Source organism: Oenanthe melanoleuca, chromosome 13, assembly GCF_029582105.1.
Source record: "Oenanthe melanoleuca isolate GR-GAL-2019-014 chromosome 13, OMel1.0, whole genome shotgun sequence".
NCBI classification, from domain to species: Eukaryota; Metazoa; Chordata; class Aves; order Passeriformes; family Muscicapidae; genus Oenanthe; species Oenanthe melanoleuca.
In genome coordinates, this window is record NC_079347.1 from 11,597,380 (window position 1) to 11,649,563 (window position 52,184).

Consider the following 52,184-nt stretch of genomic DNA (forward strand, 5'->3'; position numbering starts at 1 on the left):
TTCACTCCTGTGTATTTCTGGAATGCCAGGAGAGATTGCTGCCATGGCTGGAGGCACAGACCTGCATGGGACAGAGCAGGATCAGAGCAGCTCCAGCACAAATGGTGCTGAAGCAAACAACAAAGGGTCCAGAGACGTGGGTTCAGAATATCACAGAGCAATATTCCCTGGTGACTGCAGTGCTGACAGCCAGTGGCTCGTGCCTGGTTTGGGCTGGGAGTTCAGAGGAGTCAGTTACTGCTGGGAAAAGGCAATAACCACAGGCCTGTCTATACATTGGTGAGAAATACATCCCATCCCATCCCATCCCATCCCATCCCATCCCATCCCATCCCATCCCATCCCATCCCATCCCATCCCATCCCATCCCATCCCATCCCATCCCATCCCATCCCATCCCTCTCACTTTGTTCCCTTTGTTTTCACTATCCATACTAACATCAGGGGAATATATTTCTCTTTTATGTCTTTCCAGTTCTTTTGGAACAACTTCTTCACCCCAAATGCTCCCACAAAAGGGGTTCCACTGGCAACCTGTGCCAGGGCCTCATTACCCCCACATGGAAGAATTTCTTCCAAATATCCCATCCAACACTGCCCTCTGTCAGTTCAAAACCACTCCCCTCTGTCCTGCCACTACATGCCCATGTTACAAGCACTCTTTGTTTGGTCTCTCTTCTCTGATTAAAGGTGAAGATATCATAGGTCTTGTTAGATCTGGCCCAATTAATCTGCCCTGAGCAGTGCTAAAGTGCCTCCCCCCAGCATTTAAGCAGGGTTGTTGCCCTGACTTAGAGGGACAGGCATCCCTTGTCCTGTCCTCAGGGGCCTCAGGAGCTCTGGCCAAAAAGGCAATTACACACAATATTCTGCTTCCTTTTAATATATCATTGTGAGGGAAGAAATATGTGCTTTATCTTCTCTTGTATAAATAAAACAATTCTCTTACTTCATCCTATAAGCTTGCAAGTATCTTCCCACATTAGATACTTTGAGAAAAGTATTTTTAAGAACACCTCTCTGTTGCTGTTACTGTCTCATTTGTTGGCAGGCACACACACAAAGCAAACCTACTGAATCTCAGGAGCAGAGCTGTGGGCCAAGCTGGTATCTCATCATCTGTTTTCTATTTTCCCCTCCTTCCCATTGCCAAATATTGTAGATATATGATACAGTACATTTACAGAGCAGGGACTCACAAGAAGTAGCAATTCAACTTTCAGGGAATAATTCAGTGTCACTTATTCATATCATCCATGTATATGAAAAATAAAAAAAAAAAAGAGAGATAGAAAACTGTTCCCACAAGGCATTTCTAGTCTTGCATGTTCTCATTTTATTCCTTATCCTGCAATTGATCTTCTTATTTTCAGCAAGCCAGCAATGAAATAGAAAACCCCTAAGAAATCTTATTCTGACATATCTTTCTGGGGAATACTCATTTCCATGCATAGCTGCATAAGCCATGGAGAAGTCTGTGGCATCACTGGAGAGCAAACCACTTGATGAGCAGTCTGCAGACCTTAAAATGGATAAAAGCAAGTTTTTTCTGGCCTGCTCTATCTGATTTAAAGGTCTGATAAACACCCAGCATCAGCACAATAATCTGCTGAGGTTGGCCCCAGGCCATGTTGTAATGCAGGAAGAGAAGTAAACGTTGGAGCATCCTGAGCCAAATTACAACTGACTGTTATTTTGGGATGCTAAGCTTTGAAATCTGAATTCATTTAGTTTATTATGATATATTGGAACTTCCTTAAAAAAAAAAAAAAAAAAAAAAAAAAAAAGGAGGAAAGGGAAAAACTGAACAAAACCCAAGACACTCATTAATTCTGGTTAAATAGAGCAGGCAGAAGGAGGCATTGCCTGCCAAAAAGATACACAAACCCCATTATGTCAATAGACCATCCCATAACTGGAGGTGCATAGCCAGAAGAGTCTGTTGTCCTACAGAATCTGGATAAAGTTCAGCTCCCTGAAAACATGACAAAACTCTGACTTCAAGGCCAGCCTCAAAAAGTGCCTTTGTGACTCAGAACAATAATTTCAAATTTTCACATTTTACTATTCTACACCCAACATGGCAAGGTGGGCATTGCTCACAGATCAGGAGGCCTCTGCACAAGAATCTCTCCATGCATTGCATGTGTGATGGAAGAAAAGCAGAAGAGCCATTAAAGCACAAAAGTGCCAGCATGTTCCCTAGTGTACATTTTCCCATTTATTATCCATATTTCTGAAGTAATCCCAAAGGTTTATCCAAGCCCAATGGGTTCTTGCAGTTAGGAGAATATTAAAATTATTTAAAAACATTAAGTTCTGGGAAGGTAAGAAACTGGAGAACAACAGAATATTTCTCAGGGCTACCTTGCGTTGTTTGAGTCACACCTTAAGAAGGGATGCTGCATCTAAGAGAAGAAATAGGGCTTGAAATAATAAGGAAAATTAAAAAATGATTGGTATCTCTTACATGTAGTATTTGCATATCCCAGTTCTGCAGAGTTATACAAGTGCTCAATAAATGTGTTGATGTGGCCCTGTGGCACTTGGGGGCATGGTTTAGTGGTGGGCTTGGCAGTGCTGGGTTAATATTTGGAAGTGATGATCTTAAAGGTCATTTCCAAGCTTAGTGGTTCTGTTTGATACAGACCTGACACTGGAGAGGCCCTGCACAGCTGAGAGGGAGCAAACTGACAGATCTCCCCTCTTGGTTTCTGTAACAGCTTGGAAAGATGTCACTGGCCACCTCCACATTGATCCCACAGGGCTGGGCTGTGCAGGTGCAAGAGCAAAACCACCTCATGTGCTCTCCTGCTTGGCATCACACCACTGGCAGCAAAACACCTCCTCAGGCTGTCCTTCAGCTTTGCCATCACACTCTGCAGGAGATCCTGTACCTCACCAGCTCCTTCATGTCTGGATTTCACCTTTTCCTCCTGCTTCCTCAGACAGAGAAATGCCATTCACCACTGTCTGCTTTGGGGCTGCATGCCCAAAAAGCAGAGCTTCCCCCAGTCCATGATGCACATGAACCTAGAAACCCCAAAACCATACAGACACACTTCTCAATTAGATATTGCAAGTCCATTGTCACCATGAGGAGTTTTGGGGGGCTCATGCCTTAATTGAGTTGCAGTGGTTTTCTCATTGCAGCTGAGTAGATAACATGACAGGGCTAGTGATTGTTTCTAGGAGAGAATGATTTAATTATATAATCTGCAGTGCTTGCAGAGGCTCCTTGACAAAGGGCCAGGCAGAGCTGGAGTGGTTTGGATCCATTTCCTCAGCACTGCTGAGAACCAATGTTGCAATATGTGTCAGGAGGGATGAATGGAAAATAATTGCCTTCATAATGCAAGTTCAATGTACAGACATATGTTCCTGGATAAAACACTTTTACAGCCAGCCAGGGCCATGTCACTTATTTTCCATAAAATACAAGGAGCAGTCTTTTCTACATGTTTCAGTCAAGTATTTGAAGCAGACATGGGCTGATTTGTCCTGCAAAGCACACACACAATTCTGAGCTCACATGCACATAGGTTTATGGCTTTTTACAAGAGGTGCAGGTGTGGGAATAGGTCTTGCAGAGGATGTCTGAACAGGCACCAGGACTTTGGCACAGCCAAAGCAGTGAGAAACTGGAGACATGGATTTTATAGGATACATAGCACATTGTAAAGCAAGACATCTTGGGCTAAAATCCAGTTCCTCTTCTTTAGGCAAACTGATCTCTTGATTTTGGTGGGACTTCTCACTCAGAAATGGTCAACAAACTCAGCTTTGGGAATTGATGGGAAGAATCAGAGAAGTGATTTCTTTGGTGTGATGCAATAGGAGTTTGTATTCCCATTAGCCCCAAGTGCCTGGAAATCTGGAATTCAAATGCAGCAAAGCCTCACTACAAATAAAGATTTTCTTAAAACCAAAGTAGCTTCCACCACTAATTTTAAAAAATAGAGTTGCCAGCTACTGGGAAATTGAGTAAGTGATGCTCTGGCCTGGGAGGATTTCAGTAGGATTAGTCTGGCAGTTGTAACAAAATCAAGACTGACTAATTTCTTCATTATTAGTTTTTGATTCTTCTAAGTCTGCTTTTCACAATGCTTTGGCACTGTCCACACTCCCCACTCTCCAACTCTGAAGCTGGCAAGTGGACACATTCACTTCTTTTATTACAGCACAGGGATGGGCTGATTAACACCAGGAGCCCAGCGTGCCAGCAGAGCCAGGAAAAGAGGGAAGGCAGCATTCCCTCCTCTAGCTGCTGCAGGAGAGATGCTTCATCCATGAGCAGGAACAAATATTTATCAGATGGGCTTTCCAGTCATATGGTCCTAATCCTGGCAGTAATGTGAAACTCCCTGGATGAGGTCATGCTTGTTGAATCCCAGACTCCACTTTTTTTCTAGAGGCCAGGTCAGGTAGGTGGAAGATGGAGCACACTTATCCCTGCCTGGGGCTGGCCAGGAAAGAAACACATGGGTTTAGGGACATGATGTGCAAATACAGACCCATTAACACACACAGACTTGCTCCAGAGCACATCAGGGCTGCCAACATTGAATTTCCAGCACCAACTCTGGGCACCCGTTGCTCTAACTTTCCAGAACTTAGCAAAATCCAACTGTCAAACTCCCTGAAAGCTCTTTTAAACAAAAATCCTTCTCAAATATGAAGAGTATGATTAAACATTTTTGTAAAGGTCATTTAAAGGCTCTGTGAGCTGATTACTGCTGGGCATGCTTGTTTAGCTGGCTAAGGTATCTTTGACTTGCTCTTTAGCTTTCACTGGCCTTTGGTGATTTACAATTTAAAGTGAAGAACCAGGGAATTCCCTGACCATTTTCCTCCAGTGACTGAATCTGGAATTGCCCAAATTAGGAATTGTATGTGAATCCTACTGAGGTCTAAGCTCGTGGGTCCTGGACAGACCCTTATTATTTTAGCCCAGATGGTACTAAAAAAAGACCATGAGACATCCAATGGTATATTTTAGGAATGCCATGCTTAAGATAATAATCCAAATAATGTGTCATACTTGCAGAAAGAGCTTAAAATATGTTGCTCATCAGTACACAATGTATATCAGCATGAGGTTACCTTGAGCAGGACTGAACCAAGGGAAAGAAAACAACCATCTTATTGTGGGTGGCATTTGCAGCTGGAAGGTTTCCCAAACCTCAGTCAAGATGAAATTAGTCACCCAGAAGAACCTGACAACCAAGTAGTCAATGAGATTGTGGGCCTGAGTGTGTTTTCCTTTCCACACACTCACACATTGTAGTTAACTCTGATAAATAACTGGAGAAGGAAAAGCAAGAGAAAGTGGTTGATGCTGCAGAATGGTGTTGTTTATGCTCTTTCCTGAGCAGGTCCTTTATTTATTTCACATGTGGGAGGAATCAGCCCTTGGATCTACAGTTTTCTCCTTCTACCTCATTCCCCTCAAATCCATCAGCCAGGGAGATTAGCAGTGTCACAGGAACCAGACCTTTCTGCTAAATCTCTTCCAGATGTCCAGAGCCACAAACATGTCAGTCACTGACAAGAGCCTAATGACAAGTGGCTCCCTGTTCATTAGTGATGGCTACTGTTTCCTGGCAGAAAAGCTTTTTCTGCCTTGCCTCCAAAAGCAGGTTTTTCAGGGAGGGTTTTTCCTTCCTTCCCCAGAAACAGGAGGAGATCCCCATCCCAGCCCTAGAGCTGCTGCTGGAACACTCCCAGGGCACCACATTGCACAGGATTTCAGGATCTGTGGAGAGAAACAAGCAGCAGATATGTCTCCAGCCAGTGGAGTCCCAGGCTGTGATGTTCTCCAAAAGTTTGGTGCCATTAGACTTGTGTGTTGGCATTGCCAGCCCCAGGGAGCCAGGCAGAAACTCAAGCAGGCACCAAGGTCAGGATGGCTTTGGAGAAAAGGAGCAGCTGGGAAGGCTGGCTGGGAGCAGTTCAGGACAGAAGAGAGGGAAATTTCTGACTGTTCCTTCCACACAAGCAAGAAGAGCCCTGTGGTGGTGGTCTTGTCTTGCTCATGGAGAAAGCTGTGACTCTGTGGCAAGGGGCTCTTTCAGGCACAGAATGCAACAGGATTTTGTTTCCAAGCCTGGCTACCAGGTCCTTTTCTTGGCTACCAGATCCTTTTCTTGGCTACCAGGCCCAAAGACATGTCATGGCTTTCTTGACCTGTTGCAATGCATGAAATTTCATCATTTACTTCAGTTGCATTTTGATCAGTTTGTGATTGCTGTGTTGGATTTGTCTTACACCTCCATCTCCACACAAGCTCAAGAGGTACTTTGTCAAGCTAAATTATCCTCAAAAAAATCAATACTATCCATTGTGGAGGTTTCTGGAGGTTGTATTTTTCCCTGCTTTCATTGCAGTTAATGGGTGGGATTTTAAAAGTACAGCTGGGCAGGAAAGGCTGTTTCTTCCATGGAAAGTGCCAGTCTCCTTGCTGGGATGGGCAGGCAGGATGGACTGATGCAACATCCTTTGCCATGCTCCCAGCCACACCACCACAAGGAAATGTGATTCAGCAGCTCATCCCACCTTGGCACAGAGACTGCAGTGAGATGCCAAGCCAGAACTTGTGCTGAAGTATCTGAGAACTGTTCCTTTAGTGCAGCTGCTTATTAACATGACCCTACTTGGGGAGATTTCTTCCTTTATCCTTGAATTACAAAAACCATTCCAAAACTTGATCCCCATGAAGGCTGGGCATTGTGTCAGCTCTAAGAAGCTGAAAATAGTGATGGGTTCTTTGCAGTGAACAGAAAAACCCACTTGGAGTCTGTCATTTGGATTTATGAATGTGAAGTCTGCTCTTTTGACATAATCTTCTTGATTTAAGCTTGTGGTTTCTGCACACAGTTTCCATTAAAATGAATGTTAGTCATCTGAGCAAATCTCTCCCAGGTTGACAGGATGAAATATTCAACTCCTGGAGATTTATTCCCTGTTTATGGGCTTCAGTGCTGACCTGTGCAGGACCCAGCCCACAGCCTATGTTGGAGCTCAACAGGACCCTCAGTGATGGGGTACAAGGTGCCAAATTTGGGCACCCAAAGCACCAGGAAACACCTCTGAGTGTGTGAAACTGCTCCTGAGTGCAGCCTCAGGACAAGCACCGAACCAAAAAGTCAGCCCTTGCTCACCTTCTTGTGCTGCAGAGATGTCATGGGCTGAGATGTTCTGCCTAGAGTTTAACCAGCTTCACCCTCAGCATCACTTCCACAGCAATGCACCATAACTGGGTGAAGCAGAAAACTGAGCAACTCAGCAAAAATCCCAAACAACGAGGTTTGGTTGCAAAACAGCACAACCCTGTGCTGTAAAAGAACACAAATATCTCCTCAGAGACACTAGTGCCTCATTTTAACTCAAATCTACTAATTTTGCAGAGGACAGCTCACATCACATCCATTTGAAAAGCAGCTGGCGGCTGAAGCCTTCCTAGATTCACATCAGCCAGGGGAGCCCAGCACAGCCAACAGTGCTTGGAACCAGTCCTCCAAATTTCCTGAGATAAAACCACCAGAAAATGTGTCTGTGTGAGCCCACAAGTGCTGACTCAGCTCACTGCCTCTCACACAGCTCCCAGTGATGATTTATTTTTTTCCTCCACTGCTATCAGATCCTTGGCCCTAGGAGAAGACCACTGGCTCTTTCCAAAACAAGATCTCAGAAGCTGGGTGCTTCAGGTTTTCCCTGAGGAAATTTGGGGAGACCTGTCTCCCAGAGCCTCTCCCTCCCCTCCCCTCCTGGAAAGTGGGTTTGCTTTCCATCCTCCCACCCTTTTCCATGCTCTCTGTTCCCTTCCCCAATGCCCTGGGGAGCTGCCCCACAGAAATTGTTCCTTAAAGTAAATGGAAATAAAGGAAATCTCCCCAAAATCCCAGAAACCTGCAAAATTTGGGTTCCCTGTGCTAGTATAACAGCATGTCCCTTTTCCCTTGAGCCCTGTGCATCCCCAAACCTGCATCCACCAGATCTGCCACCCAATGCCTCCTAGTACCTCTCTCCTGTCCACTTCAGGCTGCTTCCCCCTCCTCCCACAGCTCCTCTTGGTGATGGAGACTTTGGAGCCTGACCACAACTGTCCTGAGGTGCAGACAAGTGTGGTGGAAAGCACAAGTGTCACCTTATTCCTCCCCTGTGAAGGACAAAACCATGCAATTATTTTCCAGAGTGATATGGTTGGTCCAGAACACCCAGGAACCCCCAAGCACTGGCTCCAGCCTGGGAAGCAAGGTGGGATTCAAACACAGAGACCTTGAGGGAAAAAGGGGATGGGGGGAAGTGGGGAGCAAAGCAAATGTTTACTTTTGACACCTGAACAGTGGTTATTCATTTTCTAGTATGTCTATACTGCTCTCAGCCAAAATAGTCATTGCAAAAAAATGGCATTATGAGCCCTGGGGGATTTCCATGAAGTGTTTATGTCAGAGCACTTGTGTGGGGAGTCCTGCAGTGGCTGGAATTGCTCCATGGCCTGGGGACAGCCTGCAGATGGGGACCACTGTCACCAGGAGTGGCAGCCCTGGGGGGACCCTGACCACAGCCCCCCTTACTTGCACCACGTCCCAGCACTGAACACAGGGCTGGAAACCTCCCCCAGGCAAAGGTTTTGGATTGCTTGGTTGTGATAAGAAGAGCCTGATGTTCCAATACATCCTGATCAGTGGATTAACGAACAACTGCATTAAATAATTTTGGTTTTTAAACAATGATTAATTTAATAATTTTTCTCCCTAAATTTGGAAGCAACCTAAAGGAAGAAATGAGGATATGGGGCAATACTGATTTTAATAGGAGGATAGGTCCAGTGAAGTCCTAAGTACTGTGGGAGGATGAACTCATCAGCAAGAGCAGTGAGAGCATCCAGGGCAAAACAGCACAGCTGCTTATTGCTGTGCAACATCTGGAATGAACCTCTCACATCAAATTGTCACCTGCAAACGCTGGCCAGGGCAGAGCTCTCCGTGTTCCCTGTAAATCCTGCTGTAATCCCAGCACTAATGAGCTGGGGATGCCTCAGTGCTGCTCACAGACCCACAGGCACTAATGACAGCTGATACCTGCCCCATGCACTGCCTCAGGCCCCTGGGCATCTTCACCCAGGGTTTTCATATTTTCCAAGCTAGAATTTGACTCTTCTGTTTTGTCTGCCCACTGGGAAATGTCTGGCACTGTTAGTCCCCAGTTCTATTACCTCATGTTTTTACCTCAGTCTGTAAAAAGCAGAAAAGAAGGAAGAAAGGGTCCTTCCCATTTAAAGGGAAAAAAAGAAAAGAAAGGCAGTGGAAAGAAGAAAACTCAGGAGAATTGAAATAGTGAAATCTAGTCTGTAAAAAAGTCATCAAGAAAATTTCCTGCCAAGTTATAGCTCCAATTTCTGTTTATATAGAAAAAAGCCCCGTTTCTCTTCCTTCCAAAGGCTACTACATTTTTTTCAGAATAAAAAGAAAATATAGAGCCTAATGTGAAGAATTTGAGCTAATGTTATAACCCCTGTAAGCAGTTAAATAATTAGAGACCTTCACTGGTATTACATGAAGACAAATGTTTCCATACAGTCCAAAGCTGAACTCTACTCCTGCTAAGTACCTTAGTCCTAACTGCAGGAATATAGGAATATCATATAAATCTCTCAATCATCTTCTCATGTGGAAAAGTTAAGTGCAGTTAGTTTTGAAGTTGCTATTTTCATCTTATTTTATGATGAAAGCATGTGGGAATTTTGGCAGCAAGTGAACTGAGAAGACTAAAAAATACATTTGTTGGCATGAGAGCAGTAAGCAGGATTTTTGATCAGTGATAAAGTATTATTTGTTCATATATACACACATGCATCTGCACATGTATTTTCAACGTGTTGCCATGAATGATGTGAAAACACAGAGCAGATGTCCTGTGCTAGTGGGGCTGTCGTGTCCTGGTAGTGCTTTCCTGGGAGCCAACCCACAGCAGAACATGCCTGGTGGATAAAGTCATGGTGCTACTGGAAAAGAACATTTATACATGGGGCTAACCTGCTTTTTTAAACACGAGAGGTGACTTGTCTGCCTCATCAGCTCTTAGATGAGTCAGACTGTAAGCAGATGGTTTCATTAAAAGAGTATTTTCCAGTAATTGGTCATTTGTAATGGTCTGTACATCCTCAGGCATTTCCTGGCCCTTGCAGGGGGATGCAGCAAAACCATGGTTGTGTTTGAAGCACTGCTGGACCCAAAAGATGAGAACCAGAAGAGAATGAGTTAAAAATGACTGGTCAGAAAAACTGTTTACAGATTGTAAAGTCTTGAGGTTTCCATCTTTCTTTCTCATGGGGAACTGCACATTGGGTAGAAACTGTTCACATTTATCCCTGCTGTGCCCAAGCCAAAGGATTTTGTATCTGCAACCCAAATAGGCAGCCTGAGGCAAAATTGAAATAACTGGTTTTCTGAATAAATAGTTTAAATTCTGCTTGGCTCACTGCCCATATTTCTAAGGGCAACACAATGACTGCTGCAGAGATATATTGCTTTGCCATCCCTGTTTTCCTACACCAGAGGTTATAGGGGCTAAAATAATAATTCTCTCTATAGATACATAGCAATTTTTTTAGAAACTGAGGATTAATGCAGCAAAATCCTTAGCAGCAGCAAACAAAATATAGAAACAAATTCACCTTTAAGTAGCATCAGAAAGATGTAGCACAAAGCAATTCCAGAAATATCAACACCTTTTAAATACACATTTCTTAGATTTTTCCAATCTAACCTGCCATCACAACTTCCGTGTTTGAACAAACATAACTGGGCATTTGTGAGGAATTGGCACAACAGGAGACCAACAGGGAAGTCCAACACAAGGATTTATGTATAGAAGGAGAGCTGATGGGCAGATGAACAGGTCACACAGGGCCAGCCCCTCTGCTTGCCAGTTTGGCTCTTGGCAACATTTCCAGCATCATTTCCCACATACTGGGGACCTTCCCTCAGGACATGTGAATCTGGGGATGCCAAGGGCACATTCCTGGGGCAGGGGACACCCACCACAGCAGCACTCACAGCACAGGAGAGGCCAGTCCAACAGGGTGAGGAGGGACAACCAGAGAAATGTGGCAGAATTTGCAATGCCCCTGCAAGTATTTTCCACTTCTCAGAGCAGAAAGTCAGCAGTGAATGAAAAATTAGAAATGTCACATGTGTACATGCTTGCTTTTAAAAAACTAAAACAAACCCACCAGTTTCTTGGCTGTGCTTGCCAAGGGGCAGCTCTAATTCATCCCCTTGGCCATCTCTGTTGAGTTTTGCTCTCTACAATTTGCTAAACAGCAGGATTTCCATGGTTACCACAGCTTGCTATGGGACTCGAGCACACTGTGCATTTTTGCTGGTGGGATGCAGACCCAGAGCAGGGGGTGCAGCTGAGACCCTCAGAGAGCCCTGCTGGGGCACCAGGGGGATCCAGGCACCACCCAGGCAGGGGTGATGGGAGAATGTGCTCTGCCCTTGCTTCTCCTTGCTCTGGGGTAGAGACATGGTGTGGCCACCTCCTGTGGCCTTAAACATTTGGCAAGGCCACAGGGTTGAGCCCCAGGTCCCTGCTCTGGGATCACCCCTGCAACAGGCACCTCCAGCTAAGGCATTAGTGTGGCTCAGGGTGGCCAACTGCCAGCATCCAAATATTTTCCCCATCTTTTTTTTTTTTTTCTTGGCATATGCATACATAAACAAACACAGACATATTGCATCAGTGGAGGGTTCATAAGAGGGAATTGCTGTGCTAAATTCAAACATTTTTAGAAAAACCAAACCAATGCAATAATTATTTTCCACCAAAAGATCATATATTTTCCTACTTTTGATGTCTAATAAGCTAATTTTGATCAAGAGGTGGTATAATTTCCTGCTTTTGAAGTCTAATGAGTAAATTGCATGGAAACCTCCATAAAGCAGAGAACTCATTAATAAATGTATAGTCTCTTTGTCCAAGAGTTCCAACTTTAAATCAAATGCACAACAACCAGATGTTTTTCACATTACTGCATTTCAAGATTTTACTGGAAGTGATCTCATCATACATACTTAATGTAGGTATCCAACTGTGCATGTTATTCGTATCACGAATCAGACCTTGCAGCTTTAGGACACTGTGTGGCAAACACAGCTATTGTTTAAAGTGGATAAAATTTATGCTAAGCTTGCCACAGGGAGATGAAGGAGCCCAGACTGGATGCAATATGCTGATTTTGATGAGTGTCAGAAGTGAGGAAATTATATCATTCAAATGTTTGCACTTATTTTTAGGAAACACTGAGCCACTGTTTCTGGAAAAGATATTGAATTTAGCCAATCTAGGAAATCAAAGACTTTTCTGTTTTCCTTTGAAGTAGGAAATTAATGCAAAAAAAATTGAGACCAGGACAAAGCTCAAACAAGGTGTACTTTTTTTTCAAGGAGAATGAAAATGAAGGCTCACTTGAAGGGGGAAGGGAGGTGGAATAACTTTTCAGTAGGAAAATATTGCTTCATCAGTTCTGAAGAACATATACACAGCTTGGTTAGGATTTTAACTTTTTGCTAGGAAGCAAGTCAGGCTGAGGGAACAAAGTTTCCTTCCCTGAAGGGATGCAGAGCACAGGATGCAGCTCAGCTTGCACACCATGGCTTCAGCTTCCTTTGGTTATTAGGGAAATACCCTAATGGAGCAGTGGGCTCAATGCCCTGTTGGAAACACCCACTATGGAATCATATTAATTGGTCACCTCTTAATTGCCAGCAGGAGCTGGCTGAAAGTTTTCCAGGACTGTTTATCACCAGAGCAGGGCAGTGGGCAGCTGTGTGCTCAGGGCAAGATCACAAGTTCTGCTCATTACAGAAGAGTCTGAGTTACTCCCCTTCTGCCCATGTCCAAGACTTTGACTTTTCTCAGGAGTTTAAGAAATGCCATGGGAAGATATATCATACTTCATACTCTTCTTTGTTCCTTTTTTTCCATTGGAAATTTGCTGAAACAGAGTTTCTTAGTCCCCTACCCACCATGTCTCCACCCTGAACCAGGGGACCACTGGAGACAAGCAAGAAGGAAAACAGAGAGGACGAGCTTTAAACTGCCAGAGGGGAGGGTTAGATCAGATATTGGGAAGCAATTCTTCCCTGTGAGGTTGGTGAGGCCCTGGCACAGTTTGCCAGAGGAGCTGTGGCTGCCCCATCCCTGGAAGTGTTCAAGGCCAGGCTGGATGGGTTGGAGCAACCTGGGATAGTGGAAGGTGGTCCTGCCCATGGCAGTGATGTTGGAACAACATGAGCTCTTAGGTCTCTTCTAACCCAAACCATTCCATTATTTAATTTGAGAAATATGTGGAAGGATCTCATCTTGCCCTCCATATCAATTCACCCCACCGTACCCTGACACCACCCTCCTGCAGAGATCTGTTCTGCTCTGCTACTGCATTCCAGGCCATCCTCAACAGCAAATGGGGGGCTCTCAGCCCTTCCACAGAGAAATTACCTCCAGAGATGGAAATGCTGCCCCTTTGACCCACAACACAGGTAATGGGGAAACTGGAATACTGACCAGCATCTGGCTGGTTTCCTCTTTTCGTGGGAAGTTTACCCAATTTCTCAGACCATTCATTGGGAAGGGGAATTACTCATTTTATACCAGCAGAACAGTGACAAGGAGCTGCTGAATTTGTGCCTCTTGCTTGCAGCCAAATGTCTGACCCCACATTTGAGCAGGCTCAGTGGAAACTTTCCAAGCCTGGTGTAAAAACAAGGATCATTTTGGCACATACAAACACAAAGAAATGTCACATTGAAATGAGGGAATTTAGAGAAATAATAGTCTTTCCAAACAAATTAGCAAGCCCTTTAGTGATGTCTAGAGACAGCTCAGAATAGAGATGGATCAAACAGCCATGAGCAGGAGAGCACATGGCCCCAGGCTGCACCCAGACCTGAGCTGGTGTCCTTGGCACAGCCCTGGGGTGCCAGGGAGCAGCAGGCCTGAGTGTGGAAGCTGGATTGCTCAGTGTGGATCCAGCAGGGATTAGATCACTCTTTGGCCCTCATTAGATCAATGGGCTGCTGCAGCACTGTCCAGGTCTTGGCTCCCTCTTCCTTTGCAGGAAGAACAAATCCAGTGCATTGCTCACAACACACACTGATGTCCTATCAATAATCTTTGTAAGATCTGTAGCTCATTATGAAGAGAATATAGGCTTAAATTAGGAGGCTGGATCCAATTAGGCTGCATTGAGTTGCCATGTTCCAGGCCTTAGAGAGACCACAAAAGCCCCACCCCACTGGAGATGTACAGTTTACATGCTGGGTGCTCAAAGAGCAGATTTTGCAAACCACTGATCATTTCTGCAGCAGTCCTCATTATCCCCATGCCAATTCCTGTCAATCATAACTGGCACTGTGAAATAAATAAGCCCCCAGACTGCTGCAAAGGGGTTGGGAACATTCTGGGGACTTGGCACTCGTGTCACACTGCTCACCAGTGGAGGGACTTGGCACAGAAGCTCCTTGCTATGAGAATATCAGGGCCTTGATCAGCACAGCCTGCAGCATCAAACCCTGGGCTGTAATCTAGGGAAATTATCCTCTGCTCTCTCCCCAGGCTCTGGCACACAGAGGCTGCAGCCTGCCTGGGCAAGTGTGTGGGGAGCTGCCCTGCTCTCATGGCTGCTCCTGCCTGACCAGGGCCAAAAGGCCTTCAGGCTCTTTGTAGGACCTCTGTCTGGGGCTTTTTGTCCTTTTGTTCTTCTTCTTTCTTTTTTTTTTTTTTTTTTTTTTTTTTTTTTTTTTTTTTTTTTTTTTTTTTCCTTTTCTTTTATTTCTTTTTTTTTTTTTTTTCAATTTAAGAAAGCATGAAACCAAACTTTGCTGTCCAAAACTTAGCCCCCAGCAATTCTCTAGCACAGTTTGACTGACCCTTATGGCAGAGGAATTATTCACAACTGGCTGATATAAGGATCATAACCAAGCTGATGCCTTGGAGTGCCTACCTAGAACAGAGGCTAGGCAAGGTAAAGAGAATAAGTGTGGGTATTTATTAAAGACCTTCCATAGGTCACCTTGGGCAGCCAAAAGCCTCACAGAGGCTACACCCAAGATGGACAATGGCCATGAGTTTTTCAGACAGAAATAAGTTTGGTCCATTTATATATCAGGGGTTAATCCTCCAATTACAGCTTCAGGTAATAAAGTCATATTCTCTCAGTTTGCTTCCCTCAATTCATTTTTGTTTATACTTTTCAGGGCCTGAGGCTGTAGGGTGTCTTTGAGTTTCAGGCCTAGAGGAATTGTTTTGTCTGACCAAAATGTGAAGACAGTAGCTAATACTTTATATGGAGTTGAGAGTTATGCACTAATGCAGCACAGGATTTGAAAAATGTAAAGGCTAAAATCTTAAGGCATCAAAGTGACTTCTGAACCCAGTGCAAGGGAGGGCTTCACCACTGTGGTGTGGGGCTCCTTCCACCCAACTGTGCATGTCACACTTGTTAAATTCTTACTCCAAGGGAAAAAGCTCACACCAGTCTATAGAGACACTGGAAGGAGCAGCCTTTGAGCACTGGAGAGGTTTCATGCTTGCTGTAAGGGAGAGCTAATTTTGCACAGTATTTGCATTTTGGTAGCAAAAGTCTAAAGGTTCAGATGATCCACTGGATAATGCTCTCCTGTGGCATCTGTGATACTGAGAACTGGTAACACGAGCAAAAAAATATCCTGCCCTCACTACTGGGACCAGCACACCCTAAAAAATATTACAAAATTGTAATAGCTGCAACACAATTTGATAGATAATGGCTTCATAAAAAATGTAAGATTAAATATAAAAGGACTCTTATAAACCTCCCATCTGTTGCCTGTTGAGAAAGGTTTTGGACAGCTGGATCTCACAGTGTTTGCTGAATGGGCTATAATACTGCTATATTTCTCTCTAAGATTAAGTAGAGATTGTTTTTGTTATGGGCATTAAACAACTTCAGTTTTCAGGAAGCAAAAGGCCCTTGCAACTAAACAGAAAAGGGTAAGGAGGGTGGGGGAAGACAGCCTTTGCTAAGAGCTGGCTCTGCAGACAGGAGAAGCCACTGCACCCTCTGCTGGAGCCTGGTGAGGGACTCCTCAGGCTGGCTTTGGGCAAGCTGCACACACCATGTGCTGTCCTGTACAAGGGAAATTGATTTTTCCTGACTGTGTCTTTGCAGCTGAACAGCCCAGATGAAAGCATGGCTCACAGCAGCTCTCATCCCAGCTAGGGATGAACAGTGGTGCAAATGGTGCTCTAGATGGGAGGAATTATAAATTCAGTGTCAGCCACATCTACAAGTTAATGGGGCAGCAGACAAGTTTGCTTCCAGCAATAATTAAAATTAAACATTTTTTTTCTGCCTAAGGATCCAAAGTAGTTCAGGGACAGACTTGCAGCAGCATCCATGAGCAAATGGGGAATGGTTTGGGAACATCTGGGTCAGAAATGCTGGAGAAGAGCCAGGCACCCCTTGCTGCTGGGGTAAAAAGCACCCACAAATTTGTGAGTGAAGAGCACCCATAAATCAGATGAAACAGCCCAGGGCCTCCTCCAGACCTGAGCAGGTTTTGGGGATCTTCAGCCCCATGTGAGCCCCTGGTCACATCCCACTGCTCTTGGAGGGACATGGCCACTTCTGAGGGGAAATGGAAAAAACTGGGGCATCATCAGCTCCAGAGCTGGACAGCCATGGCCTGAGATACAGCACTCCTAGTTTCCATAACAGCCCATCAGGTTTTCTAGAGCCACAGGTTTCCCCATTCCACAAGATGTGTACCCAAGAAGGACCTTGCAAACAAGCAGGAATTTCTTATGAGAGATGCAGGAGCATGCAGACTACCTGCAGACAATTGATTATTTCTTGAAAGGGAAAAAAACCCCTGCCCTATTCTCTCATTGCATCAAAGCACCAGACCCTAGGGATGTTTTGATTAATCCTCACCTGCCAGTGAAAGAAAATTCTTAGCAGGAAAGACTCTTTTCAGAGAGCACTCACACTGGAAAGTTATCAGCACAAAGGTAATAAAACCACAGGGAATGATCAGTGAATTTAATGGCACAAGAAGGAATAATTTACAAATGCTCTCTTAATGGTGAAATGTAGTTATCAAACCTGGAGTAGATGTTCAGCAGCAGAGTGCTGATACCACTGGAAGGGCATTTAAGGTTTCACAAAGCAACAGAGACCCCCCCCAGATGTATCAAGGGAGACCCTGCTCATGTCCTCTAGCCTGAGGGATGTTGCCCACAAGAAAAACTTGCTGCTGGATATTCATTGGCAGATTAAAACTAAATGGGATGTATTTTGTAGAATTTATTTTTAATTAAATTAGAATCTGGATGATTTCAATAATGCACTCTGGCTGTGGAAATATGTAAGGGAAATGACTTCCAGAGAGATATCTACATTTCAGCAGTATCAGACTTTTCTACTTTGAATGCCAGTGCAAGCTGCTCTTTTCCCTTCATGCCAGCAATCCAGGCCCAGTCCTCTCCCATGGGAGGGCTTGGGCAGAGGCACAGAGAGAAGCTTCACTATAACAACATTTCAACAAATGGTTAATCTCCCCTGAATCAGGACCACAGACCTTGGGAGAGATTACTTGACCCAAAGTCAGCAAGTTTCTCTACCAGCACTAAAAATACCCCTGACTGAGCCATGGAAATGTGATAGCTTAAACATTTAGCAGTACTTTAGGCTAGACAGTGGGTTTTAATTATATGGTTTCCATTCAGAGACCTGCCAAGAGGCTATTCCCATACAGTCTGTATTTTAGTGAAGACAAGGCTCTGCCAGCCCAAAGGTGAGGGAGAGGTGGTATTGCCTTTGCCTATCAGCAAAACCAGCCTCACTGCAGCACCACTTTCCTGTCTGCTCCTCTAAATCCATCAACAGCTCCTCTTAAGGGGTACAAGAAATCTCCTGAACACAAAAGAGCAGAGGCACTACAAGAGCTATATGATTTATTTTTATAGTCTTCTTTACGTGTTTTTGTAATTAGATATCCAGTATATTGCAGTTCTCCACCCTGTTAATGCCAAAGCACTGAGAAGCTGTTTGTGGACTGATCCCAGAAGCTGAGGCACCCAGACAGGGGAGATTTGGGATCCTGGGCAACACAAGACCTGTTTGAGGATTTTGGTTTTAACTACTCAAGGTGAGATAAATATCTCTTCCTTCTTCCAGATGAAAGGAAAAGTGCTAGAGCTCAACTTTGGAGAGATAGATAGACAGGTGGATGGATGGATGGATGGATGGATGGATGGATGGATGGATAGATAGATAGATAGATAGATAGATAGATAGATAGATAGATAGATAGAGATGGATGTATATGCACACAACAGAGACATTTTATCTCTACCTTTACACAGACATGAGGACCCAGGAGGTTCAGGCTGCTCAGTGGAGCTCCTTCATCCTCCTCCCAACACTTCCACTGTCCCCTGCACAGCCCAGCTCATCTCACCTGCCTGCTCTGGAGCACAAGTGCTGCCCATGCCTGGCTCTGCAGTGCCCAAATCCAAGACCTGGCTGGGACCAGGTTTCCACAGGCTTGTCCTGCATGAGCCTTGATGTGCCAAGATGAGCTCTTGCTCAACAAGTGCGTTGGGAGAAAAAAGCATCCAAACATGTTCCCCAGCCCAGCAAACCCAGCAGCAGGACTAGAGCAGAGACAAGAGCACTGATGGGGACCACAGGAGTGACCAATAACCTGCTGGGACATGAGGGACATCTTGGGGCTGTGCAGCTCAGCCCTGCCACGCTGATGGGGACCCAGGAGCCCAAAGAAATTTTTTTGTGCAAGAACCAACAGCCAGCTGTGCACAGAGAGCTGCAGGATTTTGAACTGATAATGGACTAAATTACCAAAGTGGTGCAGAAAGTCACTAATGGCCCCTTGCCTGGGCATCTCATGGGACAGCCAGAGGCAGCTCTGAGGCACAACTGCAGTGTCAGGATTGCACAGCCATTCCGTTGCTCACATTAACTAATAAAAAACCACTGTGTGTTTCTGCAGATTGAAGCAAGGCTTTTTGAAGAACCACAAACCCCTTCTTCTCCACAGGCAGAGTGTTTCTAAACTATTTCCTGTGAAAGTCTGCAATAAAGTTTCTTTCTAAATTATACTCATTAGTTAAATTGGGTTTCATTACCATCCTTTCCCTCAGAGGCCAATACACAAGCTGGATGCTGCATTTCAGGAATCCATTACATGCTAACAACAATATTTCCTTTGAAAAATCATTTTAAAAAGACTTTTGATGTTAAACTAGGTCCAAGATGTTTTCAGAGAAGGGAAGGCAAAAGCTGCCTTTGGACATCACAGTACCCTCTAGAATGCCCCTCTATTTCATCCAAATTATTATTTTTATAAGCATAATTAACAGAAGCAGTAAGTTATTATCCCCATAGATAGCTATTTTTTTTACACTAATTCAGGCCCTCATTTATGTACTCTGTAGCCTCTAGGAAATAGAAGCAACCCAACTCAGAGGCATATGGGATTACAGCTTGTCATCTCATATGGTTCATGTGGCATTTGTTCACCAGCAAGAAAAAAAAAGAGGAAAAAAAATTGCTAATAGGCATCTACAATCTGCAGTGCTGTGCCCCAGGGCTTTATTGCCTGTATGAAATTAAACTAGAGCCTTGCAAAACCTGGATATTTCTAGAACCTGACATTCAGGAAAGCAAATCACCCTCTCTCCCTCACTGCAATCTACCCATACCCATGGATGTCACAGTCTGGGTCTCTGTTCAAGAACAATGATGTCTATCAGGTTGTGCTGGCTGGGGAATAGAAGAGAACAAGAAGGATCTGCTCTGCTGGGTCCAAGGCCAGAACAGGCTGTGAGTTTTCAGACACCTGTCTTACCAAAAGAGCATTTTTAGCATAAGTTGGGGAGTCAAGCCCTTAGAGCATTGCCAACCACTTTAGTCATGCCTTGGTACTTGGTAAAACAGAAAGAAAACTATTCTAGCTGTTTGCATCCCTTCCATTAGAGGGGAAAACAACTCTCTATTTCTCAGTGACAGAGTCAAGCACTTCCTCTTTAGTGAAAACTATTAGATCTCAGCATGGTTACAATTTGGGAAATTGCTTTTAGAGAGTTTTATGAGTTTTAGAGGTAGAATTTAATGCCATTGTCTTTTAAATTTAATCTTACTTGAATTACATTTAATTTGATGGCTCTTTGGTGCTTATTTGCACATGAGCAGTTCACCATTTTGCTACTTATTCACCCCCTTGCAAGCAAGGCACCCACCCTCCCTGCTGCAAGCCCCAGATACAGAGCAGTATTCCTGCCCCACAGGGTGAGCTGCAAAGCCTGCAGAGATGCAGTGTTTGGGGTTTTTTTGTGATATTTTTTCTCCTTCAGACATACAGACTATGCAGGCTCTGCAGCCACAGAGAATTGCCTGTGCCTCACACACACCTTCCCATGTTCTCAGTGTCTCCCAGCACTATGTGAGATGAGGAAAAACCCATCCTGCCTCACTTACTGCCCACACAATTCCCCCTTCTCCCTCCCAGTGAGAGACCCTTCAGCACCTGCATCACACAGACCTTGCTTTGCTCTCCTTGTCCTGCTTTGTCTCTCCACATTCCTGCCATCAATGCAAAATTAAATATTTGCCAGTCACTGCCACCTGTCTGCCAGCAGTTTTCCTGAAAATTAAAAAACCCACCTTTGGATACAGTTAGGAATAAGTGAAACGTGAAGGACTTGGCTGGTTATCTGCATTGCTCCAGGCCTTGGGATGTTGTTCAGATACACAGTAAGGCTGTAACCCCCACGAAACACAGCATGGTGAGGACAGAGGAGGTGACAGAGCATCCACTGCTCCTGCACAGCTCACACAAAGCCTTCACTGATCACTCCTTACCTCCCTGATCTTCATCTCAGGGTGTAATGCCAAATGTCAGCAACTAATTTGGTCTTTTCCATGTTTAATTCACTCAAAGTGAAAACCTCTCATCTCAGTTGGCAAAATCAAAGCAAAGCTAACAATTGTCCTGGAGGGGTGCCAGGAGCCATGCCTTGCAGACTCCACTCTCTCCCCCTCCCCCACACTAGTGGAAGCCAGGCAGAAGTTTATTAAAAACCCCAGAGAAACCCATCTGCAGCCTGGAAATCCAGATTTCCAAAGAGCTCTTAACCTAAAATTCCCAGTGTGGCACGAGAGAGAGTAAGGTCTCTAAAGCACCTGCTTTAAGGCTGCCACTGTGTCCTGTCCATCACTGTTTTTTGGGTGGGGGCTGATGCAGTGGGGACAGAGAATGGTGGGAGGAGATGGATCCTCAACACTCAGCAGCCTGGGCCCTGCTGCAGCTCACTCCTCTTGGATTTCACTGCTTGCTTTCAGCCAAAAATGAACATTTCTTTAATAAGCCAGAAATTTCACTTGTGCTTAAACATGGAAAATTACATTATTAAAGGGCTGCTTCACTACAAATTGCTTTGAATTTCTTTGGTGCTGTCATAGAATTTGGGCAAGGTTCTGCTTTTTTAAGGCAGCTGGGGATAAAAAAACCTGTATAAAGCTGAAACCCAAATCTTCCCTGGGGCCCATCACCAAAGCCATAAAACAACATTGATGAGGTAACTCATTCCTTTTCCCCAGACTCCTCAGGATTGCCTTGGCACACTCAGGTTTCTTTTTGTCCAAGTGAGGCATTTCTTTCCATTAGTAAATCAGCTGAAGAGTTTCCCAGGACAACAAGCTCTTGTGAACAGGGCAGGGCTCCTCAGGCCAAGATGCTACTGGGAGTGTCAGGGGCTGAAGAGCTCCAGGCTCATGGATTTCCTGGTGCAATCCTGCCCTGGAGGAGCAGGGAAGCTGCTTCTGTGGGGGCTGTGCATGTCCTGGCAGCATGTTTGTTCATTCTAAACACAGAAGGGTTTTTGCTGCACCTGTGAGAGGTGCTTAACCTGCTGAGTCTTATTCACCCTCCCCAGGAACCACTTTAATTTTGCTACGAATGAAAAATCAGCGTGTCCACACAAATATTCAGCCCCATCTGCAGAGGCAGATAGTGACCATGCATTAAGGGAAGTCAGTAGAACTAAAATTTGTTGCTGAAAAAAACCCCAACACTTTCCCTTCCTCTCCTTTTCTTTATAGTTCAGCAAAAGTCTGCAGTGTTTTTAAATTGTTATAATGTAGTTGGTTGCCCTCATGAAAGAAAGACTCCCACCTATTCACTTGTTTAAAATTCCATGTTCTAGCACAGTTATCACCTTGTATTTGGAAAGAGAAGAGCCCACTCAAACCCCCACCTCTCCATGCAAACCCTAATGAGAACTGAGATGACTTTTGTGACTCAGCAGGGCTCTGAGCCTCCATCACCATCCCAGCTTTGCTCCTCCAAGAGGAACACTTCCACCTGTATATTAATGACCACAGCTCAGCACTTTTCCAGTGTGTCCCACAGATTGGTTTCCCAAGCATTTTCAGGGATCCATTATTTCATCAGAGTTTTTTCCAGCAGCACAGGGATGCTCCTACATAAAACCTTCCAGTTTTAGCAGGGGATGTCACCCAGTAGCAGAGGAGAACAAGTAATTATCACTTTCTGTTTCAGGTTACAGACCAGTTGGGGCAAACAGTACAAGTAAATCCAGTTTTATCCTCTCAGTCTATTAAAAATTGGCTGGGTGTAGAGGAAGGGAAAACACAATGTGTAGCTGAGTCTGGAAGGGAAATGAAGATCTGGTAAAATACACAGTTCTGCAAATATTTAAGGTGAGCGGAGGATGTGATGAGGAAGAAACAGGGACAGTCAGGCTTTTGAGTGGAGAGCTAGCAAACTCAGCCATGCAGGTTTGCTTTGTTTCTGCACCAGTTCTGCAGAGATTCATTTCCTTCTATCCCTGTTTTTTTATAAGTTTGTATCACAAGGTCCCAGAATAACTGCCATAAATTGCAAGCCAAATCTGTGCTCTTCTATGTCCTCAAGCCTTAAAGGACTTTTGGAGGATTCAGCCAAAGCTTTGTCCTCCCCAGGAGACAGAACACAGGTAGCAAAAAGAATTTTGTGTTCTTTAGTCCACCCTACTGAAACCAGCCAGCCTCAGGCTGTATGTTTGTTAATAAGGGCAAATAAACTTGAGATGGAGCCTTCAATCAGAACTGTGCACTATCACAATTCAGCTTCATTTTCAGCTCCTACTTAGCAAGAAGGGGCAGGATTTCCCATCTCCCACAGCCTGGTATCTGCTCAATACAGCCTGCTGATATCCCACCAGAACTCCAGTCAGCCATGTGCACAGGGCTTAGTCAATCTCTGTGGCAAAATTCTTCTCATTTCAATTATCAGAAGCTGGAATTATTAGCCAGTGATATTTGTTTTACATTGTGCCCACTGGGTTTTCACCACAAAAGCCTGCTCTGCAAGTGGCACAAGTTATTCTACAATCATTCTTGAAATAGATTTCTCTTTATAATGATTAGCCCATAGAATATGATTCATTTTTCAGAGAAACAGCTTTTAGGATTTTTAATAACCTATTGTCCACAGCCCAGCTGGGAGTTAACCCACCTGGCTCCCCTCCATCTTCTTGCTGCTTGCCACCACAGGGAAGGAAATGGTGCAATGCAGCTCCCAGGACTGTGCAATGCCAGGGATTGTTCCACATCCTTCTGTTACTGGGTCCTAAGTGGCCAATTCATGTCTTTCACAACTGCACCTACCAACTGTTAAATTAACATCTTGGGTGCCCAGCACAAGGATCCCTTCAGCTTCAGTTCTGAGTTTCCTCCTGCCCAAGGTGAGAGGTTTCACCCAGAAAAGATGAAGAAGGCACTGAGACATCCCAAATGTATCATCCTATACTTGAAAGCTGTTTTATTAAGAGTACTTCACCACAAGTGCATTAGATATATTGCAGAAGCAATGGCATTTTGATGTGTTTTTAAACACCACAGCAAGATACAAAGCAAGGTACAATGCTGTTAGGATCTCTTATAGGGAAGAAATAAAAATAAATGTACACAGTTATGAGCAATTTGCAGTCAGCCCTGCACACAGGAGAGATGGGAAAACAATTGCAAAGAGCAGGCAGCTCAGAGCCTGCTTTTACAAAGCACCAGACTGCAAAACAGGACTCAAGGAAAATCTTCTTCAGGGTCTGTGCACCCATAACACCTCCCCTTCTCATACCTACCAGCTTGGCTTTACACTAAGCCTTTCCTTCACAAGACTTTGTAGAGTGGAGTGAAGTGCTGCAATCCTTGCTTTGGTAGAATTTGGAGCATGTGATTTCACAGGAGTCTATAAAAATCAGTAGCTTTTCAAGGCAGGTCTGCCCCAGGCTGAAGTTATCTAATGAGATATTTAGAACTCACCCACTGCAAACTGAAATAAATCAGAAATAAAATCTGGTTGAGAGAGATCGTTATTGCAGAAATCCCACTGGACACCCCTCAACTGGGAATGGCCAGACATTCCCTGAAAAAAGTTTTTATTTTTAAATGGTTTTGATTGCAGTAGGAAAAAAAACATCCAGCAGCCAGTAGTTGGCTAGAGCTAGCCAAGCTCAGAAACACTTTACAACCTCTCTGCTATGAAATCTTCATTGAAAACACCACCCTTACCCCCTCCCCTGCTAGCTCCTGCTAAGGAGAGCTGAGAGGGTTTGCAGAGAGCTTGTGTCAAATGAAGGAGAAAAAGCAATGAAGGTTGTTTCTGGCAAGGGTCACACAAAGCCACACACCCCAACTTTCAGCTCAGGGATAAGCACCATTCCCAGACCCTGAATTGCCACTGAGAATCCTTACCAGCACATTGTGTCATTTATCAGCCAAGACTCCAGTATATTAAGCAAATTACAACCAAAAGCCCATCCAAACTGGACTGAAGGGACAAAACATTTACATAAATATCTGTTTGGTGGTTATGAGTGTGGAAACAAGCAGTTCTTCCTGGCAGGATGGAGAAGAAAGCAGCAGGGATAAAACCAGCCAAACCACTTGTTGTAGCCCCAGGGAGGGCTGAAAGATTTTTTGGGAATTAAATATTGGCTGTAAAGCAAATCTTGGAAACACAAGTGAAAAATTTGTCTCCAACTGCTTGTTCCATGGAGGTTTTCAGAAAACACAATGTACAGATGCCTTTGCAAGCTAGAAATGGGGCAGACACACATCTGTTTCTTGAAAAAAATCTGTGGGACTTCCAGAGGTTTCTGTAACTTGAAATATCAAATAATTTATGTGAAAGCACCATGACTCATTTAAATTTCATATTAACCAAGACATGTCTGTAAAGAAAATCTAACACTTTTCTGTAAGTAATGCAGAAAAATCAAACTGAAGGATTATCAGAGACACAGAGAAGTCTGCTTCATAGTACAATAGCTGAAACCAAGAAAGTACTAAAGGCATCACTTTAAAACCTAGAATTATTGAACTCCAGGTCAGTTTTCCCATGCAACGTGGATTTGCAACTGTTGTTTTAGAACTTGAAGATGTTTTATTAAGTATTACACACTGGTTCAAAACCAGAGTTTCATGAACAGACTTCGTGGATTTAAGTGAAATAATTGACAATTTCAGCTGAACCCCAAAAAAATAAATGTTTCATTGCAAAATCATCTGATTTTTTTTTTTTTTTTTTTTTTTTTGGTTAAGTGAATACTCATTAATGTCCTGTGTTCTCAGTCACAAAGCTGTGGTGGCACTAACAACCAGGGAGGAATGAGCAGCAAAGGACAAACAGGTGACAGGTGACATCCACCTTCTCCCTCCAGCTCAATCCTCTGAATCATATGTGTGGTTCCTGCCATTTTTGGCCAGAATGTGCCCTTACTTCAGGATGGGGAAAAAAAGGTGTTAAGAAACAGCTCAACCAGAGTTTCCTGAAATGTGGGGTTGTTCATTTCCATCAGTTACTGTGTGCTAAGAGCCCAATTCTTGTATCCATCTTTCCCAACCAGCTTTAACAGCTGCTAGAGCCTGCAGACCTTCAATATGGCAACACCACTTCCTGGAGCTGCAATACTTTGCTGGAGACTGATTGGCCAAGATAACAGACTTGGCTTTCAAAAGCACATAAATACCTCAGCTGGCAGCTGTTCCACGTCTTTGACTGGATCAAAGAACACGGGTGACACGGCTCCAAAATGCCAGCCCTCAGTCTGGTCACTCTGGTCAGCTTGGTGTCCACTGGTGAGTTGAGATTGCTGTAATGCAGCTGGGCTTGACTGGGTTTAGGCAGACAATAAGGAATTATTGAAATTCACTTGAACATAAATAATGCTGAGGTTTTTTTCCTCTAGTTTTATGAAGAATTATGATAATATGGACAGTTATGGCTATTATAAAATATGGAATTAGGTGTGCATTAAGAGACATATATATTGAAGTAGTTGGAGGTTTCAGAATCATAAAATCATTAAGGTTTGAAAAGACCTCTAAGATCATCAAGTCCAACCATCAACCCAGCACCATTAAAAAGTAAAAGTAGTTTATTTCACAAATGATTTTTAAACATCTTTATCTATAGCTTTGCTTTCTTTTTGGTGCATAAAGTAAGACATCAGGAAAAAATTAATCAAGCCTATCCAGCAGGTTGTATAATGTCCTTTTACCTACAGTTTCTGAAACGACAAACTCCTTTGAGCTCACGTCCTTCACTTTAAGCAGCCTATTTTGTACAAGAACACTTTCTCTTGCACTGGACTAACAACGTGGCTGAATTTTTCCTGTTTTTCCTCTTTCCCACGTGAAGTTTTCACCAAGCAGCTGGATGCACACCCGCCCCAACAGCAGCACCGGCACTGGGCACAGCTGTGCAGCGGGAACCCCACCAACCGCATCCGCGGCTGCGACAGATACGGCTGCGGCAGCTTCGGAGCCGACAGGTAACACTGGCACCCAGGGCACCTGCTTTCCTGAAGAACATGCTCTGCCAGGAGAAAGAGTACAGTCACCAGAGATGACACTCAGAATGAAGGAACACTGCTGTCTGCAGGAGCTCCTGCTGATTTTTGGGATATTCTTTGGCAATCTTACAGAAGCACAGTGATGCCACTGCTGACGACAGATGCAGGAGTGAAGGAGCAGGGCTGTTACATGAATTACAGACAGAGTAAAGGAAATGGAAGTATTTCAAGGATTTGTGTCATTTACCCTTGTTGCTTATTCTCCAGAAATTAAACTAACAGTCAGCAACAGCTTACCGGAAACTGAGTAGATTCAATCACACAAACTAAAGATCTGTCAGCATCACTGTCTTTAAGTAGGGACTTCATACAAAGCCAGGTTACATTTCTCTGAAGAAATGCTTTTATATGTGGAATGACACTTGCATTTTCTTGTCATCTTCTCTTCCCACCTCTATAAGCATCCATCCTCATCATGCAACTTCCAAATTTCTAAGTGAGAAAATGCCAGCCAAGATTCTATTTTACACAGAGTTTTTTTGGGGGGAAAAAATTGGTACTTTTCTATAACAGTTTGAAATGCCCCATGAACTTGGGAAAATAAAAAAATAAGCTTAAATTTGAAATTTCATCCTACTCTAAAGAAGGTCAGAGTAATGTGAGCAATTTGAAAAAAAAAAAGATGCTTCAAACCTGCTACCTCTGTCCAAATTCATTGCAGGTAAAAAATTTTTGTTAGACAAGCTTCAGCCATTATCCTGCAGTAAGTGACCAATTGATACATAACATTAGCCTTGAGAAATGTCCCTAATTACGTATTTTCTCCTCCAGGGACAGTGGCAAAGGAAAGCACTTGGGTGTGGATGTCATCTGTTCCGACGGAGCCACGGTGTACGCGCCTTTCAGCGGGCAGCTCTCGGGACCCATCCGGTTCTTCCACAATGGAAATGCCATTGATGATGGAGTCCAAATCAGGGGATCAGGTCAGTAATCAACAGCAGGTGTGCTGTGAGGAGTGCACAAGTTATCATTTACTTGAGCAAGGTTGCTGTGGTTCTTCAGTTCAAGCACAGTGTTGATTAATCTGACATCCTCTCTAGTTCGCTGAAATATGGGATAGCACGAGTAGGATGTAGTCCTTTCCTATGCTTTTCTTGGAGAGGAGGGAAGAAAGGACTTGAAAAACAGGTAGCAGGAAAATAACAACCTCAAATAAAAAAATAGGAAACAGTTAAAACAAAGCACCGGAAATATATCCTCAGTTTTGCTGAGAGGATGTTTTCCTGTCTCTATTTTCCAACTCCCTTTTTTCCTTTTTGCCCTGGCAAATATAGCAATTTTAATTTCACCATTGTTGGTACCTTGACTGTATTTCTGCTTCATCCTAACAGTCTCCAGTGAGAGGCTGGCAGGGAATGCTTCTTGCTCACCCCAGGAGCAGATGCAGCTGATGTTTCCTGACCTGGCTTCCTCTCCCTCTCTCCCAGGTTTCTGTGTGAAGCTGGTCTGCATTCACCCCTTCCGCTACCACGGCCAAATCCGCAGAGGGCAACGACTCGGGAAAATGCTGCCAATGCAAAAAGTGTATCCTGGCATTATTTCTCATATCCACGTTGAGAACTGCGACCACTCTGATCCTACTCATCTGCTTACGCCTGGTAAAAACACCCTTAACAACAGAAAACACCACTCAGAACAAGAGCAGATGTGCGCTCTAGGACCTGTGATGCTTTTTGAATTTTTGTATTTAAAGCTTTTTTCTTCTATGAAATAACTCTAATCTAGAAACATTACCATCCAGCTTAGGTCTACTTTCCATTTACATTTCCTAAAGGATTAAAAATTTTATGGAGAAAAATCCAACTACAAGCATGGGATGTAATGTCAGTATGTTCTCAGCTAACTGTAAATCAAGCAGAGCAGTTGCAAACATGCAAGTGTTAACACAATCTAGAAGCTAACTTTGATGTGCTGTGTTCCTGTATTTCAAAGCTGTCCCACCATCACAACAACAACAGGACGGGCGCTGGGCCGCAGTGTGTTCTGGGAACCCCACCAACGAGATAAGAGGCTGTGACAAGTATGGATGTGGATACTTTGGAGCTCCAAGGTAATCTTAATAATTGGAACACATGAGGTTCCACTGAAGTAAAAGTTCAACTTTGTTTAGGTCACATAAAAATTACAATTTGAAGGCTTAGATTGGACTTGAGGAAACTTTTAGGCTGCCCACATTGTACTTAACACCTCTCTGCTTGGAGCTTTTTATCAGACTAAGCCATGCCTGACCTGACCTAGTGTTGGGAACACTCCTGATTCGAGTGGAAGGTTGGACTTCATGTCCTTCACACAACTAAACTTTCTGTGACCCTATGGTTTTATTTAAAGACCTGGAAGAAAGGCATTTTTCTCCAACTCTAACCATCCACCTTACATGACACTACCTCACCTATACCTTTGCATATCCTTCAGCCAGTTTGCTGCCATTATTTCTGTGCTAACAACTCCTTTCCAGACCTCAGCATGTGCTGCCTAACCCCTGTCTGTAGCACTGGGCCTGACCAGAGATTTCTGTAATGCTGTGTTTGTTTCCAGACGCAGTGGCAAAGGGAAGCACCGTGCAGTGGATGTCATCTGTGCTGATGGGGCGACTGTGTACGCTCCCTTCTCTGGCCAGCTCTCTGGGCCTGTTAAATTCTTCCACAATGGAAATGCCATTGATGATGGAGTCCAAATCAGGGGATCAGGTAAATAGCTATCTTTAATTTAACATTTCTTTATCTTGAGCTCATATAGGATCCATTACCTTGCAGTTAACCAAGTAGTTTAGCCAAGTTTCCTTCTATCCACTTCCATACAGATCTTCTTGTTCCTGCTACAATGCTAATAACTGAGTTCAAGCTTTTCCCTTCCCTACAGCACAAATTCCTACCTTCTCCTTGCCTTCCATCTTCCCTCTTGTACCAAGTCAATGACTCCAACCCCTATATAACTTTAATGACCACAGTATTTCTGCTATTCTGGTGTTTCCACTGTTGCTATCTCAGTGGAAAGGACAAGACAGACATTTTCAATATTTCTGAAATTCAGTACAGAAGAACAAATGCTTCATCAGTCATCGAGTGTTTTCGCTCCTCTTTTTTCATCAGGATTCTGTGTAAAACTACTCTGTATCCATCCCATAAGATACAATGGTGCAATTTCCAAGGGACAAGTCCTTGGGAGAATGCTGCCGATGCAAAGAGTATTTCCTGGGATCACATCTCATATTCACATTGAGAACTGCGACCACTCGGATCCTACGAGCAATCTTGAAAGGGGGAAAGGGCAAGAAGTTTGAAATGGAAATGCAGTAAATTCCAAATAAATCCATCTCAGCATCCAAAAGTTGTTTTTTCTTCCCATGCACAACAATTTATATTCTCACCTATCAATACTTTGAGCCTTACTCAAGCAGTGTCTGTTGGATAGCAACAGGGACTCACAAAACAAAAAAAAGATTTGTTTGTTGCAATTTGCATTTACTAGAGAATCAGGAAATGAGCAATGACTAGCTATAGGCTTTCTCAAAGTCTGAAAAATCATATAAAATGCAAAGTGCTCACTCCCTCCTGTGGCAGAGGAGGCTCATTCCTGTCAGCTTCTCCCCAAGCACCAGCTGGCCTCACTTGTTCAGATCAGGGAGAACAAATGCTCTAAAAAAGAACACATCAAAAATCCCAACATTCATCAATGCAGGCCTATTTAACTGGAAGCTTGGAGCTGGAGCAAGCTGACATTCAACAGCTGCATTTGAGTACCTTAAAGGTCTTTTCCAACCTTAGCAATTCCATGATTTGTGGTTTCACAAAAACAGTGCCTGAGTGACAGGGACGGAGAGAGGGACACTATTCAAAGCAGCCATTTAAGAGTTTTCCCCTGAACTGTAACTCTGTCACCAGTGTTTATAAATACACTAACACTGTTCTGTTGGCTGGAGAGACAGGGAAGACTCCAGGACTTTCCAGAAACTCCATTTTATGGTCTGCATGTCAAAAATCAGGTTTCATGCTCAAACATGAAATGACAATGACTGATTTGCCATTCTCCAGTCTCTCCCAAGGTTTGTCACATACATGGCTTCTGGCAGAGAGAACCTCAACAGGACACAGTGCAACAGATGGATGAGTCTAGTATCAGTGTATGGATTAAACCACTTTATTACATTTCCAGTTGAAGAAACCACACATCTTGAACAAAATACTGTTTGGAAAAATCTGAGTTTTGTGTTTAAATTCTAATCCCCTGGATTATGGAAGTGCTCAGCTCACAGCCCCTACTAACCAGAGTTAGAGAGATGCTCCTTACCTGTGCAGCAGGCAATAAAGGCAGGTCTGTGTGTTACCTTGAATCCTTGGTTTCCAGCTAGGAACATGTGTGCCCAAGAAAAGGGTGGTTTAACCCTTTAGCTTTGTTTTGTGGAAGCAGGGAAGAAACTCACTTATTCTCTGCTGTGAATGCACTGGCTCTGGCTGGGGTAGGTAATTTCCTTCACAGGAGCTAGAATGGGCTGTGGATTTGTACTGGAAACAGCACTGGTAGCATGGGGATGTTTTTGCTGCAGCTGAGCAGTGCCTACAGCGCCCAGCCCTGCTCTGCTCCTTGTACTGCCCCACCAGGCAGGAGGCTGAGGGTGCAGAGTCTGGGAGATGGACAGGACAGCTGAGCCCAGCTGACCCAAGGGACATTCATACTGTGCAACATCAGCCTTTGCATATAAACCTGGGTGAAGGAGGAGCAAGGTTTAAGGGTGATGGAACCCTGCCTTCCTGGCTGATGGAAGTGGTGAATGGATTCCCTTTTTGGGGGTTGCCTGCCTGTGTGGCTCTTGCTTTATTAGCAAATTGTTTATATCCAGCCATGAGTTTTCTCACTTTTGCCTTCCAATTCTCTCCCCCATTCCTCTGACTGTGGAGGGACTCAGCTGACAGCCAGGGTTAAGCCACAACAGTGACAACCACCACCAGCAAATTCCTGTAGACTTTTCATTATCAATAGGAAGATGGAACAAGTGTGGCACCAAAATCATAACAGCAAAAATTTATATACAATGCATTTATGTTTACAGTGTGCAAAATATTAACAAAAAATACATACTCTAATTTACATCAACTCACCATGCCCTTCCCCTTTTAAGAAAATAAATATAATACATCCTTTCTCAAACAAACAATTAATAGCAACAAGTATTAAACAGTCCTGAATTAAATATGTCAGGATTACCTCCACAAGCCTTTCTCTAGAAATCAGGGCTTGCACAAAGCTCTGTAAGATACAGAGAGGTAAGAGACATGAGATTAGTACAGTCCATTTTGGCCTCTAAGTGACAAATTTAAGTGCTCTAAATCCTTGATTTTAAATAGAAATGGATCAAAGATAACTGTACTGCATTTAATCTTTCCCTCTTACTAGCCACATTTATGAAATCCTTCTTACTTCTTAGCAATGAAAGCATGGAACAGCATTCAGACATCAGTCTTTGATTACAAAGACGAGCCCAAATCCAAAGCTATTCCTTAGTGCCCTTACAGTTTCCAAAGTGCTTTATTACTCATTCAAATAATCAATCTAGAACCAAACTTAAAATCAGTAATTTTAACAAAATCTTTGCCATCATTTTAACGCATAAGATTAAAACAACATACTGTACAATGTACTTCCTAGTTTATGTAATTTGAGAAATTACTTAAAGTGCAATTTAAAATTGGACAGTTTTTTGTAAGCATAAGCTTAGTAACATTTTATTATACTGCCATGAAATTAAGCTAATTTCTGATTAACCCAGAAGAGTGTATTTTAATATACAAGCTCATACAATTAAAACATGAATGATTAAAAAATAGCTATATAAAAAAACATCATGACAAATAATACTGTACTCTATCCAGCTTTCCACTGATAGATTTCCTGAGGGAAAATAGTTTCTCTATTCCTCTTCCGACTAGATCAGAAAGAGTAAACAAAGACATTAAAAAAAACAAAAAAACAAACCCACTTTAAAGTAAATGGAATGTTTACACTGAAGCTCAGAGAAGCCGAAATTCACTGAAGTTTGAAGCACCTGTAAACCACAGAAATACTTTCAGAACTATTAAGTACAGCTAAATCTATTTTCTATTTCAATATACAATTACTATCATAGAGTGCTTTGCTGTTAGTCTAACAGAGGTTTTCTTAAGGAAGAAAAACTCAAATCTGGAAGAAAGTTTTCACATTTGATTTTTAAATTTTTTATTTGCATAGAAAGCAACACCCCGATTCCACCATTTTATCCACACAGAGAATTTACCACGTTGGCATCATATCAGGAAACCACATTCTTCCAAGGTGTTTGGAGACTTCCAAGTGAAGCCGATCTAAGCTGTAATCACTATCTGGAATCAGCACCTCCTCCATTATGGAAAGCTGAGTAAGCCTGCCCCCACACATCTTTACAAATTCAATAAAACCCCTGCAGGTGACTTCACACTCCCCCAGCCCCATGGCCGTTAAGTTCTTACAGCGCTCAGCAATCTGGATGAGCTCATCATCCAAAGGCTGAAGTCCATTGGCGCACACAACCAGCTCGATCAGCCTGGGGCAGTTCATGCCAATGCGGCCCAGCATTGCCTTGCTCACGGCACGACCAAAGTACAGGTGTGTAACAGGGGTTTCCTCTCTGAAGAAAGCATCAAATTCATCTTCATACAAGAAGAAATACATCACAATGTTGACTTTGGGGGAGTGTTTCACAAGAGCGTCCCAGCTCTGCTTTTTAATGGTGTGAAATTGAACTTGTCCGGGATTTTCACTCACGACGTCAATGCGGAGGTGCTCGAGATCAACATGTTTTTCACTTGACAGAGCCAGCAGCAGTTCATCACTTAGTATGTAGTAGTTCAAAGCCAGCTCCTTAAGTCCATGACACTGATCAGCCACACAAAGAATGCCTGAGGAACAAAAAAATTTACTCTCTAACATGAAAAGCGAATATAAGGAGAGCTGTTCTCTGTAAAGCTGGCTTGAGTTTTCATGCTTATACCCAAAGCCCATGAAACACCCAAGTTCTAAGTATCCACAACCTTTTATAGGGTTTGGGCCATTAACACTTCAAAACACTAAAACACTAACAAAAGACACAAGTCACATTCATCTTCGATCTGCATTTGCCCCTCCCTATGCAGAATTTCCTCAACTTTGAAGAAGTAATGGATTCAGGCCAGATTCAGCTGTTGCTCCCTTCCCTAAAACTCATTCCTTCAACTTCCCACTGTTTAAATCACCACCATCCAGTTTAACACCTACATCCTCCTGTGAATTAAGACCTAAATAACGTTAACTCCTCCTAATCTGCTGGAATATGAAGTACACGGTTTAACCACCTTTTGTGGGCTCCAGAAAAGAACACACTAATAGACCATACCCAGACTCCCTTTCTCCAGCACTAAGGTCTCAGGAGAAAGGCAAGTGAGAACGGCTCCTGAAGCCCTCTGAACTTTCAGCCAGGCCATATTTTGAAGGGAGTGAGTTCTTCACCAACCAATGAGGAAGTTACCAGTCCCACATCTGGACACATGAGGGCACTCTGGAAACACTAGGAGTCTTACACCACAGGTTTCTGAAATCTGTACACACAGCACCTTGCAAAACAATTACTGACAACTGTTATGATCTCCTTTATCCCACCAAGTGGTAGCTGATTCACGGATCAGGGATTCTGTGGTGTTCCCTCAGAACACTGACTAGTTAAGTTTACAAATCTGCACACATTAAGGAGCATCCATTTGGTTATCCTCACATACTAAAGCAGTGAACATCCCATTCTTTGAACATGTGTGAAGGACTTGCACTAATTTTGAAGCTTTTCCTCCTTAAAGCCTATCACCAGAGGCAGCAAAGCAGCTGGACAGAATGAATAAAAAATCCCTTGGATTCCAGAAGATGGAGTCACATGAGTAGCACCCCCACCTTCATCAGCCCAACCCACTCAATAACAATCACCTCCTTCTTCACCTTCCAACTGTCCAAACCCAAGTCAATTATGATTCTTTATGACTCCACTTTTCACATACATTCAGTACTCACCAGCAGGTGAAACATGAGGACAGCTGCTCATTTTTAGCAGTTTTAGAGTATCACTGTTGTTAGCAACAAGAACCTTCAAGGAAGGATCATCAAGGGGTGTGTCATCTATCTTGATTGATGATAATGACTTGGAGTTCACAAAAACTACTGTCAGTGCTGATGCAAAATGAGCCTATTTGGACAAAATGCAAGAGGGGGAAAAAAATCTTATGAAAAGATGGGTAAAACTTCAGTGCATTAACCTCACGTTCTACACATACAGAAAGTACAAAATTAACACTTCCCATGGATCCCTATTATCAGGTAACAAAGGAATATTTCAACTTAAACAGAGGGGATCTTTGTCTAAAAACATGATGCTGCATGTGATGAAATTAACCTTACAATCATTATTTATCTACTCTGATTTTTCCTTTCACTGTAACACATTGGTAAGTACAGGGATAACTGGCCACAGTGATGAGCCTGAAGTATCTGGAGTTTTTCTGCAGAAAAAAACAAATGGCCTTTATTTTCCAGAAAGTAACTCTTCTGTTACTTCCAAGTTACTAGAGACTGTTTCATAGAAATTACCATCAACTGAAGAACAGAACATAAAGAAAGCTAAAGTGGTTTAAGAGTGAATTATAATATGCTAGTTTCAGTTCATATAACCTTACCTTAGAGACATTCATGAAGCTTGGTTTTGCTGTAGAGATCAAACCCAGTGTCTTGATAGAACAGTTCACCAACTGAGAAAGGATGTCACAGGCTGCTTCTGCTGACTCAGTACTACTATCAACCTATAAAAGCAATTTAAAAATAGCGAAGTCATTCTGCAGTATTATTAAGAAAACAGCACCATGGATACCCAAGACTGCAGGTTCCACATCTACTCAGCTGTACTGCTCCAGACTACAATCATCAGAGGCATAAACTGCAACACTAACAGGAAATTTCGAGACCAGAAAGAGTTCAGGGAAACTGCTACTAGAAAATTTTCCTGAATGTGATTGCTGGGTAATTCTAGTACGAACACATATCTTAATCTCAGCCTTGTCTTCAAATAACCTCAAGTAACTGCAATACTGTAACAGTAATGGTGCTACGAAACAAAGTGATATGCATGCATTTTTTCAAAATGTCAATTTTTAGAGCCCAAAAAAGATTTGACAAAGTCTTTGCTCCAGCAAACTAATCCATTTTATCTACATCAACAACACCTTTGCATTTTAAATAATGAACTGATTCAAAATTCATAGGCATGAACAAATCTCTTATTTTGCCTCACCTACACCTGTTTCGCAGATATTTACTGCTTTTTACTCTGCAGAGGTTAGAGTGTAGAAAATTGGATGAACTGTCTGCACATGTGGAAATAAAAAGCTGCAGTAGTTGCATTTTTAAAGGTAAGACTTGTCAGGCACACTCTTAAGGCAGCTGACACAGAGCAGCTGCATCCCTCGTGCTCAGTGACGTGGCACTGACCCTCTGCTCATCCACAGCTTACCTTGAAACTGACGTACTGCAGATGGTCAGCGTGCCTCTTGATAATCTGCTGAATGAGATCAGGATGCGTAGACTTTAAATAAGAAGTGGCTGGCTGGCTAAGTTCAAATTCAAATCTCCTCCAGAGATCTGGGATGTGAAAAACTTCATTCCACCTTCGACAAACAGAAGATGCCCTGGCTCGATCCACTAAAGTCAGGAACTGAAACACACGCAGAATCACGTGGTGTGGAAGGCTGCCCCAGTCCATCGAGGTGCATGGGTCAGATTCCCTAAGCTCTGAGCCATATAAACTAGTTCTCTGTTTTTTGCTTGTCTGTGATGCTCCAGGAGCTTCAGTTCCAGCCACCACCTTCTGCCCAGCTCTCTTCATCACGAAAGTTTCAGAATGTAACAATCCGACGTATTCAAACTGTACAGGTTCCTGAAACGTCTCACACACAACAGGTCTCTAGAAAAACACAAAGGATTAGTGGAGGAAGGGGAAAAGGGCAGGGGAAACAGTGAGATATAACAAGTTAATAAAATGAAAATATAGCATGTTATTTTGAAAAGAAGCATATCCTTATGTCAATATCCAGTGCAGAGATGTTGGCAAGGATCTTCTCTCTCTGTACTTTTATTTTGCACAACATTGATTGAATCTAGAGAACTTGAACTTGTTAATTTACCAAGTGTAGCTTGGTACGTAGTAGTATTTCATTTTACATAAAGCATTTTGTAGGGAACAAGAAATAATTAACAGCAATTTAATTCAGACATACAAAATTGATTGTTTAAATTTAAACTCAGTTGACAAACTATGGAATCTACTCATGATCTCTAAAAAGGAGTATCAACTAAAAAACTTAATTAATAAACTCCTTTTTAAAACAAAGATAAACCTGGAACAGAAGGGTCAGATTGAAAAGCTTTGCCCACCTTCCCCAGTTTGTTCTTTTTTCCCAAATAATGCCAAGCAGAGAAAAGTGTACAACTAACGATAAAAAACTTCAGAGGCCACTTATCCAAGCAGGACAAAATAAGTGGGGTTCACATGCAGTTTTTCAGCAGGAAAAGGACAGTGACACCGGAAATCAACAAACTGCATGGATCTATTTCAGCAAGGGATGTTGGCCTCACGAGCCAGAGCTCAGAAGAGCAGCATAAGAAAAAAGCTCCACTTTTACAGGCTGAAGCAGTGCAATCTTCTAGACTGAATTCTGTTGTTCAGCCGATTTTCAACAACTGCCTTTGCCACTTCATTTTAGTACAGGTTGAGGCCCCTTCTCAAATGTCCCACTAAACAGATGTTCATCCAGACCTTCTCTCTTCCTGGCCTGTGTGAAGTGAGTATTTTCAAAGCAACCATGCATTTTTCAGGAAAGAACAGTGCAAATTATCTATTTTTACTGAACAAACTCCCATGGCAACCCTGACAGCTTGCTTTTTCTGGATTGAAAATTTTCCATAGTATCTTCATTATGGGGGGGGAGGGGGAAAGGAAATAAAAAAAAATTAAAACCAGAAAAATTTACCTGTCATTTTCCCCAATCTATAAAACCTGATCTGTTTGGCTCATGAGTGTCAGACAAACTCATTTTTATGAAAAGAAAGCATGTGCATTCTTTGAGAAGCTGGAAAAAACAATGTAGCCAATTTATTAAGGGCTGTTCATATGATCAGCTTCACTACTGCTTGACTTCCTGACAAATTATCTCAATCACCAAGGAATTTATTTTAGCAGTTGTTATACATATTCACCCAGTCTATTTAAATTTCCATTAGTGACTGGAATCAGCAATATATGCAGCAGGATAAGCCAGCAACACTCTTTAAATTACATTAAATGATAGTTTTTCTTCCCTGAGTAGACACACGGCTTACATTAATAGTGTTACTAATGTAATGAAGATGCAGGCTCAGCATGAATAAACATTTTGCTATTAGACCATCAAGTTATCATCCACACAACCATGTTTTATGACTTTAGACTACTTTAAGTCAAACAACAAATGGGCATTCCAAACCATTAAGTGTGGATGTAGTAATTAACCATTACAAAACTCTATCTACCAGTTGCTCATAGCCTTGCTAAATTTAGCAAAGGCTAAATACCTTTTGAGTCCAATATACCTGTTGCTTGTTTTTCTTCCTCCCTACTTGAGAGGAATTACATTCCTAAAACAAAAGTCCAGAACAAAAAAAGAAATTGAACAAATGCATTTGTTTGAGAAGCTTCTCCTTGCTATTGCTACTCTCATGCAGATCTGCAACATCTTAGTTAAAGACAGGTGTCTGATAAAAATGGAAATTTCTCCTATCTTATTTGAAACTTACTTGAACTCCATGTGTGCTGATTTGGCTTCCACAAAAAAGCTCTGACAATTGAGAACAACCAGAAAGGGCATTTCCTTAAACCACAGGTCAAGCTACAGACCAGAAACAGCACTCCAGATGTAGGAAGAGATGCATCAAGGTATTGCTGGTGTACACAGCATCTATGCTCTGCCTGCTGGAATTTGGCCAGAACTTGTTCTTGTTGCTATAGCCTTTAGAAACTGCTAAACAAACATGAAGTCCCAATATTTAATGCAAAAATAAGAATCTTTATTTCATTCTGAATACTTTATGAACAGTAGCTATTTTAATGCACAACAGAAATTGGCTAAGTTACAATCCCATATGATACAACCCAGGTAGCATTCAAATGAGAGGTTTACACACACACACACACACACACACACACACACACACACACACACACACAGACATAGCCCTACCTCCAAAGAATGTGGAGATTCCTGTCAAGTTACCAGCACCTTTCTGGTATCTGAACATCCATCCCAGTGTTGAGTCATCCCGTATGTGTGCATGGATTCCTTAACCAGAAGGCAGGGATGGGTCCCAGAAGATGAACTGACCTGTGAAGCCACAAACCAAAGAAAAACCCATTGGAAGCACTATCATCAATTCTGGAACAAAGATTGAGACAAATAGTAGCCACTGCTCTGTAGGGCAGATGTGGAAACAGAGCCACAGAATGTAACAAGCAAATTTGTTTTACTAAACATTATCTGAAAAATACCATTTAATTAATGGGAAGGTGTAATTCAAAAAATAGCTTTTGCATTATCTACAGTTTCAGTCACATGAACACTCTTTTGCAACACAGATACACCTCTGAATTCTTGAGTATTATCTAAAGAAAACTACAAACCTTGGTTCTTTTTTCAGCCTACTCTACACCAAAACCATGTGAATCAAAAGTTATACTTAAAGACAGGACCTCTAATACTTCGACATTTAAAGACTCCTGGCTTTACACTTTACTCACTTTTACTCCAAAATTATGCTTACTGCACCATGATAATCTTGACAGTAAACAAACTATTTTGGTTAATTAAACTGTATCTGGAAAAAAGATATCAATAATGTGCAAATATCCTCTCACATACTAATGAAGAAAACTACCCTGTGTATTAGTATGACAGAGAATCTTGGTGCACTATGAGAAAATAGACCCACATCCCCCACATCAAGTTATCAAACTTACATTATCTGAAGATGCTTTAATGGAAAGCTACAGGAATAGCAACACCCACCTCACTAAATCATGACAGGCTTTAGAAACAGAAGATATTTACCAGGTATTGTGTTCAACCAGTAATAACATCTTTAGAACCTTACAATGCTGAACGTCTCTATTTTTCTTTAAAAATGGGACAAGACTTTAGATTCTCCCAGGTCATATCATAATTTTTGGAAGAACTACCCAGTTAGTATCATCTTTATGGATGCCAAGCTTAACGACGGTGTAGTACAGATTATTTATGAAGACATGAGAAATAGCCCCCATCTTCCAAACAAAATCAAACTCAAGTACTGCAATCTGTGGAAGTAATGCTGTTGCTCAGCTCACACACCAGAAAATTTAGAGCTAAGTAGTCATGCTTGTCTACAAAGAGAAAGCTGATATTCATTAGTAATTCTGTTTGTGGGTGGCACCTGAAGAAATCTGTCATTTATGGTGGCCTTGCATTGCACAGTCTACAAGTATCACATGTTATCTCCCTCGTGAAGTGAGCAGAGTCTGTACAGCACATAGAATTCCTTTTCCTAAGTACTGTCAGTGTCTAACAAATAAAAGGTTTATAATGCCACATATAAACAGCATGCTGAAAAACCATTATAACTGAGAGCACAAAACACTGAGATGCAATTTAAAGACTCAACAGAGAAGTGTATTAAGTTTACAAACCACATATTTTGAAGCAACTTTCTTACCTGAAGAATGCTTCCAAGTTACAATAGGCAATAAACGAGTGAACTGAGGCAGCTGCAGCCATGGGGCACTCACATGCATCTGTCTGCTTTCCCCTCCTGTCCAAATAAAAAGCCACAAAAACCCGTGTTAGTTTTGAAAATAAAAATCTTCACATTACACCCAATGCAAAAATGATGGGGAAATATGTTGACATCAATTTATAAATTTTCTTACTTTTGTAAAGGAGCTTGGGGGGGGTTATCTTAATACAAGGTACCTTATCCCACAATGCAAATATTGTCACAGAGAAACATGAGGTCAGATTAAGAATAAAAGTGATGGGAAACAAATGTTGCAACTGCATTTACATTTATTGGTCAACAGTACAATGTAAACAGCAAGTTATTCAGTATTTGCATTATCATTACCACGCTAGTGAATCTTGGTAAACAACACTGTAGCTGCTAAAATAATCTAAGAGTCTGAAAAACAGGTAAAAAAACCCACTCAAATGTTTTTTCCTGGCTTCTTCCCTTCTATGGCAAGGCTGTGTAATGGCCTGATGAACACACAGAGGCCACATGGCTCAGCTCCCTACCACAAACGTGCACACCCTCGCCAGCACCTGCCCAGGCCTGGCTGCAGTCACACGGCAGGAGCTGCTCCCAGCCCGCAGCCACCTCCCTGTTTACAAGCTGCCAGAGTCCAGGTGACAGCCTGGGCCACCTGGGCAGGTGCATCACAAGCCACTGCATCAAGGGGTTCAGATTAAAAGTCCCTTGCCTCCCTCTACATTATTTTCTTTTAATATGACGCTACAGGTAAGTTTGTGGTTCAGAGTCTTCCATCACATGTAATCACGCAAAGCTTTACCCCCAGAAACATCATGAAAAAACTTAATTTACCAAAACACAACAAAAACCTGAAATCTTCGTTGTGATAAGCTTTACTTTGCTTTTACATGCCCCATCATGGGGGATGCACATCCTTCCACCTGTTCTGAGCTCAGGATTTCAGTATTCTTCCCAACACTCCTCATGCGGCCACAGGCAAAAGTAATTCCTCACAGTAAATCGACATCCAAAAATTAAGTCACATCCTTCTGTAGTAATAATTGTATCAAATATAGGTAGCCAATAAAGACTACCTACCATGCTCAGCAGGCTTCTGAATTTCACAGAGATGGGACTGGTTACCTGTAATAGCCAAATAACCAAGAGTACCCCTGGGGAAAAGAGCTTCTCTTGAAAGGACCTGTCCCAAGACCCCCCAGTAGAGAAGGATTGCACTTAAGAACTAGCAGAATTTTATATAATACATTAAAGAAAAAAAAATTAATGAAAGTGACTCTTAGTAATAAAAATATAATCAGGTGTACATCTAATGTACACCTGAGTGTCTAAGGCCACAAGAACCATCCAAAGTAATGTAAATCATGTTCCCTTATGTAAGCAGAAATGTATATAATAAAATATTGTTATCAGAGATGCAATCAAATACAAGCTTGTTACGCAAACAACAGTAAATTGTTATCTAAGGTAGTTACTCAAATGATTATCAAAGATAAACAGCAGCAAAGCAGTTATTGAAATTAAACACTTTGATAACTGCTGAGGTTCACCAAATCTATTTATACCCTCATGTCTAAAGCAAAGTATCAAAAATTGGTGCTCGTCCCCCATACAGCCCTACCTGTCATCAAGTATTTTGACAGCTGCACGTTATCCTACTCAAACTACCTCAAATCCACTAAAGACAACAGGATTCAGAAAAAACCAAGTTAATTAACTGCTTCTGCAACTTATCCTGCCAACAGAGCTGTAAACTTCTGCTAAAATTAAGATGTTAAAACCTCTCCCATGGCATAGGGGCTTGGTGGGGGATTTGAAAACTGGACAGTGGTGACTCTGTTAAACAAGCCTTCAGTAGCTGGTCACTACTTCCCAGCCTGCAACATCAGTTCAAAAAAAGGTTTTATTACTGAAACCAAATATATCACAGATTCAAGCCACAAAGAAGTAACTCTTCCTCTGATTTCTAGATTTCCCTTCCAGTTCTCAACACCGGGATGCAACAGGAATTAGTAAAACACCATAACATCAGGCTTCTAGTAGAAACAGTAGCAACCAAACACAAATGCAGCAAAAATTTGAGTTCCTGAGAAATAAAAACCCTTCCAAATAACCAAGCTTGGAAACATTCTGGGATAAAGCAGGCATCTTGGTAATTAAGCTTTAACTTTCTAACACACCTGGAAATTAATGTTTACGGACCTGCCTTACACGGCTGAAATACCGGTCCCATTAATCACAGTGTCTTTAAAGAAATCGCAGTTCAGCACCCGAGGCCACCCCTTCACCACGTTAAAGAACTCGAATTCAGAGTCTGTCTGGGGAACAAGGCAGGCAGCCCTGCACAACTGCTGCAGCACAAATGCAAGCACTGAGTATGGTGCAAAACATGGGTAAAAACCACATTTGAAACCTAAGTCTCAGGAGATCTAGTCCTTGAGGATGATGAGCTCAGAGATTAAGCTTTTTCTTTATCCAGGTTTTTAATGGGTGGCATTTTTGCTTCTGAAGAGGATTATTTATTTTTAATCAGTCCTCATTTTTCTCCAAACTGTGCCTCTGACTCTAGGGTTTTACCACATTTCTAGTACGTTTATGACAAACCCTGAGAGTTCTAAAAATAACCACGTTCAGCTGAACATCCTAATGCTTGCAATAATTTTAACTGAAGAAAAACAAATGCATTGCCACTTTTAGTACTATTTTGCTGGTAAAACTCAGATCTTGGACTTCTACTGATGCATTATTTTTAGAAAAAAGCCACTCCCTGTGCCCAACGCCCAAGACCCCTCGTTTTACTCAGTGACACATCTGAAGCTGCAAAGATCTTTAGAAAAGCTCTCTTGAGGGCTCACCTACACGCCTACGGCAGGAATGAAAAACAATTGTTACTTCCACAGGTTTTCTTCAAACCTTCCTATCCGACTTCAAGAAGCCATATAAGCTCTTCACATGGCAAAATCAGCTCCCAGGCAGCGCGCTCCCTCAGCTCGGCGAGAGCTGCCGGGACGGCACAAACCCAGGGTACCGCACACCGAGCCCCTCACGAGGTTTGGCGCCCAGCGAGAACTGAAGTCAGGCGCGGAGTGCGTCCGTCTGTCTATCTGCCTGTCTGTCTGTCGGTCAGCCCGTCAGTCTCCGCAACCCGGGCCGCCCCCGCGGCCTGTCCCCCCCCCCGGCCGCCGCGCACGGGCCGCTCCCCGCGGCCGCCCCGCCGCTCACCGCCGCCGGTGCGCGGCTCCCTCGCAGCAGAGGCCGGGCCGAGGCGCCGGGCAGCGGCAGGGCAGCGGCAGCGCAGGGCCAGCACCGCGCTCAGCCCGCAGCGCCCGGGACTCGGCGAGGGCGGAGCCGCGGCCCCGCCGCCCCAGCGCAGGCGCCGGGCGGGCCGCGGGCGGCGGGCACGTGACGGCGGCGCCATTTCGCGGCGGCCGCCTCGGGCCGCGGGTAAAATGGGGGGGCGAGCTGTGGGCTCCGGAGCTAGCCCCGGCCTCGGACAGCCCCACGGCCTCGGCTCTGGAGCCGGCCCTGGCCTCCGGACAGCCCCACAGCCCCGGGTTCTGCTTGTGGTTCTTGCCGTTCCCCCACAGACCAGGAGGCGCTTGCTCCCCCTCAGCAGGCCTCCATCTCAGAATCACACATTCACTTAGATTGGAAAAGATCTCTGTGATATCGAGTCCAATCTGTGACCGAGCACCAACTTGTCACACAGACCGTGGCACTGATAGGAAGAATGTGTGCTCATGTCTTTCCAAGCGATTCCATGGGTGAGGGTGTGGGCGTTGGTGGCTTCGAAATAGCTCATAATGCTTCTACCCACTTCAAGACACATGTTTCTTACAGAACCCAAAGAGTTTGACTCCTGAAACAAACAAATGGGTCTGCACAAGCCTGAGTTTCTGAACTTTGGGGTAAAATAACAACTCTGAGGGAGGATATGTGTTAGGAAGTTTGGGAAGGCTGTACCTTCCTAGTGCCTGAGCTGATGAGGAAAGGATGACATGCAGACAGGAATTTAGGATAAAAGGAGGCTGCGCCCTCTGAAACCCAGAGAGAGGGAAGCAGGCATGTGCCCCAGTGGACTCTCCCGTTTATTGGAACAAAGTTGCAGGGCTCTTCTGTCTCCTTTGTGGACACTGGCTTTTCCTAGCGTGACTTTCCATACAGGACTGAGTGTCACGTCCAGCTTTTCCTTAAACGTCACCAGGGATGGTGACTCCACCACTTCCCTGGGCAGCCCATTCCAATGTCTGATGACATTTTCTGGGAAGAAATTCTTCCTAAAGCCCAACCTAAACCTCCCCTGGTGTAGCTTCAGACCATGTCCTCTTGTCCTGTTGCTGTTTGCCTGGTGCCTGACTCCTGCCTGGCTGAACCCTCCTGTCAGGGACTTGTAGAGAGCAGGAAGATCCTCCATGAGTCCCCTTGTCCTCAAGCTGAGCCCCACAGCTTCCTCAGCTGCTGCTCACCACCCCTGTGCTCCAGGGCCTGCTCTAAACCCACTGCTGTTCTCTGCACCTGCTCCAGTCCTCCATGTCTGTGAAGTGAGGGCACCAGGACTGGACACGGCACTGGAGGTGTGGTCTCACCGGGGGTCAGTCCCTTCTCTGGTCCCAGTGCCCACACTGGGCCGATCCAGGCCGAGTCCCATTGTCCAGCTTGGCCACCTGGGCACGCTCTGGCTCACATTCATTTCCTGCCACATGTATTTCCATCCTTTCCTGACATGAAGTGCCTGTAAGCCTTCATCATCCTTGAGCTGGGGCAGTCCTGGCCTTGGGAACTGCCCCATGAGCTTCTTCCAGAAGCTGTTCCCTCTGGGCAGAGCCATCCCCTGCCCTTCCCATGGGGGCTAGGCATGGAATCATAGACTCAAAGAAGGGTACAAGCAACTGTTATAAATACATATTATGGTATTGGCTTTTCGCAGATATTAGGGTGGATACTATACATGTGGTGTTGAAAAGGTTTTTAAGATACAGTTTTCTTTAAGAGTAACAAGCTAATAAAGTGTGTTTTTAGTAAGTGAACTACCTTCTTAGCTGGATAACACCCAGTAAAGACACTTGCTACTGATATACCAATTTCCACCACTGACCATCTGCAAAAATTAAAAAGCACAGTCCAAATTAAGATTGATAAGAACAATAAATTAAAATCACAGCCAAAAAACACACATACTCTAAAAGAGCAGACTCAAGAAGTAGCCATGTAAAACAGTTCTTAAAATATGAAAAATAGTTTTAAAAAAGTTTGAAAATGATGAGTCTATAAATATACAATGGGTTAATAAATTTAAAAGTGTCTTCAAAACACCAGGTGTACTCTTGACTAAATGCCAGGCACCCGGCCTTGATTAACCTTTTGCTTTATTATTTGTCTCTTATTGTTTTTTATTAAACTTTTTAAATTGTACCAAAAAAGTGAACCTGGTTTTTCACACAACTATTACTGATTTCTAGCAACCTTTTTCCACAAATAGGGTAGGGCCCCATTCAGAACAGCAAGGCTTTCCCTGCTTGCTGTGTGTATTCTCTCTGGGGCCTCTCCAAAACACCCCACTGAGAGAGGGCTGAGCACTGCATCATGTCCAAACTGCAGATGCTCAAAGTATGCCTTTTAATTTGTTAACTAAAGCATATTTTTTTTAAAAAATGCAGATTTAATCTTTGCAGACTCACTGCATAACAGTTCATCACTAATCAGTGAATCAGCTGCTTTATTATTGTAGTTATATCTAGCTGTATCTGAACAATGGATCTTTTATTACCAACTGCAAAACACTTGCTGCAACGGATTTCCTGGCTCTTGCATATAGCAATTATTTACCAATAATAGGCCTTTTTATCTTCTTTTTCATGAAGTGGTAATGCTAAACATGTGCAGCATTTCCATGGTAGATTATATCTGTCTTACATAAAACCAAAGTGGGCAAAAGTTAACTGATTATTTGTGTTACGTCAAAATACAGTTTATTCCCACACATCTAGAAACCTAGAAAATTAGCATGTTGAAAGGCTAATGAAACAAACTGAAAGGAATATTTGTCATACAGTCACTGTAAATGACGTCTTCAAATTCCTCAGTTCTTCAAGTCATCAATTTCCTCACACAGACAAAATGCACCACACTCTTAAAATCAATACAGTTTAGAAAATATTACTCTTACCTGTATGGTTCTTGACTGCTTTATTCAGAGTTTACAGGAAGTAGGAGATTATGTTCCAGGTAAATTTTTCAAGTATTTTGTCCCTAGTGGATGGTTTAAAACTGATTTTTTTCAGTAAATATTGCTATGAAAACCATCTTCAGCTTAGTAGTTACTCTCTGTAGACAGTAGTAGAGGATAGATTGTAAACAGAGATTAGTGCAGATTTGAAGCTGCTATCTAAATCCATCAGTCATGGGTTTCTCTGGTGCATTGCCAATAACCTTTGGGCTGCTGTGCAGGAACGGGTTCAAATGTACTTTAGAAAGATTCATATAGGCTAATCTCTAAGGCTTTCTGTATAGAAGAGTTTCCTGTTTTGATCTGGTCTAGCAGAAACACATTTTATACTTAACTTAAAATGGACAAGTATAAAATAGTATAGAAGAATTCTATGCATTTTATAGCTGTGGTCATTATTACTCAAATGCTTACAGATATGAATTTAAAGCAAAAAAATCATAGTGTTGCCCATGTCATCCAGCCACTCAAAGTCAAGCTTAGCCCTCCTGTGGTTGTCTCTCCTCAAACCAGACTTACAGAAAGATACAGTCTACTCAGTGCCCATGTTTATGGTGTTTACGGTAATGTTTGGCATAGTAATCACATGGGTTTCATAATACATACTCTTTCTGTACTTTGGTCGAGAATGATATTCAATTTTTTATCACTGGGCTTTGAAGTAGTAATCAAGAAAAACAGTTTGAATAAAGCCATGAGTTAATTAGTATAAGAAAGCTTTCAGGAAATCAAAATTTCCCTGAGACCAAAGAATGAACATGTATCAATTCAGAATCAGTATGCTGTGAACTTGAAAGCTTTTCAAGGACTGTGTGAAAAGTCTAGAAATTATGGGCTGTTTCTTAACTAACATTTCTTAACAATTTTTAACAGACAGACTGCAAAAGTACAGAGAGAGTACAGAAAAAAAATATAAGGAAATAAGGATGTTTATTGTAATATCAGGTGGGAAGCCATACAGTACATTGTGCTGTACAAAACCAGTTCATACAGAGAATTCTCAAAAAGAACTGACCACCAGTTTTTTTGACACCCTTACTTTGGCATAGCTGAACTTCATTGCAGGAATTACACATTTTAAAGCAAGCTCTGCTTCATTTTCATGGTGATCATGATTCTGACAAATCCACCTAACCAGAGGATACAACTCTTGCTTGAGTGCTGTCTTCAGCTCTTGGAAGATCACAGAGGAGGCCATGGTGCTGGGCTTTGGCTGGAATTTCACACAGGCTCCATCATTTCCATGCTGAAGAATATTCAGGGTCAGTCTTAGCTTCTCTCTGAAAGCAGTTGCATTTGTATCAGTGTGCTAAGCCAAATAAGTCCTATATTGTAGCCATTCATTTTAAAAGTTTAATTATATTTCTTAATTTAAAACCCAAGTACTTCAACTCTGTGATCATGCTCTGCAGCTTTAGCAATTTAAACCTAAGACTGCAGAGCGGAGCCGTGAATGAGACATACCCAGAAAGTGGGTTAGTATGTCGTGTTTGCTGGAAGCTCACGAGCTGCTCTGCTAGACAGCAGCTGTGCACAGGCAGGCAGCAAGAAACAGCCTGTCTTGGGAATAGAAATCACCCAAGTTATTTTGGAAAAGTTTCTAGTGTACACACTGAACCTGAAGTGCAATTAGGGAAACAATGGCTTTTCTATATGCCTCTTTGTAAAAGCCTTCCTTTTTAATTATGAGGTAAAACTTGGGTTTATATGAGCAAATCTTTATGAGATGCACTTTTAGAAATACAACAGCAATCTAATGTTGCCTTTCCAGAAATAAGCATGAATCACTGAAGGGAGGAACTCTAAGTGTGTTGCAATGCAATCCTGTTGTTTAATTCTGTGATTCTATAAGATGTTATATTACAGTTCCTATATATATATATATATATATATATATGCTAGACATATGTTGTAGACAAAATTGTTGATAGGTACAGTTAGCAGCATCCATCAAAACAAGACAAGAAAATTATTGATAGAGATGCTGTTTGTCCATTCTGTGGAAGGAGCCACGACAAAGGTATATTAATTAATTAATTAAGGTATATTAATAGTTTATAATAGTTTATCTGAAAATAAAGTGTGTGGAGAAACTGCTGTATTCCTGTGGTGTACAGTAGGCATGCTCTTCAAACTCCATTGGGCCAATGTGTTTTATTCTTTAAATACATACATATATATATATATATATATATATATATGTGTGTGTGTGTGTGTGTATATATATTTATTTATATTTATATTTATAATTATATTTATATTTATATTTATATTTATATTTATATTTATATTTATATTTATATTTATATTTATATTTATATTTATATTGTCTAGCAAAAACCCAGCAAAAAGCCCAGTTTTTCAATCCTTAACTTCTGGAAGGAGGTTCCAGTATGATGAGGAGCCAGGGGTCCTGACAGCCAGCTGGGCAGGGTCACCACCCAGCTCAGCAAGCCAGGTTCAGCCACATTGTGGAGAAGGTCCCTGGGGGTGAGGCAGGTCCGTGGTCAAGCCAGGTCAGGATTCCTGGCCAGGCTCAGGGGTGGCAGTGGCTCCAGCACAAGCTCCTGCTTTGCTCAGGGAGGGATTGACAGGCAAGGGCTGAGCTTAAATGGGCACTTGGGGCTCTGGGGTGAGGCTAGGGGTGAGACCTGAGCTGCTCAGGGCTGTTAGTACCTATTAGGTTATTAATGCATTAGTGCTGTGACACTTTCAATGGGTAACTGCCCACTAATCTGTAAAGCACAGGTTATTTGATCCTCTGACTCAATATTATCTAAGCAGAGTTAAAAATAACCTGCCAGCTAATTCAGCTTCTTTTATTGGTGTTGGGATAGAAATCACAGTGTGTGTGACCTGAGTCATGAAATCCTCTGAAATGGCCATATCCACTGAGGTTCTGATGAATGAGTTTGAGTTGAGCAAATGACAACTTGTCTTTAAGATGCCATCTTTAATACTTTTGGTTCTGATTGCCCTCTTTAACAAATAGATGCCTTTTACACTGAGAAAGCACAGGCCTTAGAGTAAGGCTGTCTATAGCAGGCAGCTGAAGATTTGATTTGATCAGAAAAATAGCTGATAAAAGAAATACCTGATAAGTCAGCACCTAATGTAGTGACTAGCAAACATTTTGAACTTTAATACCAGAAAAACCTTTGTAGTTTTACAGCTGAGTTATAGCTTGGCAAAGCTGCTTATGAAGCCTCTGGAAACTTCTTTGGAAGATCTCAGAGCAGGTATGAAAATTTTGGGTAAGGATAATAGGTGTAGACGTACAAGACAATGCTTCAGATCAGAGGAAAAGATTCAACAAATGTGCAAGTTACACCTCAATCATATATTGTGATCATTCATGCTCTCTTTATGTCCTTATTTTCTTTTTCTGCCATTGCCAAGTGCTGGGTTTTTTTCACAGATTTGAGAAAATCTGTTCACCCATTTGGCAGGAGGAGAAAGTGGGTTTGTTGCAGTTCCTCTGCCAGGAAGGGAAATTCTAACAACAATATAGACTAGAGAAGGGGTATCAACCATTTTCCTCCACCTTAATTGAATTTTATCTCTGGGGCCTAGGATTCATGCATAGATAATGTAATATTTTAACTTCAGCAATCTCATTTTGCTTTTTAATTCATTTTCCTGACAGTCTTCTTCACAAACATATTCCTGATCATTCTTTTCTGTACTATGAACAGATGGTGGTTTTTTGGTTTCTTTTTAATGTTAGACCAATGGCTGATGAACAAAAAGAAATGCAAAGCTGACGGATTTTCTGCAGTTGGCATTGTTTAGTTTCTCTCTAAATATCTGTTTTGTTTAACACATTTTTTTTGTGTACTTAAAGGTATTGCTGTGACATCATTTGGCCGCAAGAGGGAACTCGCATATCAGTCTCTGGGATTTATTTTTGTATTAGAACTTGGAGGACTCTGAAGACTAATAAAGAGATACTAGGATATGCATGTGTGCCAGGGGTGTAAATATCTGTATATACATCTGTATTTATTTATATATTCATGTCTTTTAGTTACCAAAGAAGAGAAATCACTCATAGAAATAAGGAACAATAATCCTGGGAGCCATGGCAGTAGAAAAGAGCCCTAGAATGGCTTACAAATAGCTTTTTTATGTTCATGGGTAATATTTACACTCATAGATTTGTGCTCATGGGTTGAGGCTTATCTGTGTTCCCACTCTGCAGTTCTGTAAATCTCAAAACCTGTACTAATGGTATCAGAATGGAGCAGAACTTGCTCCCTCCATCAGAGCCTGATCAGCAGGGATTTTTCTCACTAAAATATTTGAGCAGCCCTTTATTTGATCTATCTGCTCATCACCTCTTCAGAGTCATTTGCTAGCCAAAACTTGACAGTACTTGGGATCTGATCCAGAATTTATGGTATTTAATGTACATTAATAAAATTTGATTGTTAAATGCATTTGCATTTATGGATTGTTATCCAATCTGCCCAAGGTTCATGTTTCTGAAATAAATAAAGTTATAAATCCAGAGCTTTCTAACCTGACAACTAATGTTCTCAGAACTTGGTATTCACACCTTCCTACACTGAAGTTCCCAATCAAGCAATTACCCAGTAATCTTGCTATTATATGTTCAGGTTCCTCAAAAAAGAAAATCTCCCTAATAAACTGAGCACAGTATGGGAACTTTGAACCTTGCTGCTGTTTCTGTCCAGCTCCTAGAGAAGATGGCCCATGCACAGCTTGCAGCTGAGGATCTGGGTTTGCTGGTATTTGAGCTGTAGATGCTCAAGGTGTTTGGTTTCCTAGGAGCAGGAAGCAGCTTCATCTGTGAGCATGGACTACCTTGTCTCACCCCTGGGGTGTGTCTGGTCCCTCACACATATTTGTTAAGCACTGCTGTCAGATTGTAGGGGCCCTTTGGCTTGTCACGTGGCAGGGAGTGCTGCAGTCCCACTGGAGCAGGGGATATATCATCAGCTGGCACTTGCAGCACTCAGTCCTGCTTGGTTTGTCTTTCAGGTGCATCATGTTCTTTTTGCACATTTTCCATTTTGCCCTCTGACTGTGTGAGTTCCTTAGCTCCCTTCAAGTGCTATTTCTGTACAGGTGGTACCCTACACCTACAGCCTTGTGGAGA

At 42.6% G+C, this 52,184-nt stretch overlaps 2 protein-coding genes across 3 annotated transcripts; one reads left to right on the forward strand and one right to left on the reverse strand.

Annotated features, from left to right (window-relative positions):
• Positions 1-26,126: 26,126 nt before the first annotated feature.
• LECT2 (leukocyte cell derived chemotaxin 2) lies at positions 26,127-30,306 on the forward strand. The gene is made up of 7 exons (XM_056502390.1): positions 26,127-26,212; positions 26,775-26,907; positions 27,760-27,911; positions 28,416-28,586; positions 28,921-29,038; positions 29,524-29,675; positions 30,078-30,306. The coding sequence occupies exons 1-7, from the start codon at positions 26,167-26,169 to the stop codon at positions 30,266-30,268; spliced, it is 963 nt and encodes a 320-aa protein (XP_056358365.1). The 5' UTR covers positions 26,127-26,166; the 3' UTR covers positions 30,269-30,306.
• A 795-nt stretch (positions 30,307-31,101) lies between these two features.
• LOC130258780 (F-box/LRR-repeat protein 21-like) lies at positions 31,102-44,211 on the reverse strand. 2 transcript variants are annotated; one of them, XM_056502467.1, is made up of 7 exons: positions 44,059-44,211; positions 40,786-40,881; positions 39,282-39,422; positions 36,521-36,970; positions 35,691-35,813; positions 35,032-35,203; positions 31,102-33,896 (listed from the first exon to the last, which is right to left on the reverse strand). In XM_056502467.1, the coding sequence occupies exons 4-7, from the start codon at positions 36,890-36,892 to the stop codon at positions 33,253-33,255; spliced, it is 1,311 nt and encodes a 436-aa protein (XP_056358442.1). In that variant the 5' UTR covers positions 36,893-36,970; positions 39,282-39,422; positions 40,786-40,881; positions 44,059-44,211; the 3' UTR covers positions 31,102-33,252. The 2 variants fall into 2 exon arrangements, with proteins under 2 accessions (XP_056358442.1, XP_056358443.1); XM_056502468.1 differs by lacking the exon at positions 44,059-44,211 and adding an exon at positions 43,692-43,978.
• Between the last annotated feature and the right edge of the window lie 7,973 nt (positions 44,212-52,184).

Excerpts from the sequence above, each read along its gene's own strand:
- LECT2 (XM_056502390.1), top strand. The coding sequence starts at position 26,167 with ATGCCAGCCCTCAGTCTGGTCACTCTGGTCAGCTTGGTGTCCACTG. Across the intron at positions 26,213-26,774 it reads GGTCAGCTTGGTGTCCACTG|TTTTCACCAAGCAGCTGGAT; the intron begins GTGAGTTGAGAT and ends TCCCACGTGAAG. Across the intron at positions 29,039-29,523 it reads GGATACTTTGGAGCTCCAAG|ACGCAGTGGCAAAGGGAAGC; the intron begins GTAATCTTAATA and ends GTTTGTTTCCAG.
- LOC130258780 (XM_056502467.1), bottom strand. The coding sequence starts at position 36,892 with ATGAAGAGAGCTGGGCAGAAGGTGGTGGCTGGAACTGAAGCTCCTGGA. Across the intron at positions 35,204-35,690 it reads GCTTCATGAATGTCTCTAAG|GCTCATTTTGCATCAGCACT; the intron begins GTAAGGTTATAT and ends TTGTCCAAATAG. Across the intron at positions 33,897-35,031 it reads TCCTCATGTTTCACCTGCTG|GCATTCTTTGTGTGGCTGAT; the intron begins GTGAGTACTGAA and ends TTTGTTCCTCAG.